General features: G+C 41.5%; 5 protein-coding genes across 8 annotated transcripts; all 5 read right to left on the bottom strand.

Moving 5' to 3' along the window:
- Positions 1-2,848: 2,848 nt before the first annotated feature.
- Positions 2,849-13,601, bottom strand: mcur1 (mitochondrial calcium uniporter regulator 1). Of its 4 annotated transcripts, none has more exons than XM_079490067.1 (9): positions 13,074-13,601; positions 8,633-8,749; positions 7,962-8,065; positions 6,559-6,660; positions 6,172-6,213; positions 5,766-5,837; positions 5,411-5,464; positions 4,516-4,630; positions 2,849-3,511 (listed from the first exon to the last, which is right to left on the bottom strand). In XM_079490067.1, exons 1-9 carry the CDS (start codon positions 13,309-13,311, stop codon positions 3,249-3,251), a joined length of 1,107 nt encoding a protein of 368 aa, XP_079346193.1. In that variant the 5' UTR covers positions 13,312-13,601; the 3' UTR covers positions 2,849-3,248. The 4 variants fall into 4 exon arrangements, with proteins under 4 accessions (XP_079346193.1, XP_079346195.1, XP_079346196.1 ...); XM_079490069.1 differs by having other exon boundaries at positions 3,387-3,762; positions 13,074-13,596; XM_079490070.1 differs by lacking the exon at positions 2,849-3,511 and adding an exon at positions 3,883-4,433 and having other exon boundaries at positions 13,074-13,596.
- A 4,596-nt stretch (positions 13,602-18,197) lies between these two features.
- Positions 18,198-28,308, bottom strand: rgs9bp (regulator of G protein signaling 9 binding protein; the record flags this gene model as incomplete). The annotated part of the gene is made up of 3 exons (XM_079489792.1): positions 18,198-18,601; positions 19,125-19,431; positions 28,129-28,308. The coding sequence occupies 3 exons, from the start codon at positions 28,306-28,308 to the stop codon at positions 18,198-18,200; spliced, it is 891 nt and encodes a 296-aa protein (XP_079345918.1).
- Positions 28,309-31,512: 3,204 nt separating this feature from the next.
- Positions 31,513-45,419, bottom strand: LOC306913426 (kinesin-like protein KIF20A). The gene is made up of 18 exons (XM_079490065.1): positions 45,130-45,419; positions 43,492-43,587; positions 42,364-42,483; positions 41,927-42,065; positions 39,596-39,771; positions 39,371-39,482; positions 37,847-38,023; positions 37,510-37,621; positions 37,351-37,413; positions 36,561-36,710; positions 35,766-35,931; positions 35,089-35,244; positions 34,461-34,600; positions 33,426-33,591; positions 32,778-32,910; positions 32,411-32,481; positions 32,154-32,273; positions 31,513-31,904 (listed from the first exon to the last, which is right to left on the bottom strand). Exons 1-18 carry the CDS (start codon positions 45,217-45,219, stop codon positions 31,671-31,673), a joined length of 2,421 nt encoding a protein of 806 aa, XP_079346191.1. The 5' UTR covers positions 45,220-45,419; the 3' UTR covers positions 31,513-31,670.
- A 1,973-nt stretch (positions 45,420-47,392) lies between these two features.
- rps20 (ribosomal protein S20) lies at positions 47,393-49,850 on the bottom strand. Its single transcript, XM_079490085.1, has 4 exons — positions 49,691-49,850; positions 48,510-48,609; positions 48,235-48,308; positions 47,393-47,614 (listed from the first exon to the last, which is right to left on the bottom strand). The coding sequence occupies exons 1-4, from the start codon at positions 49,691-49,693 to the stop codon at positions 47,432-47,434; spliced, it is 360 nt and encodes a 119-aa protein (XP_079346211.1). The 5' UTR covers positions 49,694-49,850; the 3' UTR covers positions 47,393-47,431.
- Positions 49,851-55,981: 6,131 nt separating this feature from the next.
- On the bottom strand, positions 55,982-61,239 carry mos (v-mos Moloney murine sarcoma viral oncogene homolog). Its single transcript, XM_079490084.1, has 3 exons — positions 60,476-61,239; positions 58,036-58,266; positions 55,982-56,743 (listed from the first exon to the last, which is right to left on the bottom strand). Exons 1-3 carry the CDS (start codon positions 61,012-61,014, stop codon positions 56,449-56,451), a joined length of 1,065 nt encoding a protein of 354 aa, XP_079346210.1. The 5' UTR covers positions 61,015-61,239; the 3' UTR covers positions 55,982-56,448.
- Between the last annotated feature and the right edge of the window lie 397 nt (positions 61,240-61,636).

Raw genomic sequence — 61,636 nt, forward strand, 5'->3', positions numbered from 1 at the left:
CATCTCTACAACATAATACTAAACACAACAGCTCTACAATATTATACTTATATATCAAAACACACATATTAGATATATTTTCAATGATATCCTCTTGTAAGTGTGCTCTGCTGTGTGCTCTCCTTATCGCTAAACTTCTTTGCCATTTTTCTTTTTACTATTTTATAACGTTTTTAAATAGCCGATCAACAAGCTCACAACTTGTCGCTCTATAGATCGGCTAGTTGAGACAAACATGCCTCCCCAAATTCGACTGAAAAACTTCTGTCGGTGAGGTAGATTAGAAGTGAAGTCAGAGTGGCCAATTAAACATTGGCATAATGGTTAGTAGAGTCGGGAGAACAATACAATCTCCAAGGTCTGACTTTGGAGATTTTTTATTTTTAATGCCTGGTCTGAACCTGTGAAAAGACAGGTTTGAGATTTCCATTCAAACGTTTCTGAAATATTGACATGTAGGCCTTTAATGCCTCAGGTCAGTCAATTGTGGTGAATGTTAATAAGCATAAGTGTACTTGGAAATAAGTCAAAGCTGACAGGGATTCTGACTGGGAATCATACACCTGCAATTTGTGCTTTGGCCACACGGTGGCAGCAGTGATATTAAAAACACTCCTTTAGTCATTCTAGGCTCCTCAGGACCAGTTAATTTGTCTTTAGGACAGTGGTGGAAAGTAACTAAGTACATTTACTTAGGTTAAGTACTGTACTCAAGTACAATTTTGAGGTATGTGTACTTTACTTGAGATTTCCAATTTCCAGTACGTTTACTTCTACTCCACTACATCTTGGATCCAAATACAGTACATAGGCTATTGTACTTGTCTTTTACTTCACTACATTTATTTGAAAACTTTAGTTACTTTGATTTTCATTATAAAATTACAAAACATACATTACCCACTTCAGACAACAATATACTATTCCAATTGTTTTCATGTATATTCTTAAGTCATAAAAAATACTATAATTCTTCAACATTTCCCAGAATGAATGAGCCACCATAAAAAAAACACAATAAAATGTGCAAAATCTGCATTTATTTTAAGAATAAAATCAACATGAAAGCACCAAATCTGTTATAATTATTGCAATACATTTATCAAGCCACACACAAGAAAGATCCGAAGATCATTCAAAGAATTACATAAATGTTTGTTTAACCACTTTGAATCTGGCAGCCCTGATTTGGTCAAGTTGGCGAAAATTGTCAATTGTTTTTGTCAAAAATTTAGAAAATAGCAGATAACTCACAATGAGCCGTAGATCGGCTATTTTCACCGTGCGACACCATCATACCATGAAGCTGCAATTTAAGCTGTTAAAAGGGGGCGGCGGGGTCATATTTAGCATTCTGAAACATTGGCAATGAATCTTTGTAGGCAACAACACCTGCTAATTTTTTTTTAAATAAATAACAGTTTTAGTTTATTTTTTTTACCACAGGCGTAGTTATGGGTGTGTAAATGTTTCTGATAGATAGCGGCTGGGAGGCTGGGGAATGTGCCTCAGGCGAGGAGGACAGACAGGTTTTTGAATTCAAAGTCAAACACATCAACGGGGAACGTAGTTCCCCTTGTTTATCAGTACAGGCTACATATCACCACCATGGCGGTGGTGGTGATATTTAAACGGTGCATTGAGGTAATTATGGCTGGTAAATAATGGCCATTTGCATGGTGTCATTTTACCCTTTCTAAATTACTCCCAGAATGTTCTCTCAATTGTTCATTCCCATTCTGTGCTTCTTCCAGTCCTTCTAACTGCTTCCTCTCCAAGTTTAAACATTCCTGGTCGATTACTTCCCGCACAATAAATATACAAAATACGCCACAATAACTTAAAGAAAATGTAGTTCCAACTTCTTTCCCCACGGGTGAAACCTTTTTGTGTGTCTGTGTGAATATATTATTTTGACCAATCAGTATGGTATAGTGTGTACGATACCTCCCCGGGGGCGGCGGAGGCTCAGGGGTAGAGTGGCTGGATGGTAACAGCAAGGTTGTCAGTTCGAACCCGGGCTCCCCCAGAATTAGTGTCGAAGTGTCCTTGAGCAAGACTCTGAACCCCTAATTGCTCCTGATGTGCTGGTTGGTACGTTGCATGGTTTCCGCCACCATCGGTGTATGAATGTGCATGTGAACGGGTGAATGTAATGCACAATCTATGTAAAGCGCCTTGGATAAAGGCGCTATATAAATGCACCATTTACCATACGATACGATATCTCCCCACTATTCTATTGAGACATTCAGACCCTGTGGTTGGGGTAAGACCACTACTGGTTGGTAGAGGTATTGTAGCTCAACAGCAGCACATTTAGCAACAGGGAACCTGGGTTCCAATTCTATATAAGATATTGATGACACAATAATAATGTGACCGTCAATGGCTTTGTACTCGCAGGGGAGCCCTAGTCTGCCTGTCTTGGTCTCTTTAAGAGCACCATCTACTTCCACCAGCAAAACAAAAATGTAAAATAAAAAAATTCAGCAATGAGTCCAATATAAAGATAATAGGGATGTCCCAATCACGTTTTGTTTTGCTCTTGATTCGATTCCGATCATTTGATTTTGACTATCTGCCGATACCAATTTTTCCCACAATATCCAAAATCACAGGCAGTATCCAGTCTAATATCATGATAATACAATGATATAACATTGATACTAGGAATGTCCCGATGAGGTTTTCTTTGCTCCCAATCCGATTTCCGATCATTTGAAAATGACACGATCGGCCCTGATTTCCGGTCATGTGATCGGATCAGGACAACCCTAAATATATAACATAATAATATATTGGAATTGGCCGATATGCAAATAATCGGAGATTGGATATCGGTCCTTATGTTTTTTTTTCGTGAATTCATGCTCTACTTTGTCATACATGCAACTAGCCAGGATTGCACCGTGGCGTGATGAGACTTCTGCATAGTCCACAACCAATGGGCTCTATGCACACAGAATAACTCTCCCTACTTCAACCAATGGGCTTTATGCACACAGAATAACTCTCCCTACTTCAACCAATGGGCTCTATGCACACAGAATAACTCTCCCTACTTCAACCAATGGGCTCTATGCACACAGAATAACTCTCCCTACTTCAACCAATGGGCTCTATGCACACAGAATAACTCTCCCTACTTCAACCAATGGGCTCTATGCACACAGAATAACTCTTCCTACTTCCGGGCCGCTTCCCTACTTCCTTCACAGGTGTTACAATGGTTCTCAAAATGGTTCTTAAAATTTCAAGGACCCCCCATAACTCTGAGAGTGTACACATGGAACCAAATGGCCCCGTAACAGGTCCATTTGGTTCCATTTGTACACTCTCAGAGTTACAAATCCGTACAGGCCCATTTGGAACCCACTCAAGGCCACCTTGAGACCCGTTGACACTTTGAGCCAGTTTCCAGAGAGCCAACTTGCACAATAGCAGCAACCTGCACTCTGTTTGACCAGAATGGAACAGTCAGAGCCTTCATTAGTACCATCGGTAACACCTGTGAAGGAAGTAGGGAAGGGGCAAAAGTTCTTTCCAAAATGGCGTGTGTGCAATAGAGCCCATTCATTTCACCATGTGACAAAAGTGAACATGCAACAGACACGTGTGACGGAGGAGGCGTGGTGGGGGTCTGATGTGAGCCCACCGTGACATGACCAATGTGATCCATCCGTCCGTCATCACAGTTTTCTCATCACATCCAAATGCGATAGAAACCCAGCACCACGGTGAGACAAGTGAATACTGACCCTGGAGGAAGAGACATAAACGTTCATTTAACTTTCTTGTATATTTAACATTTAGCATTGAGTGGAAACATATGCAGTCAATCATATTAACCACTACATTGTTTTTTCAACATTTTTGCCCAAAATATGTACACCAGAGTTAATAATGATTAATACAAAGTGAGCGCATCACTGCTTCAAGTACATTCGAGAATGGTTACATTTATATATATATATATATATATATATAAATCATTTTTTTTACATAGTAATATCATGGTATAAAATTACTGTTTTGGTAAGAGTACTGTAATACCTTACACTCGTTACTGGGTAAATTCTTTTTAACTAAATATCGCCGGTGCAAACCGCCGAACGTGGGGCCCAGACAATGTGGGCATTGTGGGGGCCAAAATGAGCCAAGGCGATCCAATTTTAACTGCCAAAAATCAGCGTGCGTCCTTGAGTTGCATGCGTGCCCATGTGGATCTGCTCAGAGCTAAAGCAGACCCTCCTCCACGCTCGGTCTGGCAGTGAGTTGAAGTGTTATTTAGCACCAGCATTAGGACAAATCAAACGCCGAAAGTAGCCGATCTGCATGCTGAAACGTGCTCCTCCGTCCTGCGATACATGTAGGCTATTTGCACCGGGGCCCTATCACCATGTTGTTACACCAGCACTGACTGCCCGACACTGCTGACGTAATATTTCAAAGATGTCATAGCTGATTCCAGACGATAATGACGAATGTGTACCGCAACGTTTCTTACTGTACCTGCGAGGTATTTGATGGTGTCCAGTTTGTTAGATTCCAACATGGTTTTTAGACCGGCAACTTCAGTGTCTATTTTCATGTTGGTCTGAGTCAAATGACGATCATGTTCTGAATTCTTCAAAGGGCAAAAATGGACATATAGTTAGACATCATAAACAGATGTACGTATGCTGACAACATACTTAGAAACCAATGCAAATCGTTTAAAAACAATTGTTATATAATTAGGGCATGGTCAAAGTCAACAACATGCAAAGGTTTTAACACATTTTCTTAATCCATTAACTGCCAGGTATTCATTAATTAGTTATTTATTATTTTCAGTGAAGACCCTTATTTTGAAGGCCCACGTCGCAAATAAATTAGACTGATTAACCACTGAAGCCGTTCAAAAATCATAATCAGGGCAAAGGTTTAAAATAATCATGATACTGATTTGAGCGTACAGATGTCAGCTTATGCGCTACAGATAAACTTAAAACTGTACTAGTAAACAGAGTCCGTTTTACAAAAACATTTATAGCATCAACATTTGAACCAAAACAGAATACAACTTGCCGATGCTCTTTCTTGTCACTGAATATTTGCAGGCATGTGTGCAAATACAGGACTATCTACATAAGCTAACATCCTATTCCTATTTAAAATACACGTTGCCTTTCCTGGCAAACGGGCTGTAAAAGACAAACTACAAAATAGTTTTATTTCTGAACAGAGCTGCCTTTTGCTCATAATTTGGCTTTACTGCTACTCCTCAGAATTATTAAAACATTTCAAAAGTGATTCTGTTTGGTCTGGTAAAGTGAAAAGTGTTGACCTTGTAGGAAGACACCAAATAAAGATAATGACAATGAAATGAAAATGTGGGTGAAAATATTCAGCCGTCTATACGAACCATTTCCATTATATCTGATCGCGTCTCAAGAAGCCTCTTTTCATGTTCTGATCTCTGGGGGAGAAAAAAAAGTAAGAAATGCAGTCAGCCACAAATACTGGCACAGGTCAATTGAATTTGTTACTGTAGTAGCTTTGTATAACAATTCACAGAACAGATGTTGCTGTTGCATCTCAAACACATAGAATAATTCAATCATGTGTTAACTTACTGACATTAAATAATTTATAATAAATAAAATTAAATAAACTGCCCCCCCCCCCCCCCCCCAGATTAAGCTGTGTCTTATGCTTCACTACACTTACTTCAATCACTCACTCATTCAGTCAATTATGCAGTCAGTTTTGAAACTCACCAATTCCTTCACACGACTTTTCTCAATGTTCATGTCCAACAGTGTGTCTGAACGTATTTTATTCATCACATCCTTCAATGGGGAACAGAGGGACACTTTCAGCACAATTGCAAAATATGTATTACAAATCTCTGTCGGGTGTAAACCATATGTGATTTTTCAGGATTCAAATAAAAAAATAGCAAAAGTAGCGACAAGATCAAAACACGGTGTCGAGCTTGCCTTGCAGCAGATCGGCTACTTTTTATACTTTCATGTGACGCTGTAGTATGATCAAGAAGAGTATTCATTTACAAAAAAATAAGAGGTTTGTGCCCGATAGCAATGATATCACATATGTGTTTGCGTTCAGTGACCAATAGAACAAGAGCTGTGATTCTCATAGTGGGTCAGAGTGAATACTTACAGTTAACTGAACTCTCAGCTGCATCAGTTGGATCTTGACTTTCTGGGAGGAAGGCACATATATGCTGTAATTGACAACCTAACCATGGATAGTATCAAAATCAAATTAAGGTTGGTGAGGGGTGCATTAAGGGTTGGGAGAGGGTTAAGGTTAGGTTTAGGTGTGCTGCCCCGTGGGAGGTTAGGGTTAGGGTGAGGGTTTGAGATAGGTTGTAGGACTAATGACTGTTCTAACCAATGACTAGTACCCGCATCAAGGTGCTTCAGTATATGAAGCCGAACATAGTCCACTGTGAAACCCGTAATGTTAATGTAACCACTTCCAAGTTCCAACTCGATTTCGTCTACTAATACTATATGACGAAAACTATATCACATCAACACTCACCTCATTCTCTGCGAGCAAAGCCGAAAACTCGCTCTTCTCCAGGATAATCATGTCCTTCTTTACGGATGATATCTGAGACATGACTCGCTGCAGCATGATCTCCTGTCAAATCCAAAATAATTGTATTAGTGATGGGAGATTAATCGGCCGATTCTAGTTGTTTTTAGATTAAATCGGCATCGGTTCGATTAATCAATCAGACCGATTAATTAATCGGTCCGATTAATCGGTCTGTCTTTACAGATAAACAAGCCCAAAGTAACAGCTTGAACAGATCTACAAGCTCACAATATTAAATATAAAAGGTATTTAAGTTAAATCTGCAGCCTGTAACAGGGTGTCTGCAGTGCAGACACCCTGTTACATGTATTTTTCAGAATGGACAAAATTATTATATTTTTTTAATACAGAATGAGATCATATCGGTAATATCGGTTATCATCAATAACAGCAATTCATTATATCAGATATCGATATCGGCCAAAATGTCTCATCGGCACATCCCTAATTTGTATTTCGTCTCTGTCGGGTGGAAACCTCATAACCAAAACTGTTACTTTTTAGAATTCAAATTCAATGGCATTGTAGTATGATCAAGGAGTAGAACGAATATGGATATAAGAGGTTTATGCCCGATAGCAACATTATATACACATAACCTAACGGTGTTGAGGTATTTAGGTATTTTGTTTAAGAACTGTGTTTGTTATGCTGTTTTTTTAATCATCTAAACCAGTGGTTTTCCACCAATGGTCCTTGAGGGGGTTCCAGGTGGTCCCCAGCTAAATGATGGAGAGTTTGGCCATAGCCACTTGCCCAAATGTGCTGACCTCATCACAAATGACGGATATGGCCGTTTTTAGCCCAAGGAGTTTTTTTGTGCAAAACCAATGCTTGGAATGGATTCAGCATCATGAAAACACCCTAGTTTGTCACATCTAGAAAATAATTGCCTTAGGATGTCTATGGTGGCCATACTGTACAGGCCATTTTCAACACTTTCCCCTCAGACAATTCCAGGCAACTGTTATCCTGTTATATATCCTGTTATTCAGGATATATTGAAGATACAAAAGTTTGTTTCTTTTGCAATTAGTTTGAGGTTGATCCAGTATTTTCCATAGATTTCCTGTACTACTAGGGACACATGCAGAACAGGAGACTTAATTCAATGAAAGCAATCTTTCATTAAATGTAGATTGGGAGTTCATTGAATTGATTGCTTCATTGATCAAATACTGTATTAGACATACTGGTAAATGTAAACGGCACATAGTACAGTCAAACACTTGGTCTGAAAGGACAGCACCAAGAAAATGGTCCCCGCTTATCTCCACTCGGGTCCTATGTATTCCTCCTATGAAATGGAGCAGGTCTCACCCTTTTACAGTCTATGGTCTCACCTGTTGCACTTTAGTCACCATGTCACCATAAATGGCATCCATGTTGGAGTGGGTCGTATTCACCAGAACCTGGACAATGATCTCGGCCTGTTGGGGGCTGAAGCCTATTCACAGAGGGAAAGAAAAGGTTAACACAACGTGTGCGTGTTCAGTGGGATAGAAATAACGGTGATGGGTCACACACACACCAAGAACTGCTTTAGTTTTTATTCTTGCATATCAGCGTGACACACTGATGAAGGCTGGTTAGTCGAAACGTTTGTCTTTAATTCAATATGCAGAGAATAAAAACTAAAGCAGTTCTTGGTGTATGAGACCCATCACCGTTATTCCTATTGCATGATTTGAACACGCCATGAGTCAGAGCGCGGTGGTCACAAAGAAAAGCAGTGTGATCTACAGTGAACAAACTCCAGGACTCTCTGAAACTGGATCGATTGGTCTCTATAGAGACATTTAGGGTACTTGAGGATGTATTACATAAAGGACCCTGCACCTGCTTTGCGTATATACCCTTATTTGTCTAGATTATATTGCACTTTATTTCAAATTGAATTGTTTTCTGTAGTGAATAATTATGTTGTGATCATGTACTCAAGGCGTCCTTGAAAAAGAACGGTCTAACCTGAATAAATAAAGGTCAATAAAACAAGTTAATAAATGATCCAAACCGTTTTCCTCCAGGAGTCGAACCACTGCATGTGTGTCAAAGAAGAGCTTCCGGCCTGCAGACTGCGGCATGACTGCCCTCATATCGTACTGCATGGCTTTGACAGAGGTGCTCAGCTCTGGAATCAAGCAAAACACAACAACAAATTAAACTAATTACCAGTTATAACTAGAACTGCACCCCGTCGAGTGCCTACAAGTAGGCCATAAATGGCATATTAGTGCGCAAGCAGAGCGCGCAAGTACTGTCGACTGCTACGAACTTTCAAATATCAGCCTGTGTTTTACAAAACATTGAAATTAATTACGAAAGTAATTACTATATGTTTCAATATTATAAACCTATCTTTATTACGTCACCATCAAAATCCAGTTACAACCCGGCATTGATACATATCTTAATTACGTCACCATCAATACCTACCAAGCATGTCGGGTTATAACTGGCTGTCAATGGTGACGTAATAACGATATGTTTCAATATTGGTTGGGTAACAGGTAACGTATGCATGTATACATTTATGTAAGTTGAAAGTACTATACTTTGGTCGGCTGGCTTTTTTATGTACGTATGCTTGGTTGGTATCAATGTCCAGTATATATACCTCCCAAGCTCACGTGCATACCTCCCAACACGACCACAATGCTTGCGCGCTCTGCTTGCTGCTACGAACTTTCAAATCTCAGCCTCTCTGTAAAACATTGGAATTAAATACTAAAGTTGGGTTATAACTGGCTGTCAATGGTGATGTAATTACGATACGTTTCAATATTGGTTGGGTAACAGGTAACGTATGTATGTATGTAAGTTGTAAGTTGAAAGTACTATACTGTGGTCGGCTGGCTTTTTTATGCATATGCTCGGAGGTATATTCACTGATGTTGATGGTGACGTAATTAAGATATGTATCAATGCCGGGTTATAACTGGCTTTCGATGGTAACGTAATAATGATAGATACATGCAGACATTACCTTTAATTCACCGGACACTGAAGCATATCCTAATTACGTCACCATCGACAGCCAGTTATAACCCGACATTGAAACATATCTTCATTACGTCTTCAACATCAGTATATATAACTCCGAGCATACGGCAACGCACAGTCGTACGAGCACGACCACAGTACTTGCGCGCTCTGCTTGCGCAAGTAATTATGGAGCAACAATATGAAGAAATGTCCTTTCCGCCTTTGCTTGCATAAAAAAGCACAACAGCAGAACTGTACATACTGTAGAGCTCAGTCAGGTTGTAGAATAGTCACTTGGGAATCGGAAAGGTTCCAGGTTTGATCCCCAGATATCCCTGGTTTATAGGTTGACATGTCCTTGAGCAAGACAGTAATGAACCCCCAACTGCTCCCGATGAGCAGGTTGATGAACCTTGCATGGTTTTCTCCACCGTCGATGTGCAAGTTTTAATGCACATTGTAAAGCAGTGGTTCTCAACCTGTGGGGCCCCACATGATTTAATTTTTTTTTAAATGTATTATTGTAATTAATAAATAGTGTAAAATTAAAGGTTTTAAGACCTTTTTAATACCTCAAAAAGAAAAAGGACCATTACTACAAGAAAAGTAATCAAATTACACAATAAAAAAAAATCACACCCGTGTGAACTGAGTGGTGTAAGGTCTTATATAGCCTGTCTGACGTAATGAAATCATGTCTGACGTAATGAAATCACATCCTGTGCAGAAAAAATGAGCATGGTTGCTATGTTCACCCTGTTCACCCGGGTGTGATTTCATTATTTCATTGAACAGGGTGAACATAGCAACCATGCTCATTTTTTCTGCACTAACAAAGCCAGTTGTAGGAGTGGTATACACCACTCAAAAAATGGTCGAACATTGGCCAAATTGTCAATATATATAAGAAAGAGGCAAAATGTTAGAAACTAGCCCATCTACAAGCTCACAATGCCTCACGTTGTGAGCTTGTAGATCTGCTATTTTTACCATATATTTATCTGTGGAGAGGGAAATGTAACGCCTCAACTCCTGCTTATCGGGGTTGGGGGTCCCCAGTTCAAATATGATTATGTTGGGGGTCACGGCCTGGAAAGGTTGAAAACCGTTGGTGTAAAGCACTTTGGATAAAAGCCCATGTTTACAGTATATATGCATTATGCAGTGTAAAGTTTCCACTTTCCACAGCAGAAAATGTAAAGCACTGTTGTCTGTAGCATATTATGTCAACAGTGTAGAGATCTGGGCTGTAGTTGGTACTGATGACGGTCTGTATCCCTAATGACAACACGGTGGCTCAATATGTCATATGGAGTTAGATAAACAGAAAGACACAACATTGATGAATTCTGAAAGTATTTTTGTTGCATAGATATTTGCATTGCACCACGATACACCACCAAGATACCCATGTACCTGTCCAAATACTACCTTAATGTTAAGTCCACACCCACAACACCAGAGGGAGTGCAACAAACCATGTGCAACCCAGATTCGGCACAAACAAGGGACTAAATTATTTTCGCTCCTATGCCACCAAAATGTGGAACGCCCTACCAACAGTCATTAAGACATGTGAATCCCTTGAGTCCTTCAAATCCGCTCTCAAAGGGCACCTACGGACGGCTGCAATTTGAAACTGGCCCCCGTAAAATCTGAATCGCCCCATCGTAATGTTTTTACCTCCTTTATGATGAATTCCCGTTCTGCTCTTTGGCTTTATAGAAGTGTATATTTGTATGTCTCTAAATGTTTTGATGAATTGAACAAGGTGGACCCTCTTGTAAACAAGTGTAATGCTTTATTGGGTCGTCCACTCACATTTAACAGTCTTTGTATTTGTTGTGCTTGAATTGTACTGTAATTCTGCAAACTGTTAATAAATATATTTCAATCAATATTCTGAATTATATATTTGAAAATGACTCAGAGTGAACGTGTAGGTTTAGTCCTTCTGTGTACAGCAGATTATAGTAGCTCTCTCGGAGCAGAGTTTGTTTTTCGCTCCCCCCCCAAAAAAACCTAATGAAACATAACACACATGACAATCATGTCAACGTTCACTGCACCAAAACAGAATGTAAACTAGTGTTTGTTGATTTAATTACTATCTAATAATCCCAACAACCAAATCTGTGTTGGATGTAAATGCTTATTCGGGGTATCAAGTGGATGCCTGGGTGGCTCTTAATTCTCCTTAACTTGGAGAAGTCCTTCTAACGCTATAAACCACTGAGCTCAAGTGGGCAACTTCCATGATCCATCACTAGCCGCAATTTGCAACTCTAGATTTTTTTACAATGGGATGAATCTAGAGTTGCAATACCCTCCATTGACTCCCCACTCATCATTTTGCGTTTGTGATCTGCTGGTCTCAAACGACGTTAAACTCACCAACATTGCAGCTGTAGTCCAAGCTTGATTTTTTCTCTTTCGATCTGCAAAGCTTGTTTTTCATAAAAATCCCCCGTAGACATGTTATGAGCTACTTTCTGTCCAAAATATTCCACAAGTGATATTCCGAGCCGCCATTTTGTATTTTTTCAACCTGCCGTAAAACAAGACGTGTGGGAGAGCGCTTGTTTAATAGAAGGCCGTGCGTGACGGGGCGTTGCGCTGCGTCGGCTTCTTCTTTGGGTGTCTTACCTGCGCAGGTAAGATTCTATTAAACAAGCTCTCCCCCTCACGTCTTGTTTTACGGCCCGTCGCAGAATTGCAAAATGGCGGCTCGGAATATCACTTGTGGAATATTTTGGACAGAAAGTAGCTCATAACATGTCTACGGGGGATTTTTATGAAAAACAAGCTTTGCAGATCGAAAGAGAAAAATTCAAGCTTGGACTACAGCTGCAATGTTGGTGAGTTTAACGTCGTTTGAGACCAGCAGATCACAAACGCAAAATGATGAGTGGGGAGTCAATGGAGGGTATTGCAACTCTAGATTCATCCCATTGTAAAAAAATCTAGAGTTGCAAATTGCGGCTAGATCCATCACATGTTTCACATCTCCAGAAGACATAGTACTGTATATTTGTATGTCATTACATGTTCATATGAATTGAATAATAAAAACAAGCCATAGGCTTTCTTGGGGTTTTTAAATCCTCCTAGCAGACCTTGTATGTACAGGTATATACTTTCCTGTGCTTTTTTCTGCACAATGTTAAGTATTAAAGTATTCAATCAATTAAAACCATGAATAGAATATAGCCAACAGAAAAACCCCAGGTCCCCCCCCCTACCGTGGTGAAAATGGTGAATTAAAAAAATAAAAGTGTGAATAACTAGCACTTCTGGGGTGATGTCATTTTAACCTGGTAGGCTATTGACACCAAAGAAAACAGCGACGCCTGGAGTCGCACAATTCTTCAAGCCTAGGGCAGGCAGGCATTTCGTTTAGCTGTTGTTTGTTATTTAAACTAAGAATGGTTAGAAATTGAAATACCGCTTGAAGACACTCCAGAGCGTACCTTTCACACATAAACACGTGTAGTTGAACTTGTGTCCAGATGTGTGTCTTCTTGCAGTGTTGAGGAGGACACATGTCCATGTCCAAGGAGTCACGGTCAAACATGGCTTTATTGTCTTCAGTGTGTGTTGTGATGATGATGCCGTTGTGTGTGTATGATGATGATGATGATGATGATCACGCCATAATTCTGGGTTGAAAGCAGATTTAATCCGTGGGCGACATTGTTTCAGAACCATTCTTATCGTCTGTGATGTCAAAAGTGAAGTTGTTGTCCGTGATCAATCCTGAGTGTGAAGGCTAAACAAAAGACAAACGTTCTCTCTGCTGCTGCTTTCTTTCCCTTTAGTTACTTTTTAGTTTAGGTGAATACACGCAGGAGTTGCGGTTCTTCTGATACAGAAGGTTACTGCCTGGCTGCTTCCTCAAGAACAACAACACACTGTGGCTATTCTACTCCACTACTCTCATTTGCGTTTTTGACACTTCACTTGATTTCGCGAGAGTTTATGTTAATCTCGCGAGAGTTCTGGGTCCACCACTATCCCATCCTTAGAGAGACTCTAAGCTCCCATCCCACACAACAGGGAACACAACAAGACTGTGGCTGCGTTCGAATTGCTAGGGTTGTTCCCTACTCCCCATACGGGGACCCAGACTCAGTGGACTCAAATAGTGATTAATTCGGACAATACTCCCTGTATGGGGAGCACCGACTCTGACGTCAATATCGGTAGAGGGCGCTATAGGTCCGCGGGTTCATGTACTTTTTATTTGCATTGTAATCCCCCATAGGGTTCAGATCGCCTCATAAAGAACTGTATGAAAAATAAACAAATCAACCCGGCCGTTTCACTCATTTGGATATGAAGAATCAACTGACTACAAAAAAACAGTCAAAACGCTGCTGCTGAAATGATGATAAAAAGGTTATTCTTTTAAAATAACATAGGCCTATGATTATTATCAATACATTAATATTATATCCATTATCCAGCAATATGAAAACAGTGCACCACCTTGACAATATGAAAATATCAGCAGCATGATTATGAACCCTCGAGGGGGGGGGGGGGGGATACGGCAAAAATAGCCGATCTATAAGCAATGCAACGTACGTGTTGTGAGCTTGTAGATCGGGTACTTTTGGTAAAAGAATTACCAAAAGTAGCCGATCTACAAGCTCTGCTCACATTACAATACGGACGTTAACAGAAACAGCAGTCCAATAAATTACTGCCTACATAATGAAGTTTTAATGTATTTAGCGCAATTCAATGAAATAATGTTAGATAACATATATTTTTTAATGTCAGGAATTAATTAATATTAATAAAACATATGTTCGGAGACACAATTAATGTGTCTCACATGCATGTACAAAATATATATTGGACTTTAGCACATAGCTTTACAACCTCACCTTAATCCAAAAACTATTAAAATATAAGGCCTTCTACAGCAAGCAACTCATTCCTCTCCTAACGTCATGCGCTGGGCCTGGGTGATATGAATGAATCAGATTAGTAATACTATTGCAAATGCAAATGAATTGTTTTATTATAAATAAATAAAACAATTGCAAATAAATGCACAGATCATTCTCGAGATCTGTAGCTTCGAGATCCGCCAGGGAAGAAAAGAGAGGGGAAACGAAAGTTTAAAAAGTACATTTGTGTTGATTTCTTTCGCTGGTTCAACTTCTGCCTCTTCTGAGTTGGAGCGCGCAAACGCGTGCATGTGCGTTCAAGAGCGAGCTTGCGCAATGCATTATGGGGCAGATTTGCTTCGCTGTGTTTTTGTAGTGACCATCGGATGGTCCCTACAATTCCCGGTGCATTGTGGGATACTTCAGTCCACTACATTAGGGTGCAAAAATGCTCACTACATATTCGGACACTATAACGAAATGGCGGAACCCCAAAGTAGTGCACTATATGGGGCATAGGGAATGAATTCGAACGCAGCCTGTATCTTCTGGATGAGGTTAAAAATGTAAAGGCTCACAAATAATCGATTATATACTATGATGACTCTATGGTCCACCCATCAAAGTCAAAACTTGCAGAAGTTGAAAAAGAGTATGTATTTATTTATATATGAATGAATGAATGAATGAATGAATGGAGTAGCTGGAAACTAATTCATTAATTAATCAAACTAATAATATTCATCAAATTCATCATTGCCAGTCCTAGAAATGTAAGTGGAGCTCCTAACATAATAGACTGTGATTTCCTTTTTAATTATAAGGCTAATAGATGGACAAAAAATAAAATCATTAATGTAAGGTACCTACTGTACTTTTATTATCACACACACATCAACTTAGCAGTCTGTGCTGGTGCAAAATACAGCTTTTGCACCAGCAACTTAAATACATTTGCATATGAACATTTTCCTCTGGGATCCATTTGGAGTCTGCACCACAATGCTTGTGGTGCAGACATCTAGTCTGTTCTATTCAGAGAACATATTTTTTAATGGGCATGGAGCGATTCAGGGGCTGGAGCCAGGCTAGCAGAGGGGAGCATACGGGACACAGACAGATGGGTGGAACGGGTACTCTGACAATGGGTGGGGCATGGATCTCCAACTTCCATCATTACCGACTCTGTGCTCTACAGCCGGGCACCGGTCTAGTGAAATACAAAGGGAAAGATTTATTAATTTATGGTCAAACTGGGTTGCCTAAGGTCCTGTTTTAGGGAGATAACATATGAATGGATTCACAGAGGGGAGCAAGAGTTAACAAGTTTACACCGTACTACTTTTCTAACATTGTTCATTTCTTAGTTTCTTTGTTTTGTATTTTATAAATTTGGATTATTTTTTTAATCAACCCTTAAAAAGGACAGCAACAGCTCCCTGACACCTTTTTGATTGTCTAAGTGACATTAAGGCATGGATGGCTCTTCTAAACTGTCAACAAAAGTAAAACAGAGGTCATACTAGTGTTTGGGCCTAGTGGCCCTTCCCACTGACCTACTGCAGGTTCCCTGCAGCCTTATGTGAAACCGGCTGTTGTCTCCAACCTTGTCGTAAAATTTGACAATGCGCTCAAACTTGATAAACAGGTAAATGCCATGGTCAGTTGCAGTTTTTTTTTCTGGGGCTGCTTGCTAAAATCAAGTCTGTGCTCCTTTAGTGATTTTGAGCGTGCTATGTAACACACTGTAACTCTTATCAAACCTCCATGGCTCGGTTCAGTTAGTCCAAAATGCCGCGGCAGCGGCGGCACACCTCTTAACAGGAACTCGCAAGCGTGATCACATCACATCCATTCTGGCGTCACTTCACTGGCTTCCCGTGCGCTTCATAATTGATTTTAACATTGTATTTTTTAAATCTTGTTTGTTTTTAAATCGAAAACAAAACAAAAATAACAAAGGATTGTAATTTCAGAGGGGTTTTAAACCAAGATGTTGATATACTGTACTACTGGGTTATAGACAGTTTTTGAAAATGATGTAATCATAAGGAGATTCTTTGTAGTAAGATGTTTACACTTGATTTATACACTTGCCATTGCCATTTTCTAAAACAAATAAAACATAAATAAATACCTACCTAATCATCAATAATATAATAGTCACACACCAGAGTTACTTGTACGCTTGTAATTACAATGAATTTTGCCCTCAACTGTATTTCCGAGAATAAATAAAGGTGATGATGATGATGATTCAGTATGTAGATTATTTACAAAGAATATAATAAGCTACATCGATTCCAGAAAGATAAAGATGAAAATAAAATAAAATGTAAGGAGTCATTGGAAGAGGACATTCTCCATCCTACACTGGATCAGAGTGAAACTAAAAGGCGGTAAAACCTACATCTTCCCAACATCAACAAAACAGTGTTTTTCTGACAATTGTAAATTGAGGCAGCGGTGGCCGAACGGTTTGCGGAGCGGTCTTGATACCGGAAGGTCGCCAGTTTGAATCCCCGGACCGGCACGTTAAAATTACCACCGCTGAAGTGCCCTTGAGCAAGGCATTGAACCCCAACCATGAAATGTTCTATGAGCAGGGCGTGGCTGTAAACAAGCATCTCGAGCTTAGTCCACTTACCCTGGGTAAACAAAGAACTTTGCTTTTTTGCTTTGCTTTTACAAGGAATGTATAAAGAACGGTAAGAACCTGTTTAAAAAATTTCTCTATCTTTTAAAGCAGTATAAAACAAAGTTTACATATTGGGGGAAAGTATGTTTCCTCCATTGTATAATGTGGACATGACATTTCCATGTCATGAATTGCATGTTGTTTATTTGGTTTTGTCAGTTCATTTGACAAAAGCAGGATATAGCAGCTTTGGAATGTTGTTCATGTTTGACAGAATGTGCCAGGGCATGTTTTCACGCAGGTGTGTGTATGTACATATATACAGCATATGTGTATACCATATCTGCACAGTAAAGTCCCTTAGTGTTAATTTAACTCTGAAGAGTGTACAAATGGTCCATCGAACACATGACCTTGTGGTCGAGTGCTCTACCGACTGAGCTACCCAGCAACAGAGTTAAATAGGCTCTATGCACATACGCTCTTTTTGGAAATAACTCTTCCTACTTCCGGGCCTCTTCCGACTTCCTTCACAGCTGTTACCGATGATACTAATTAAGGCTCTGTTTCATTTAGTGTTCTCAAACTTTTCAAATTTCAAGTACCCCCATAACGTTGAGAGTGTGCACTTTCAGAGTTACACACCTGTACGGGGCCATTTGGAACCCATTCAGGTGAGTAGCAGAATGTTTCCAGTGAGCCAACATGCACACCCTGACTCTGTTTGACCAGAATGGAACATAGCCTTCATTAGTATCATTGGTAACATCCTGTGAAGGAAGTCGGAAGAGGCCCGGACCCGCCTTACCATGTGTCTGGTTGGCTCCCGGGCAGGCATAGTTTTACTGAGGTTAGGGTTAGGTTTAGGTATAGTTTTACTGATTTAACTATAGCAAAGGCTATTGGCCCTAATCACAGCGGGGTTTCCTTAGAACCGAGGTGAGATCCATAATAACGCGGCCCAGAAGTAGGAAGAGTAATTTCCAGAATGGTACTGTATATGTGCATAGACCCTATAATAACACTACAGATTTGACTGTGTGCAACAAGGTTGCCCTCTACGTGAAGAAGACAATGCCGAGAATCAGAGTGGTGGCCAACACCACGACGGCAGAAAGCATCAGAACTATGTAGACCTGACTGGGCTGATGCTGGGGGCCGGGCCCCGGCTGCTCCTCCCCCTCTTCCGGCTCCGCCCCCCCCTCCTCCGAGAGGAGGAGCCCCAGAGAGACGCTGTCCGTGGTGCTGTTGAGCGACTGGTCGACGAACAGCGGCCCGCGGGACTCCACCATCCAGCGCAGCACATTCACCCTCGACTCCATGTCCTCGATCATGCGGTCCACCTGGCCGATCTCCTGCTCCATGGCGCCGTGCTCCTGCTCCTCCAGGCCCTCGTCGGGCTCTGTGGTCTGGTTCAGGTCCGACAGGCTGAGAGCTCGCGCTGCCACCTCACTGCCGCCCCCTGCATGGCGACAATGCACATGTCAGAGAACAGGGGTCATCGTTATGTCCGTACACTACACAGACATGTGTCCGTGGTTAGACTTGGCCTCGTCCGTTGGCCAATTCTATAGATTCTGTTTTTACACACCATTATAATGTTCTTATTTTGATCATAAGACCCAATTACCGAATGTCAGTCTCCAGGTTTTCTTCAGAATATGTACTGTATGACACTGATTTACTACGACACTATGTAACAGATTTGGAGTCCATTGGTAGAGTGGTTCTCAAACGACCCCCCCACAACTCTGAGTGTGCAAATGGAACCATATAAAAAATAATAATCATCTGAACATTGAAACTATACAAACTACAGGATGCCCGGTCAACAAAAGAACCTGGAATCTGTCTAATAACATGCTATTTTTGAACGTATAGCTTTTACTGGTTAAATAAAAGTAAAATAAAAGTTTAAAACAAATGAAATAACCTTTGCCTAAGCCTGCAAGGTCGTCAAGGCTAGGGCATGTGCTCTTGCTTACCTTCCAGGCCTGTCTGCACACGGGCAGCGGCGTTGGCCATAGAAAAGATGTCGCCCATGTTGAAGACTTTGCACATGTCGGCGTGGAGAAGCTCGAGGCTGGAAGAGAAGGCCACCCACAGGAGTTCCAACTCCTTGCGCTCATCCTCGGGCAGGCTCTTGTCGCGGAGACGAGACGTCAGGTGCTGGCAGCAGTCATCGGCCAACTTCTGGGCCTTTTCCCGCGTTTGTCGCAACTCGTCCCGAAGATGTAAGCTGTCCACACTGGTGCCGACGCACGAGGCCAAGTGCCGGTAACATGCCACCACCTGTATGGGGGATGACAGAAAGAGATTTCTGAGACTTACACCCAACCGGACTATAACTGGGGCTACAAATGAAAGAAAACTAAATGTCAGATTTTTGTGGGCCATAAAATGGCATGGTGAAGGTCTTTCCATCACTATGGGTTTTCATTTAATTTGTCTGAATAGATACACAGGCACAGGCTCTCATGCGTATTCTCTTTCATCAGTTGAGAGGTATAGAGTAGTGGATGGAGATGGCTACTCTCTTTCATCAGCTGAGAGAGGTATAGACCAGTGAAGGCAATGGAAACTCTCTTTGATGTGATGGACACACTCCACTCTGACCTAGCCTCGCTGGTTCCAGACGAATCTGGTTGGCTCGTCACCACTTCGGCCGTGAAGTCCTCCCACAATTGAGAGCGGACAGAATTAATCTGCCTGGGGCAATATGCATTGCAAAGGCAGATGAAGGCTGGTTATGCGAGGCTACCTCTGACCTGTTGTGCCATTTTAGGTTGATGTGCCATTGAAAATGTTGGGACATATTAGCTTTCGCCCCAGGTACCCATGCTACATGGTGAAAGAGTTGCTTATTTATGTAGTTATTACCACCATCAAGGTATATGTTTTTTCCCTCCTGCTGTCTGGGAAGACATAATAGTGTACAGGAGAATCTGTGCTAAATCCTACACACTGTTAATGTAAGGGACATCAATAGACTTCAACACACGCACGCACGCACACACGCACGCATTCTTAAGAAAATGACAATCCAACATGAATGTTGAGGATGGTCACTATGAGTTTACTTTACACAACATTACACATGCTTTTTCAATGCAAAAAAGATAAGCTAAACCTAACCATTCATGAACTAAAATAAATACTTAGTAGCGTTCAAATCCACAAATATCAGTCATAGATGAATAGGACAGATACACATTTAAGGAACATTCAAAGCCATTCGTTTCACCATGAGAGAGGAGAGAAGTTTACTTTGATTACAGCCAACTGATATATACAGTACGGTAAACCCAATATGATCCCATGCATATTGACATAGTTTCAACACTGAAAGTCACTCATACACGTCACACTGAATATCAGGGTAGTAGTTAGTTGGTCTTTGTGCCGTTTAGCAGCGAACTGGGGGTTGCGTGACTACACTACAAACACCGACCAACTGAACCCGTAATGAACCTAATGAGGCCTAATCTGAAGCAGCTATAGAGCGTTGCAGTCCTGCAGACCTTCAGAATTATGACGAGGGCACCATTAATTTCCCCCATAGACGTTTCAAAAAGTATTTAAAGACCTTTAAAGCCTCGGACAAAGCCAACTCGGCAGGTGACAACTCATGACAATAAACACATTTCATTGGGCCGAATAATTAGAAAGAAGAAAAACAAAAAAAAGTGTTGATATCCTGCCCTTTCTTTCGTCTTTCTAATTATCTGTTCGGCCCCAAAAAAAATGTTTATTGGCATGAGTTGTCACCTGCCGAGTTGGCTTTGTCCGAGGCTTTAAAGGTCTTTAAATAAATACTTTTTGATACGTCTATGGGGAAAATTGATAGGGAATTATTTCCTGGTGCCCTCGCTGTCCCAGTCACTGTCCCAGTCCCGCCCCCTTTCATGACGACGACAGGCCCAGGAAATGAATCCCAATGCATTTTTCCCATAGACATTTCAAAAAGTATTTATTTAAAGACCTTTTAAGCGTCGTACGAAGCCAACTCGAGTCGTGACAAATAATGACAACAAACACAATATTTTGGACCAAACAAATAATTACAACGAAGAAAAACAACAAAAAAAGTGTTGTAACCTGCCGTTTTTTTCTACTTTCTAATTCTTTGTTTGGCCCCAAAAAAATTGTTTATTGTCATGATTTGTCACGACAAGAGTTGGCTTTGTCCGCAGCGTCTTTAAATAAATACTTTCTGAAAAGTCTATGAGGAATATGAACGGGGATTTCTTTTCCGGGTCTCTCGAGGGGCCGCTTATAGCAGCCCATGATGTTCTGCACCAGCACAATCTACAGCTTTACTACAATGATCTCCATAATGAATGATAATAGATCTGACTCAATTAACCACTTAATCCGAGTTCACAGACAGTACAAGGTTCAAAGGTTCAAGCGTCTACTTTATTGTTACTTGTGTACAGGTACATAAGAGTCAAACCTATTTTGGTTTGGCTTCCTTCAGACAATTCAGCAGCATTTAACAATAATTTAACTAGTGTAAAATGAAACCAAATGGACCCATTAAGGGGCCTTTTGTTTTCATTTCTCGAGAGTTAAAGATCTACTGTATAAGGGTCCATTTGGTTACCAACTCTCCATTATTTAGCTGGGGACCACCTGGAACCCCCTCAAGGACCTTGAGAACCACAGGTCTAAATGAAAGCCGTAACCCTACAAATCTAAACCTTGGTGAATTTCACCCGGACTATTATGTTTATGTGATTTTCATAATGTTGCTGATGTCTGAGGTGGGTGGGTCCTTGGGTACCTTCAGGATGCTCAGTGACATCATAGAAGGTAGGTTTGTTTCCCTGCCCACATCCCTGTTTTTTTTCTACAGGCATGTCCAAATTTTCACTCTGGTTTAGTGATAGATAATTTTTAAGGAATACCGGTAGACACATTTTTCACTGATTTTGCCACCCTATGATAAGGCCCCCCCATGATATCCGTTTAGTTTTATTTTGTGAAACTTCGTGTCGAAATAGTAATGAAGAGTACCTCAAATTGCCATATATTGCTGGTCTTTAATAGATTTTGATGAGAAATGTTCTTTTAGGGGATTTATTATATCGGGTAAAATATACCCGGGGTTAGTGATGATGTGACAAAATTAAGGGTTAGTGTTCTAGGGTTAAGTACACACCCTGTGCAGATTCTCTTAAGCTTTCAGGCCCAATAAGTCCATTATACACACAGACACTTTGCTCTGTGTTTCAAGAGCTACAGTATCTCTTCCTCAGACAGCGATTAACAGCCCTAGCAGGGCTTAGCCCTGGAGGATTAGACGGTGTGGGTTTGATACAGATCTGATGCAGATTTGTTATGACAAAATATTAGCCATAAATAATCTGATTAACATCAATCTATTTTTACATGACCTGTTACGAAGGCTTTCACCTAAAGCTCCATATATGGAGACAACAACGTTATAGCTCCATGTATGGAGACAACAGCAATATCCAGCGCTGACATCATATATGGATATACAGTACACGCCTGGCATCGTCATGGTGATACGTAGGCCTACTCAGTTGGCTGGCATCGTCATCATGACACGCATCTAGTGAAACATATCTCTGCTGTCGGGAGGAAACCTCATAACTCCAAAATGTTCATTTTTCAGGAAATGAAAAATATACATTTTTCAGGAAATAAAGAAAACCTTATATTTTTAAAACAAAGCAATACAGCCTCATCAAAGTTGGTGTTGTAACTTTATATATTGTCAATTACTTCCATGAGAGGGGGAGAGGTGGTGGAGTTAGTTGCTTTAGCAAACATTTTGAGGGTCCAATGGAGTTAAGAGGTTTTGTCCAAAGCACTTTTTACTACTTTCCATTGGTTCAATATTTTCGAAACAACACACAGACGTAAAGGGTGTTCAATAGCACTGATTTAGCTCCTCGCGAGAGACTATTGCTTTGCTTACGAAACAGGATGTTTGGCCTTACAACCCAAGGGCCAAAAGTCCTCAGCGATCCCAGAAGTTTCTGCGTTGCGGTTAAGTTCGGATCGGACACCACTGCAGCGGGCTCGAACGAGACAACCGGCACTGGTTCGAGGCGAGCTATCTTATATGACCCAAATGACCTAATTAGAAATAAGGAAGTGTCCCATGTCCAAGTTAGGAGTTGATGACAGGTGCCATATAATCAGTGTTGCATTGGTCATAGTCATAGAGCGTCGCAGTCCCGCCCCCTGCGAGGGCACCAGGAAATAATTCCCAATTCATTTTCCCAATAGACGTTTCAAAAAGTAGCTATTTATTTAAAGACCTTTAAAGCCTCGGACAAAGTCAACTCGGCAGGTGGCAACTCAATAAACACATTTTTGGGGCCGAACAGATAATTAGAAAGACGGGCAAAAAAGGGCAGTGTACAACACTTTGTTTTGTTGTTTTTCTTCTTTCTAATTATATGTTCAGCCCAAATAAATGTGTTTATTGTCATGAGTTGTCACTTTGCTGAGTTGGCTTTATCCGAGGCTTTAAAGGTCTTTAAATAAATACTTTTTGAAACGTCTATGGGGAAAATGAATGGTGAATGATTTCCTGGTGCCCCTGTTGCTCATGGTTCTGAAAGGGGGCGAGTACTGATTTTGCCGCAAGTATAATCTTTGGTAATCTTTCTCAGTATCCAGTCTTACTGGTCAGTAATAGGATATAACGAAATAGGAATTATGTAGTGTACATCATAACATAGCTGTTGTTTCGATGTATGTTTGAGGAATGCGCAGGTGAAACGTTACGTTAGTCCATTATCTATTTTATCCCCTTTATTCTGACATTGTTTATGGTGAGAAGCCTACTTGTTGTATTTCACACAACGAGTAGGTTACTCAAGTAGGCTTAATAAATCCCATTTTGGCGAACTGAAAGAGCTCTAGCACTGTGCACTAAACACTCAAACACCAACTTTATACACTTGACGCAGATCTAATATGTAGGCCATCACAATCAAAATGGGGCCGGTAGGTGTAACAGCCTACCGTGACGTCAGCCTTGCATTCCATATTGACTACAAAGGACCCCAATGGAAACAAGCCATAGGCTTTCTTGGGTTTAAATCCTCTTAGCAGACCTTGTATTGAACTGTACTTTCCTTCCTGTGCTTTTTTCTGCAACCTGCAAATAAGGTATTTCAATCAATCAATAGCTTACATTTCATATATTTCATAGGACTGGCTTCCATGCACTACCATGTCGTTGCCTTTGAGGAGCGAGGTCCCAGTTGTTGTATACTACGCCGTCCACCCAGAGACTTTTCAGGAGCAAACCACGCACGCACATGCATTGATTAAAAACATCCCTTAAGTTCACACCTCAATAAAGTTTACAAAGACTACAGAGTGTTACATCAGTGTGTCTTACATACGTAGGAATGAGCCTAGATGCATATCAATTGTCCATTGTGTGATCTGTAGTGTAGGTGTTAAGCGACTTGCGTGTGACGTCTTTAAAATAGCGTCCCACACCAGAGATAGATTCATTCAAAATGGTAAATGGTAAATGGTGCATTTATATAGCGCCTTTATCCAAGGCGCGTTTACATAGATTGTGCATTACATTCACCCATTCACACACACATTCATACACCGATTGCGGCGGAAGCCATGCAAGGTACCAACCAGCACATCGGGAGCAATTTGGGGTTCAGTGTCTTGCCCAAGGACACTTCGACATGTAGCCAGGAGGAGCCGGGATTCGAACCGCCGACCCATGGATCATTGGACGACCTGCTCTACCTCTTGAGCCACAGTCGCAACTCAATGCAACACTGCATGAAATACATAATAACAGTATGGGGGTCAGATCAACATACAGTATCCGCCTGGGTGACAGCAGACTGCTGGGCGAGCGCTGGCGCTTTGGCATTGGGGGGTCAGATCAACATATGGAATGAATTCTGTGCTGGCCATATATGGAGCGTGTCTTGACTGATTGTACAGGTTTTGATGAGGTGAGATCAAAATATGGAATGTCAGACCAGGTCAGCTCAATATATGGAGTGTGGCAGCGCCGGGGGCCTGTTGAGAGCTCTAGATTTCGCCATGGAGATCTAAGGGTTTGAGGTTTGAGGTCAGATGTATAGTTGCTGGGAAATATTGATGACATCAGGGATCTCCATATATGGGCTTAATATTGATGACATCACGTGATGTCACGAGGCATGACCATATATGGGGGCGTAACCAACCAAACAAATGGCAGGAAATGCACGATTTCATAGTAAATAAACATAAACTAACATAACAATCGTAATACACATACGCATTGGTGAGAACTGAAGCGTACTATATTATTTTTTGATCGTTTCATTATTTTACAGTTTCTAGATTTAAGGTTATGCCTTTGTTAACAAACAAGACAATACAGAACACATTCTGTCCAAGAGACAATAAGCTATCAGTGTTGATTTTTACAGCACATTTTTAGTTTTAGCCATGCAGTCTTTTGAATAAAATTCCATTTAGTTTTAGTCATATTTTAGTCATCTGAAATGTTTGTGTTAGTGTAGTTTTAGTCGACTAAATCTATTTTGACGGGCGCGTCGTAATGACTGATTTGACACTTTGTTGCAGGCTGAAAATAGCCCATCTACACAAGCTCAGAAGATCGTCTATTTTCAGACCCGAGTGAAATGACTCTCCTCCCTATATCCACTAGTCCCTCCCCATCATTTAGTCTAGTTTGTATTTGTTGACAAAATAGTTAATAGGCCTATATTTAGTTCTTATTTCATTTATGATTTTTATTGAGTTTTCGACAGTGGAAAAAGGTAGTCGACAAACATGTTTTTGTCATCATTTTAGTCCACAAAAACAACTATGCCAGCAGCCACATATTTGGCACTTGGCATTTCCGCCCTACAGACCTACTTAGAGGGAGATGCACTGGACCAAGACAATTCTTTTCAGTCAAAGTGCTTTTTCACCCACAGGGTATAATTATATTTTATTCTTCCTCATATTTAAAGTGTCTGGAATATTAACCTACTGTAGCAAATAAAGTAGAACACCACAAGACCAGAATGAATGCTGATGCAATTATGGATGTACCATAATAGGGGAGTGTGGAGTGTGGTTTTTGTAAATGTTTTGTCTCCTCATCCAGACATCAGTTTGTACAAAACTGTACAACTGTGATGCTGGCATTCAAAGCAACCAAAGGTACGGCACCGCCATATCTTGCAAGTCTGATCGCACCCTACCAACCCTCCCGAGCGCTCAGATCAGCCGACGCAGGGAAGCTGGAAGTATAGCCTCCCTAAAAACACCGGGACAACGCTCCACACGCCCCAAACTCTTCTCCATTCTGGCTCCAAAACTATGGAATGCACTTCCCATTGCAATCAGAACTGCAGTTTCGCTCCCAATCTTCCGCCACAGTCTAAAAACGCACCTCTTCAGACTCCATCTTAGACCATAGCACTTGCCGTAGTACTTGACCTAGCCTAAACCTCTTACAGGCGTATGAAAAGGCTCAACTTATGTATCTTAGATAGCATTTTTATGTAGACTTAGAGAGCAGTTTATGTAGTTGTAGACTTATAGCATTTTATGTAAACATAGCACTGTATAGTATATATATATGCATAGCTTCATTATATAGATTTTCCACTGTTACGCTCTTAGCTTATGTATGATTCATGATAACTACTTTGTATGTATTTGATGTATTACCATGCTTTTTTATTCTTTGTTCTTGCTTAATGTAAATCGCTCTGGATTAAGAGCGTCTGCTAAATGCCTAAATTGTAAATTATAAAGAAATATATATATATGTATTGCTGTGCCTTGTAGTGCTATTTTTTGTATTTCTGGAAAGATGATCACAAGGGAAATAAGTTCGGAGTTGTATTTGTTTGTAATTTTTGAAAGAATTAAGAAAAAACTCAATAAGCTCAAGTTCGAACCTGCTGGCTCATTATTGTGCCATATATATTCGTCGCCATGTTTTCAGCATTGTTACAATAAAGAAATTATTTGAAAAGCAGACATACTGAAAGAAAGCACGGACATATTTATTGTCTTAACCCATTCTGGACGGGAACCCCTTTTGGTGTTTTAACTAAATTATGTTATACTTTAGCTATTGAAAAATAGCAGATCTACAAGCTCATAGCGCGCCACTCGGTGGCGCGCTATGAGCTTGTAGATCTGCTATTTGAGGCACAAATCTTTGAATATTTATTCTTTCAGAAGACTTTCTTTTTTATTTCGACGTCAGGCCTAAATGGGATCTATTGTTTTCTAATCAAGATATCCTATGGAGGAGATGGAGCGTGTCACCTGCTTAAAAATTCTGGGGGTTCACATATCAGAAGACCTTTCCTGGACTCCTTTCCTGACTCTGGGAAGATTTTACCGCTGTACCATCGAAAGTACACTGACCTACTGTATTACAGCTTGGTATGGAAACTGTACTGTCACAGAGCGGAAATCACTGCAGAGGGTGGTGAAAACTGCGCAGCGTATTGTAGGCTCTTCATTGCCAACAATTGAGTCCATCTAAGGCCCTTAGCATCATCAAAGATGCCTCCCACCCCAACAACAAACTGTTCCACCCCTCCTATTCACAGAGGCGAAAGGGCTACACTACAGATGCCTGCCCTCAAGACCTCAACCACCAGATCCAGAAACAGCTTCTTCCGTCATTATTCTCTTGAACTCTTTAACCAAGGGATAGTCCCCCTACTACTACTACTACTACTACTACTACTACTACTACTAACATTATTATGATTGCACTTTGTACTGCATTGGATTGATGCCAACAGGTTAATTACGTTGTACATGTGTGTTCAATGACAAAATAAAATTCATCCATCCATCCATCCATCCATCCTATGGCAAATGCATTGACAAATACCCCAACAATATTATATAAAAAATTAAGCATAGTCTTAAATCATTTCAGTTCAAATTAAAACGGAACTTGGGGCAGCTCACCTTAATCAAGGAATATACCTCGGCCGTCCCTTCAGCCACAGGGTTGTCTGTGCCGGCTGTGCCATCATCATCGCCCACCCCACCAGCCACAGTGACGGCTGTGCCATCATCATCGCCCACCCCACCAGCCACAGTGTTGTCTGTGCCGGCTGTGCCATCATCATCATCGCCCACCTTGTTGTTACCGAGTGAGGGCATGAGGGCTGACGGACCAGAGCCCCGGGCTCTGTCACTTCACTGCGGCTGGCCCCGGCTCCACTTCCCTCCCTCCGCTGGGAGATGCCTCATTCAGCAGTCCTCGGCCGGGACAGGCTCGGTCCCGAGGCCACACATGCTGCTTTATAGAACACTCCTCTCTCTGACGACCCTAATGAGAGGCAGAGAACATCCCTCCGAACCAAAAACAAAAAGCTGCAAATATAAGTTGCAAACTTTGTAATAAACGAATGTAATGCAACCGCCAAAGACAGAGTGATAATCCCCACGATTGACCCCTTTGCACTGACGCAGACGACAAGGGTGCACGGCTAATCTCATTACCTTTCACTGAGAGCGGCAGCATCCCACTGGCAGAGCAGCTGTTCTCCACCACAATGGCCCCGTCACCGACTAAAGAAGAGGCTGGGTCTAACCCCGTTACCCCCCCCCCCCCCCCCCACCCGCCCGACACGATACGCCGTCACATCCCGTTTTGGTCTACTGTAAGTCAGTCCATTCACTACTGAATAATTGGTTTACCAACTATGCAGGCTTTGAATTATTATAAAATAGACTTCTATAATATGGAGTACAATATTGGTTAATAGGGTAATAACCACGCATGCACTTAGTGTATTAGAGTCTATTGACAGCACCTTTGTCCCGTCAGGGTCCTTTGCAGTTTTATTTCCCCCCAGGATCTATACGTAATGGATGGGTTCCTTTGACCAGGTTCATTTGAGGTCCACATGCTGTGCATCAGCCATGAATGCCCTTACGTGACTATATGCATGGAAGAACTGAAAAGCAAATGGCGAATTCAGGCTGTCTTGGGAGCAGGGCATGAAAATAAATAGAAATGGCACCAGCTGCATGTTGTGGCCTGGTGGGGCACGCACACACGGTTCCAAACCCTGGTTAAGATTCAAATTGTTGGCATCCGGGTGACACAGGGGTCAAGTTCCTACACCAGTGGAAACTGGGTTTCGTTTTTTATGTGGTGCATACGGCTTGGCCAGACACTCCAACATACAGAATATAATAGACTCTGTTTCTGCAGCAAATGTGGTTGATACAGAAAGATAGACCATCCCGAAAATGGTTCACAAATCCTACAAATGATCTAAGTGGGCGAGATCTGCCACACGGCTCCCACTTAGGAGTCAGGACACCTTTTGTATGCCATTTGTGTACCATTTTGCCTCTAGTGGCTACAATTGGGATGGCCCAGCCATCTTACTAAGTATTTGTCAACACCCACAGGTTGGTCGGACTGGTTCAACAGGGAGCATAACTGGGAGGGATAGCGTTGTCCCCTGCCTCGTAAAGCCATCCCTGTCAAACTCCTCACCGCAGGGGCTGATGACTTAAATCTGTCTATCCTGGATGATAATTATTATCAGGATAATTCACACAGTAAACCATTTGGCCTTGAGAGAGTCTCATCTCATACAAGATCCTCATAGGATATACACAGAGTCAGCAAAGGGAGGGCTTAAAAGGTATAGTGTAGTATGTTTGTTCAGTAGCAGGAGTCCCCCCCCCCCCCCCCCCCCTCCAGCACTTCAATAGAGGGTATGCGCGTGACATCATCGTACTGTGACATCATCAGCTATGCGGGAACGCCCACTGAGTGGCAAAAAACTACTTTCTGGCCTTGACAGCCCATACATCCAAACAGAAAAGTCCTGTCTGATTGCATTAAACAATGTTAAACTCACCAACATTGCAGCTGTACGAAAAGCTTGAATTATCCTCCATCTGCAAAGTTTTTGTTTCATGAAAATCCACCATAGAAACGTTATGAGCTACTTTCTGTCAAGAAATGCCCTGCATTTGATTATTATAAGTGTCAGAGTTTGGAAGTGCTTGTTTTCAATAACACAACATTTTGCTGCCTCCTGCATTGTGACATTTAGAAACAGGTGCTACGCAGGACGGTTGAGTGATTTCCAACGAGCGCTTCCAAACTCCACGCTGCTCAATGTTTTGCAACCCAGTCTAGATGAGGGGGGCGTGTCCTGATGGGAAAATCATGCATACTCTCTATAAACAGGAAATACATTTTCTGGTTGGGAACTTGGGATACCAATTTCATCCAGGAGCACGAATTCTTACAAAGTATATATTTTCTTCCGTTTATTAAAGAGTTGCCAAACAGACACCCCTGCTACTGAACACTCCGGAGGAGCATCGAGGAACCAGAATTGGTTCTGTGACATTAGGAACCGTTTCTTAATCACACCGTCACTGCTGGTATGAGGAGGATATGTCCGCTATACAATTTCAATACTGGTGGTGCTCAAACTTTTACATTTTAGGGACGGCCATAACGCTGAGTCGAGTGTACAAATTGAACCAAACGGACTAATTTGTACACTCCCAGAGTTGCAGACCCGGTCCATTTGGAACCACTTTAGGAATTGTAATCGGACCATCTCAACCCTACCTTTAATGTATGCAGAAGACCACTATCCCTCCCAGTTCTGCTCCCTGGTGTGAACAGTCAACCGTCCAGTAGGTGTCACTAGTAATGCAGCAACGGAGGACTATCCCTAGTCGGCTCCAACCTGCCAAAATGTCCAATGGCAGTGACACACATTAGGCCTACTGTATATGGGGGAATTGGCATATAGTATACTGTATATGGACTAAAGTGCATTGAAAATGAGGCACAACCTTTTTTTAAATAAACTAAACTATAAAAGTTGATAAAGAAGTTAACTCTAATAAAGTACAGGCCAGCAAATAAATGTAACTATAATTAATTTCACACACCATGAGGTCAAGTGAAAACTTGCCATGTAGGGATCCGAATTTCTCTTTTGGTTCTGTGTCGTTTATGGATTTTTGTCGGATGTCTCTCTCAAAGGATAGCAGCAGCAGGTCCGAGAGCATCATTTTTATACTTCCACCCATTCATTCCAATGTTGGGTCTTCGCTCTACTGAACTCACTGGCAATGTTGCAAATATTTTTTGAGAGCTTTGTGACAGAGTGCACAGAAAACTATCCACACTGTTGACTTGAAGGGACCTTAGTACAGGTAGCCTATATCTTGCACAAGGGTGTAGTGTTGAATTTTGTGGCGGCAGAATGCGCTTAAGTCAAATTCTTTGAGTCCAACCCCATGTACAGTACATGCCATTCGTAACCCCTAAAAAAAGTGAAACATTAGTTTTCCAAACTAATGAAAAGTCTACAATTTTATGAAAAGTGTTTTATTAAAAAACGTTTAAATTACATAAGAAAAGCATCCTGCCTTTATTTCTGAGGTAAAAGTGCAAACTTAAAAATGTTATTAAAAAGAAACAAAAAGGGGTGGTGGGGGGCTGATAGAAGAAAAGGGTTCCAATTCCTCATCTAGTTGCTGAGCTTCTTGGTTGATCGTTGGCTGACCGTCTTCCTGAGCGTTCGGCCGAGTGGACCCTTCCGCGGGGACGTGACTGAGAGCTTGATGTTGGCCAGCAGGCCTCGCTTGGGCTTGGGCTGCACCGCGACAGTCTCGCTGGACAGCCTGGCGATTTCCTGCTTCAAGGACGCGATCTCCTTGTCCTGGTTACCGTTAATCAGCAGCAGATCGTCCGTATGTTTGGCCTTTGGGTGAAAAACAGAAAGCCCACGCTCAAAATCAAGATTCAGACAAACCTTGTCTGGGTGGAGAGATTTTTTTTATATATATATATATATATATATATATATATATATATATATATATATATATATATATATATATATATATACATACACACACATATACATACACACACACATCTTATCAACTTCTTTATTCCATGTGAAAGTGGTGAAACTTGGTGTGGTTCAGACAAAACTATGTCACTTCACCTGTTCGTCCACCTTCATCTGCAGAGCCTCTGCTTTGGCCGATTCATCAGCAAAGGTACTTCTGACCAGCTGAAGAGATTCATTCAGAGTCGCCAGTTGTTTCTCCAGAGACACAATCAGCTGGAAGACAAATATGCCCACGATTATGTGCAGAATCTGAGCTACAATAAAAAGGCAACCAATCACGGATCTCGAATATCTCAGAAGGAGCCTTCAAGGAGACCAACCTGTTTAAGCAATTAAAATTGTCCTTTTACCCTTTGTTTATCCACACACATGTCCTCCACTGCACATTTCTGCATATAGAGCTGTTTGTGTCGCTCTGCATCTGTGAAGACAAAATTGTGGGAATTTTGAGAAACTAAATACATTTTCTTGTGGATGTGAAGTACTTTCAATCTGCCGTCCCCATTTTCAGGTCTTATAGCAGACCAAAAATATTTTTTATCTACAAGGTCACAAGACATCTTGTGTTCTCTAATATATATGTGTGTGTGTATGTATGTGTATGTGTATGTGTATGTGTATGTGTATGTGTATGTGTATATGTGTGTGTGTGTGTGTGTGTGTGTGTGATGTTTAACAGCCGGCACATGGTTTAAGAAAGTCATACTACATGCGAACCTGCTTCCTCCCTCTGTGTAGCCTGATGGGTGCCGTTCTCCGTTTGGCAGGATGTGTCCAGTGTTGGAATTGGAGGCTGTCCTGTCCTGGACAACTGGTTCGACTCCAACTGGCTCACCTTACGTGTCAGAGTCTACATAGACAGCATGTTGGCTACGTTTATTATTCAACATTGGAAAAACAAAACATGAGGATATTGGCCAAATAATTTAGTAGATTGTCAACCGGTCATTCGTCACCTCTGGCACTGATGCATGCATAGTGATAATTGTTTATCACACACCTAAGACTGAAAATGACAGAATGAAAAAATAGCATTTAAGCAATACTTTAGTTGAAGAAATAGAACATAATGACTGGCAGTGAGGAACAAAAACGTTTTGTCTTTTTCTTATTCTGTACATATTTTCCCTTACGATTTCCTTTTTTTGCATAAAAGTGAATATCTGTACGTCTTTAATTGATCTGATGAATTGAAAATGGAAGACCCTGATGTAAACAAGTCTTAGTGCTTTAGTTTTTGTATTGACCTGTACTTTCGTTGAACTGTACCGTGTACTTCTACAAACCGATATGGCAGCTGACCAATCGGTGCACGCTATAAATGAGGCTGGCTATGAGATGAATAGAAATGCGTGTGTGAAGTACCTCCACTTTTTCCTGTTCATCAATGAACTCATCAATAGGCACGTAGTGGTCTTCAATGCGGTTCATAGCAGACTGGTAGGCATGCTCTTTGACTGCATCCCTGTAGAGCTCAAAGGTCTGATCCATCCTCTCCTGATAGCTCTCTTTCAGCTCCGCCATTTTACGTCTAACAACAGTTTATAAGTCAGAAAGCAGGATCGTGACAGTGTAGAACTTCAGCCTAAAGCCTCAGAAACATTGGAAGAAGTACACCATCCTTCAGGATGAATAACCGTAGTTGTGAGTATGTATAAAATATTGAAACATTTAGTCATCCATTACTCATTTAGTACGTCATCATAATAAAAGTGTTGTCACAACAAGATGTTTTTCCCCATGCTATCTATGTTGGGTGCAGATCTCCAATCATCTTTAAATTAGTCTCGCGTAGCCAGACAAACTATTCCACAAAAGGTAAATGGTGCATTTATATAGCGCCTTTATCCAAGGTGCCGGAGGAAACCATGCAAGGCACCAACCTGCACATCGGGAGCAATTAGGGGTTCAGAGCCTTGCTCAAGGACACTTGGACACCACTTCGAAATCCGGTCACTCTACCCCTGAGCCACTGCCACCCCTGAGCCACTGCCACCCCCAATCTCCGAATGCTTCATAGTCTGGAACTACACCTCCCGAAAGCCGAGAACGGAAGCAGTCATCTGCTCGTCATTTCCGTTCATGAAAATATATTTTAAAATATGTTTACATTTTATATTACCATTTCTGATAAGCAGCAAACTACAGTATGCTTCGATTATTTAGCGTAAAGACCGCGTCAAAGCTGCTTAATCCTCTGATCGTTTTCAGAGATTCCGCGTTCCAGACCGGAAGCATTTCAAAATTGTGGGAGGCAACAGTCTGGCCACACGAGACCATCATTAAACAGACCAATATACGTTTCTCTCCCCAACATGTACAGAGTACAGTCTATCCACAAAACATTACAGATTGAGAGAATTTCCCCAGTGGTCACCGCTAAGGAGAGCATGTATGTACCTGTGGAGTTCTTCACTTTCTATCATCAGCTTCAACATGGCATCCCCCATTTCCTTGCGAATTTCAATCTCCTGCACCAGGTTTTTTCTCCGTTCTGCCATTAGTTTTGCTCGCAGATTTTCAGATGTTATCAGAAGATCCTAGGAATGGCACAGCACATTTTAAAACATTTATTGGAAGATGCGGTGCGTGTCATAAGACAGTCCAGGGTAAAATGTTGCACTTTTCTTTGTCCTTCATTCCGGGTTGACTGTAGTGGTGATCTCAAAAACAAGGAAAACTGGGAGAAAAATACTTTATGGAAATTAACTGAGTATAGAGTATATGTGACAGAAGTGAGAATAATGATGCATTTGTATTTATGGGGGTATGGGGAAATGAAATGTTTTTAACGTTGAAAATAAAAAATAAAAATAAAAACAAAATTGCAGTTCACCCAAAAAAAAATATGTAGTTCACCCAAACAATATCAGTTACACTTACACACCCCATGAAGCATTGAATTGTTTTGGCACATTCCTCCCAAGTCAATAATTTAATGACTGGGTGGCTGCTCAGTAGGAGAGTTATCTATTGACCGATGACCCCGTAAACAATTTGTCTCAGGAATGCAACACTAGATGCGTACCTCCTGGGGCAGGATGGACATGTCGACCTCATCCTCTTCATCCAGCAGCTCGTCGTCAGACCGGACACTCTCCATCCTCAGCAGAGGCTTGCCATCAGGACCCACCAGACAAGGAGCCAGGGACTCCAGTGACTCGGATAGAGGCACCTGGACCACCTGCGGCGCACAACATTAGCATATACACCTCATCAGAGTTAATCACATGAACACAACTGACCCCATTCTTTTTTTTTTGGTCAAATATGTTTAATTAAGAACATATTACAAAATGTAATAGAAGTTGCATAATGTACCCAGCTTCGAGGGTCTGTGTGAACACAAACATTGGCTGATGATTGGCTGATCATCCCATAGCGATGATTTGATTGGCAGAGCAAAGTACATATTGAAGAGAAAAGTGAGGGCAGAAAAGGGAAGACGCCAAAAGTGATTGGCAAGAATGACATTTGTGCTGATTTGATTGGCTGAGCACGGAATGTGATGTATGATGATAAGTGGGCTCCCCTCACTTCTCAAACAAAAGACCCAGACTCCCACCCATACTGTTCAGTGTGATCTTACATGAAGTGGAATGTTGCCATGGAAAACCAAAAACGACAGTGACGATGATAGACCAGTGGTAACTCAAACATTTTTTGGTTCAGGGCACCCCTGGCCAAAGGATGCAATAGTGTCACCTGACTGGCAATGGCAGAGAACTTCATAACATGCAGAGTCTCATCATAGGTGGAAGCACACGGTTGGATGTTCACGATCATTGATGTTCTTCCGTCCCCACAGAAAGTGTTCTGGAAGATCTTGGTCAGTTTGCTCTCTCTGAATGGAATGTAGCCGCTCTTCATCCTGACACAAAATGGCAACGAGAGAAGTACAGATCTTTACCAAAGCAAATACTACTATAGACACGTATACATTACCTGGAATGGCAATGTTAAATTACTTACTTGTCATTTTGGGATCAACACACATCTCACCTCAACTGTGTTTGAAATAAAAAAGGTATTTCCACCTTCAGGTGAGTACCCAGAACAGTACTCTACACAGAGTACTACTACAGACTAGTACATAGAGTATTCACTTCACACCTGGTGACAAACTACTGTATGCATATTGTCAAACATACAGATCATTAATTCTCTGTGTGTTTAGTATACATATAGTTTAGCGACCAGGATTGAATTAATTAAAATCTGGTAACAAGATGTACTATTAAACATACAGAGCCTAAATTCAAACCTGGTGAGTGGTGACTAACAAGCATATAGACTATAGAGCAATAATTAAAACATCAATTAAAATCTATTGTGTACTATGGAATGAGTAGAATCTAAATATGTGCGGAATTCTGTTTTTGTTAAAAACAAACCCCAGCATGAGAATGTCTAAATGGGTTCATCCAAACGATCAGAAGCCCTAGTCTAGATGAAGCCAGCCAGTACAGCATGTTGAACTGAATGTCAGCTGTAGTGTACCTGCTGTCAGTCTGGTTGTTGCGCAGTGCAGCGATGCACTTCCCCAGAATGAAGAGAGAGTTATTGATGTTCCCCGCCTCTTTCAATCTCTCTCCAAAGGTCTTGGCTTTGTTGCATCGTTCAGAGCCGGCTAGATCACACAGCGAGAACCTGAGGAACACAAGACTGTATTTATAGATCTGTAAATCTGTGAAAATTTATTTTTTTAGTACAGACATACAAAAGGAGTGGACAATAATATTACCAGAGGCACATAAAGAGCTAGCCCTGAATGCCCATAACAGGTCTGCAACTCCAACGTGCCTGATGCATATAAGAGACAGCTGTCTCCTCGGTGTCTCCTGTGTCTTACGCCTCGCAATGCATTTGCAATGGGAGTCACGTGGTTTGACGAGACAAGCTTGCGCACTGCTTGCTCCAAGTGGTTCTCAAATAAAACATTTGAGAACCACTTGTACTAGTGGACTCACAATGTGCCATACATAGTAATTGTGTCGTGTGGTGAAAATAAGATCATAATGGTATGTAAAAGAAAATCAAAATGTTGCCACGACAAGAACAAGTCCTTGCCACAGACACATTTGTCTGTGTACAGACATATTGATGACCCCTGAGCCTAGACTACACCAGATCGTTTCTCACTGAGCCTAGACTACACCAGACCGTTTCTGTGAAATCGACATCCCTTAGAGTTTGCTCTGTCTGCAACCTTGCAGGCAAAATGTACACAATGCAAAAAGACACATTAAGTTTGTATTCAGTTTCATATTTGCACTGCAAAACCACTCACTCTGAAATCCTCTCGACTGTGGCGCCATCTATCTTCATTAACTTCATGGTGAATATGCTATGACTTTAAGGACATTTGGAGAAAAGGAAATAGTGTCAGTGTTTGCATTCAGTCAATCTGGCATGAGAAAAGAAAACAAGACAAAAACTAATGATTTACCTTCTGCTAGATGACTGGTTCATCTTAGTGGATGCAGCACTTCGGTGTTTGTTTCCAAACCGAAGAAGTTTACAGGCTTCCTCCAGATTTTGGATGTTGATCCACTTTATATCTATGACACACACACACACACACACACACACACATGAAAATGATGCCTGCACATAGTTTGTCGGGTGGAAAACTGACAAAAACAGTTACTTTTCAGGATTAAAAAAAAAAAAAGTCTCTGCACCACATTTCCAGCTTGTATATTTGCTACTTTTGCCTGACGGCAACAACATAATAGAAATACATACTCAACTTGAACTTCCCTTGTTCTTTAATGTGCATGTACCTCTAACATAGGTGTGTCCAGTGCTGTCCTCGCACACGCGCAGAGCTGCACGTCTGCTGGACCTTGAGAAAGATGGCGGCTGAAGCAGGTCATAGACGTACTCATTGTAGATTTCGTAGTACGCGACCCACAAGGCAAACTGGCTGCCATCCGGTTCTACAGGGGTGCTCCCCAACTCTACCACAGGAAGTGAGGGAGGCCGAGGGAGGAAAAGAACACGTTTAAAGGCATGGTGAAGCATCCAAGACATTAAAAGGGAACTTTCAGATGTTCAACCTAAATATTGTTCTGATGTTCTGATGATCTCGAAACGAAGACATCAACCGCGTCATTGTTTTACAAAGTGGACAATGCGATTCAGTTTGAGAGAATCGCTGGTTCAGTTTTACCATTTTTGCAGGTGGTTTTCAATGTCATTCATTAATAATGCACAATACCTGTTCATTGACTCCAATATAATACCTTTCTTGGTGGAATGAATATATATTCTGATATATTTACAATGTTTAATTGTCATAGTGTTGCATTTGTGTCGTGTAATTAGTTTGATTTCTTAGTTTGATTAATGTTACCGTTTATCCTCTTACTTTCAAAGTAAGCATACGTACATTATAAGTGTGAATGTCCAATTATGTAATGTGATGAATATTCCAGAGGGGTTATAAAACAGCTGACCGGTCACAGTGGGCTGAACCGGAACCACAGTGAACTCCCAGCTGAAGTTAACACTCCATTGTCAAACATGGATGAAGCTTGGCCATGAAACTTGGCCATAGAATTCAGTTAAGTAGGTACATTTTATTTGTACCTTTCACAGACAGAGACACAAACTGCTTCACAACAATAAAAAAACAATAAAGCAAGTAGACAATGCAGTTTATCCTGGTGCAAAAGGAACCAAATCACAGAGCAGAAAACAGTGAACCTTAGACAGTTTACAGAATGGCTTTGTACCAACAAAAGCTAAGGCACGCCAGTCATTTCCGTATTCTCAACACTGTTAGAAAGTGTGGGGAGAAATATAAAGAGCTTGTTGTGTTGGCACCCACTGACCCCGCACCAGTTCAATTCCAATCATTTCTTTTTTTCTGTCACGGCTTGTGAAATGAGCTCGTCAGCCAGTAGAGGGTGCCGATACCTCATTTAACCAACAGTACGCACTAGAACCATACTGTCATGAGTCATCATGACACCTAATAGCCTAGATCAATAACACTAGCATATAATATGTATATTATAAATACATGCCATACTATGCATGCCACTGAAAAGCGGTATTTACCAGGTTTAATAAAAAAGGATATATGCAATTTGACTTGCTCAGAGTGTCAAGCTTTCACTCAAGCTCTGAATTTGTGTTATCCTTTTAGCAATCGTAAAATCGTACCACTGTGCTATTTGCAAACCATTAATAAAGTAATCAATCAATCAGGCTTTACATGACCTCTGTGGCTGAAACTCTGGGGGAAAGTGAATTGCTGTGAGCTACCCGTTTGATCGGAAGACGCAGACAGACTGACCTACCTGTTTGTTCGGAAAACGCAGACAGACTGCTGATGGAGGATGATGAGGAGGAACGTGACCGACGTGACGAACGTATTGATGATGTACTACTCTTACGCTTAGATTCCCCCTCCTAAAAAAAAAGAAAAAAAAAAAAGGTTGGACAGAGAAAGAGCAGGTGTACCGTGGCCTTTCAAGTGGCCTGATGAAAACCGTGGAATGAGAGCTTATCGGAAGTCATCTTGCCTCTTTGAGTATGGCGGCCTTGGTAACCCTCTCCTGTTTGACCTGGTCAGGTCCCAATTTCTGGGCATCGCTCCCACGGTACGGCTTCAGGTCCATGCCCTCGTACTGGCGACCTCGGATGTGCTGGAAGATGGCACTGAGTGCATGTGGCAGCAATCCAGGCTCTTTTGTGCTTCCTGAAGCACATTTCACATACAGTTACACACAAGTGACATTAAATGATGTCCTCCCCCCAAAAGATAAGTATTCCAACTAGAGTATTTAAGAGTCAGACAAATATACTGATTAACATGCTGTACAAAACACACCTCAGGAGATAGTTGCAAGTAGACAAGGGCTTTTCAGCATTTATCATCAACAAGAAATAATGACTTTAAAATTGATGTATTCAGTGACTCATCCCGATTTTAGGTATAATCTGATTATGCAAAACCATATATTTCATTGTTGTCTAAACTCCAAAATGATTCACTTGTACCATGGATGGACATGACCAACATCATAATATAACAACAGATATGCTGAATTATACTTGGCAAATCCACAATAGCTGCCTCTCTGAACCAGGGTACATCTCAAACATCATAGAATCATGAGTGATACATCTTTATGGGTTTATGAGGATGTAGAAACCATTTAGACATTACTTTGCAGAGTCAGGAACTCTCAAACTCAAGGTTGTACCCCAGCACACGACGCAACTCAGGAAATGATGTAATAAACGAGTAAATGAGGACCACAAAACTAGACTTAACTTAGAGATAGCATACCACGCACGCACGCACGCATGACGAACGAACGCACGCACACACAGTATTGTTACTTCTGGAGATACTGATGAAATGGTTCTCTGTTTAGCATTCCAAAAACACATCCCTTGTCCTATCTATCAGAAGTGTGGTACACAAAACCACACACGGTTTGTGGCCTTGGTTTGGGAGAAAACCTCTGTGAGAGTCTGGTTGCGCTACACACATTTAAAGGATGTGACACTGTGCGTGCCTTTGCTGGTCATGGAAATCTGAATGCACCGAGACATTCAAACAACTTGGCCAGACTTGGGATGTTTCAACAGAGCGGTTTGACCAAGTGCAGCAGCTCACTTGTAGCTGGTACCCGTCTGGGACCACCTCCAGTGACGTGAATGAGATCCGCTACCAGCTTTTCTGTGCCAGGAGAAGGGAGGCCGATTCCAGTCAACTCCCACCATGTAGAGAATGTCTATTTCTCCATGCCCAATGTGCCAATACCAGACTCGAATATGGAGATGCTCTCTGCAGACTCACCCATCTGCACCAGATCCCATAAAGAGTGGATGGACAACTGTTGATGGACAGTTAGCAATTCAGTGGATGCACACACAGCCCCTGCACCAGATGTAGTCCTTGAGTTTTTGGCCTGTAAATGTGCACGAGTATGCAAGCTTCCTAACTGCAGTTGTCTCAGCAATGGGTTGAGATCTACAGACCTCTGCAAACTCGAACGCGAACTGTACAAACCAAGCACCCGAGGAAGATTCAATGCCTACAGTTGAACAGGACAGTTCTGATGAGGAAGAGGTTGCATAGATCAATATCATTGACTGCCAATGATGTCTATAGACGTCATTTCAAATCCAACGCACAGACCGCCATTGACATCTATAGACATGTGGTGTTGTCAATGTTTACGATAGATGGTGCTCCGTAAACTGAGTTAATCTATGGCTTCAGAATCAGAGGAGAACAGGTGAAAACATGATCAAAAGAAGTCCAAGACGGTTTAGTGTAGTATTATAGGACATCATCCAACATGACCTTGACATTTGATCTTTGACACATGACACTGCACTTGAATTGCTTCAGTCACCTCATAAATCAACCCTTTGATGGCAGAATCATCCAAATCTACCCATTATTTGCTTAGTTATGCCATTCACTATATACAATTTTATATCAGATAAAAGGGCCGAAAACAAGTATTCAGCTGCCATTTTGCCATTTCATAAACTACAGACATGTAGGAATACAAAAATCACATTGTCCCTTTGTCCCTTTTTATGGCAACGATATCCGATAATGAGGCATCTGGCCTATGGACTAATGAACCCCAGCATCCTTATTCTGAGGAGAACTTTAGCCTGGTGAGCTTGTAGATCGGCTATTTTCGGCAAAGTCGTATGGTGTAGTCTGTAGAGTGAAAAGTCAAGTGACGAACATGAATCCAACGTAACACTGACATCAAACAACTCTATGAAGCGTTTAATCTGCAAGTGGTCGGGGCACGGGGGTCCCTGATTCATCTCTCTCAAACCTTGAAGACCCATGGGTCAAAAATGAACCAAAATCTTACCGTGGACGGTGTAGGTTTTTCCCGAGCTCGTCACACCGTAGGTGAATATCAAGGCGTTTTGCCCGGCCAGGTAGTCGGACACATGGCTCTTGATGGTGCCCTCAAAGAAGTCTGCTTGCTTCGTCTCGGGTCCAAAGATCTAAAAAAGCAAGGACGGGAAAATCAATACTCTACAGCAGGGGTCTTCAACAGGGGGTCCGGGACACCTGCGGGGTCTTCTTCGGTTTAAGTGGTTAAATGTCTCAGTGAAAATACATTTAAAATGAATCCAGTAGTAGAATCGGCCTCAGGTCTTCACTCGGCTCCCGACTTTCAAGCATTGTTTCATCAGGTTTATACTAGCCTTGTTCTGTTTCATAGATCTGCAATTACTTCATCATGCACAACATATTATTAAGTTACAAATGCATGGCATTATAAGTCCATGTTGTCCTCACCTTAGAGAAGGTGAACTTGTGGTGTGAAAGGCCAATGCCTCTTTCACTGCTCTTCATGGTGGCAGAGCCCTTGGGTGCATGCAATACCACAGTCTGACTGTCCTCAGTCACCACACAGCTCTGAAAGGAACACATTATAGGCATTTTATCATCCATGTCTAATGTGCATCTTGGACATAATTTGGCCAGCCTGACGTTACACATCAGTCATGTGGAACGTTATGACTCCACATTTGGGCACGTCTTCAGTCCGATCCAGAGCTCATTTGAATATCCATTATTATAATAAGAGAGAATAAGAGAGAGAGAGAGAGAGAGAGAGAGAGAGAGAGAGAGAGAGAGCATCACAATGTCAGTACAAATACATTTGTTAAATGCATTAAAAATGTATAAAAATACACAAATATATATGTCCACAACAACAACAACTTTTTTAAACTTTATCTCCCGTCGTCAGCACCTCCCTACTCTTGTTGTGCGCTCCTACCTTTTTGTTTGCAGTATTCAAGTATGAAACATGCGAAAGCTCTAGAAACTTGGACCACTGGTGAGTTAGAAACGGGTTCAAATGTTCATCCAGTCAGGAGAGAGAACCTAACCCTGATTTATTTATCAGCTTGCATGGGTTGCTCAGTCGGTAGAGCTCTCGCCTTTGAACAACAAGTTCATGGGTTCGATCCCGGGCAGTACGGGAAGTACTGGGAGCTGATGGTAGGTGTGGCGCTCCACCTCAGCAATCCATCTCCCAGAGGTCTAGCGCATTTTAACGGGGATAGACTCCCTCGTGTTACCGGCTGATACCGACAATATGCCACTCCCGACCTACTTCTTGCATTCCCGTTCCAATTGTGACTTCCAATTCGTTTAATCACTTACAAGTTCACTCGTTTATCCTGCATGCGTTCGGCCGTTCGCTCTCCTATTTGGATGAACTTGGCATCCCGACCTGAACATTTATTTTGTTAACTAAAGATCTGGAGAGATGGGGTGAGCCCTGTTACTGAACACTCTGCTATTATCAATGGTTATGATTTGAATAGGCTATAGAACTATTTAACATTTTCATCACTTAGTTACTGCAACTTTAAAATCAACACTCAATTCTACTGTAGCCTACATCTTTCTCACCTGATCCTCATTGTCAGAAAGCTCCTCCTTGGAGAAGGGTCGAACTCGCAGGTAGACGCTGAGGTTCTCCTGTTCAGCATCATCCAGCATTTCCTCCTACAAAACAACAGTTCAAACAACACCATATTGTATTCACCCAAAACAAGACAATCATCATAATGAGGCTGACAATTCATGGGAAAATGACCCAGGAACAGTGGGCACCTGGCAACGCGAACACTGGGCCTCGTATTTTTGGGCACCAAAACTAGGGCTTTGTTTGTGAAGTCTCAACCAGTCTGTTAAGCCCTCGGACTTATAGCACAACAACAAATATATTTAGTTTGAAGCAAACAACCCACACAAATCATGCATGTTGGAAGAAAAAAAAAATTATACTATTAGTCAAACCAATGGCCGGATTCCATCTGAAGCTCTCACTCAATGTGATTTTGACTATGCTTGCACCTCATGGTTCACTAACTTTAGTGACTAATGTCACTAAAGTAGGCCTACAGACCTCTCAAAGCAAACCAATAATACTAGATCACCTTCTACCACTACTAGCTCTTTGCTAGTCTGGCTTAAACCTGAGGCAGATTCCAAAACACCTTCAAAATCCTGAAAAACTTCAAATATTTACTTTCATGACGAGGTTCTCGTCTTTAAGGGTAATTCCCAAAAAGGGGTTCTCATCCTTAATGTGTTGAGTGCAACATCTCTCAATGGATCGTCTGGTCTTTAAGATAGGATCAGTGCCCAGTTACCAGTCCAAATACTTCTCTAGAGTCAGTGATGCCCAAGGGCATAACACCAGGCGATCATTAGCCCCTCTCGGAACCCTCGTAAAAGGTTTCTGACATTTGGATGTTTACCTTTTACGGAGGGTCCCTTCTCAGTTGTCGCCCACAACATGGCGATTCTGGGATACACACGGACTTGGCCTCGCATATGTTCTTGCTGCGCTATTTGAGTGGTGGTTATATGTCTCTAAAGAAGCATATAAGAGCTATAGGAGACAACGGAGACAACCGAACCCCCCGCGAACGGTGCAGAAGCCGTTAAGTATTTTTAATCTTTGTCAGACCGTTTTGACAGCTCTGAAAAACATCCTGCATGTATGCGGTCGGCCAATCAGAGGCAGTAACAGCTAGCCAGCCACTGCTCGGGAGGCGGGACATGGGAAGTGAGGAAGGGAGAATTTCAGAGCTGCCAAAACGGTCTGACAAAGATTAAAAATACGTAACGGCTTCTGCACCGTTCGCGGGGGGTTCGGTTGTCTCCGTTGTCTACTATAGCTCTTATATGCTTCTTTAGAGACATAACCACCACTCAAATAGCGCAGCAAGAACATATGCGAGGCCAAGTCCGTGTGTATCCCAGAATCGCCATGTTGCGGGCGACAACTGAGAAGGAACCCTCCGTAAAAGGTAAACATCCAAATGTCAGAAACCTTTTACGAGGGTTCCGAGAGGGGCTAGGCGATCATCAGACCTCGATTCCACCAAAATGTGGAATGACCTACCAAAAGACAAAGGTTTCCTGACAAAAATGTCCTACACAAGCCAGCATGGTGATGACCCCTGAACAAAACTATTTAATAAGACATAACAGTGTTGGGTTATTATAGTGCAAAGTGTAAATAAATAAAATGCATACCGGCATTGAAATGCTTCCGGTTGGTCCATCATTAAACACAGATTGTGTTTCACCAGTGTTGTCTTCAACAGTCAAATCAATTATGTCCATCTCTGCGTACAATATAAGTCAAAACAATGTTTAAAATGTATATGCTTTACAGTGAGTTATGCTGACTAACACCACTGAAAGCCAACTGCAATGGCTGACAGTCTGACACCATTGAAAGCCAACTGCAAATGAAAACTAATGGAAAGCAGGTGAGCACTGAGCAGTAGGAGGTCAGGGACAACCAGCAATCAGCACAGAACCAATCAACCTTAAGGGGGGGTTCTAAAAAATGGACCCTTACTGATCTGTATCACTGAGAGTGTACACATCTTGATCCATTTGTAGACTCAGAGTTGATGGTGAGCCTTGAAATTAAAAAGTTTGATAACCACTGAACTAAACCTCACATGCCAAATATCTCTAGCACACAGCCTTGAGAGTGCATGGAGTCTGGAGACGATATTATTTAAAGGAGAGCCAGTTTGTAGTGCTGCGTACATTTTGTCAAACTAAAGTGACATAAGAATCTCAAACATATTTTTTATGTTTTTGCCATTTTATAAAAAAAATAGTTAACTTCCTACATTGATGTTGCTTACATCTCCAGCTCAAGTGGATGCTTGAATAATAGTCAGATGTATTATGTTCTCCGACTGGGCTATTATATCAAATGTTAATTGGACTGGATTGAAATGTGCAAGTGCAATTTAAAATAGGGGCGTTTTCAAACTCCCAAGTATATCTTTCCTTATCATTTAATGAGGTTGATGACTTCGCACTTCAATCACTGTACATTGGCCATCAGGCATTCTGGACCTTCCAGTGCTCCTGAAGAAAACGAGAGCAGACCAAGTAGCCTACAGAGCCAACTCGCCAAGAGTTGGTGGTTTGAAATTAGGGTTACATTTTCTGGCTTAGAAAATCAATCAAAATAATGTTGAGGCAAAAATAAGTATATCTTTCATTAGACTGGATATAGGCCAGGCCAGCATACTCTTAAAATACAAAATAAAAATAACTGTACACACTGATTCAGAGACCGGGTATGTGGGTAGTGCTAGATGTCTATGAATTTCAACCAAACTACTCTGGGAAACAAAAAAAAACATAACAGGAAAGAAATCAAATGGTGCAGCCATCCACTTACCAAGTGCATGGACTACCCTTTGTTTCCCCACACCAATGGTGAATGAAGTAGGTAGGTCAGGTGTCCTTGCATACTGCACCATAGCTGATGGTTTGGATACTTTGGAATTGATTCAGCACTACCACAAACGTTCTACAAGCTCATATTGGCCAATATATTTTTCACACCAGGTCTTTTAAACTTTGTTTCCCAGAGTAGTTGGATATAGTAGTATACACATTTATGGCCCAATTCCAAAGTCCTCCCTTAAAGACTCAGAGGCCTGAACACATGCTGAGAAACATCAACTCACATGGGACTTTGACAAGTTTAACATGGCTCATACTTGAGAACATTTCTTCTAATGTAGAAACCAGAAAGACTGATTAGAAATAAATTTCCAGGGGATGCATGACAGGCAGCCCCTTCTACTTCCCGTTACTCTGCAATGAGTTACATATCTAAATGGTTGACACCATCACCATGTTTAAAAACTGCTTGCTCAAATGATTTTATGCAAGGTTTTCACTGTATAGTTTAACACCTTCTGCATTTTGTACCAAACAAATCATAAAAGTAGAATTTCAGAAAATGTCCATCTTGGCTAAAACCCACACTGTACAAACACATTTTCTATACTACTTTTTTTATACTATCAAATCTTTTTTGGTCTGTTGCAACCTTTTTTAAAGTGTCAAAATTGGATATGATGGCATTTTGAAACTGCATACATTTTCAATAGATCAGCAATATGTGCATTTCAAAGATGTTACAGAGACCAAAATCAAAGCTTAATTAGTTCTCAAAGCGGCAGCCACTATTAATTTATACTGGCTATTAACAAAATAGCAGATGTACAAGGCAAGCTCATATTTTACTGCACTTCATGCTTGCAAATATATTTTTTTGATAAAATGTGAATCTTAAGTTAATGGAAAATCTATTTTAGGGCTTCCCGACTCCCTGCCACTTTCAAATAAGGGGGGGTCAGCAGCCACTGGCCAAATGCATATCAATTTGGGGGCCCTTGATATGAAAAAGACTGAGAACATGAGTATACATGAAAAAAAAAAAAAAAAACATGCAAACTCCACAAGACACACCATCTTATTTCTCTGCCTTTATTGGAACATAGACAGGGTTGGTTTATGCATCAGCAATGGTGACCTCCACCTCTACACCAGGCTCAATGCTGATGGAGGTGATCTGTTTGACGATCTCTGACGGGCTATGCAGATCGATCAGCCTCTTGTGGATCCTCATCTGGAAGCGATCCCAGGTCTTGGACCCCTCCCCACAAGGTGTCTTCCTGGTGGTAATGCGCAGGGTCTAGGAAAGGGAAACGGACGTTAGCCAATGTTGAAAAGAAAGTGACAAAGGGCTTTTACTTTTACAACAATTACTTTTCACAAATGCCCACACATTTTAGTTCAGATGAAACAACGCTGCAATCTGGAACTCATTTAAAAATCCAATCAATAAAACATTAACGCAATTTGCATTGTTAATACAATACAACCATTAAATCTGCAGGCAGTGGTCTCCCGTGCTTCCATTGATACATTTAGAACTTGCTGGTGTCAGACACCTGCTGGTCGACCAGTATAGGTTAGGGTTCGGTTTTGGACCTTTGGTGTGTTGGAACTAAAGCATTATTAAAGTCATTAATATAACTTTAGCTGCCTGTGGAAATAATAAAAACACTTCCGTTTAGCCTAGAACTTGGGGTCACGAGTACACCGACACCACTGATCACATGGCACCAAATTCTAGACGTTATGGTTAAAAGCTACAAGTCAAATGTTGATTAGAAAATGTTGCACTTTGACAAAACACACAACTGTGTCTCAAATTGGGATCAGATGGGAAAAAAATACCCAAATAAGAAAGATACTGCCACAATAAGACATTCAGTTGTTTGTAACTTTGTAAGACATTTACTCCAGTACCTTTGTTGGCATGCGGACTGGTCCCTTCACCTTGAGACTCTTCTCCTTGGCACCACGGATCAAGTCTGCGCAGACTAAAAAACAATATATATATATATATATATATAAGTTAGCAAGAGACCAATACCAAGCTGCAGGTGCAGTACATTTGTCATCTGGCTCAGAATAGCGTATAAGAATATCATGGTTTATCATATTATATTTTTTGTCTTCATAGCTCAGGTCAACATTCCCAGCAGTATCCCACCCAAGTGATGATGTAAACATTGAGTTACCCTTCTCCAGAGATTTCACATTTCGGCTGGTCAGAGTGATGCGGATGCGGTGAATGGCCACCTCGGTCTCCACGGGTGCCTTGCCTGAGTCCTTGAAAGCCTGAAGGAACAATAATTTGGCAGAAAGAAACTTTCAGTCTCTAATGTAAAAAAAAAATATATATATATATATAAGTTAGCAAGAGACCAATACCAAGCTGCAGGTGCAGTACATTTGTCATCTGGCTCAGAATAGCGTATACGAATATCATGGTTTATCATATTGTATTTTTTGTCCTCATAGCTCAGATCAACATCCCCCCACAAGTACACCAGTAAGAGTGTTAAAACAGCTAGACCGTACAGTTCCTACAGAATTTATAGCACAATAACACGCCAGTTTTTAAAACAGTAGTCCTTGAGGGGCTTCCAGGTAGTCCCCAGGCTAAATGATGGGAGTTGGTAAAGAAATGGATCCTTAGATCTTCAACTGAGCGTAAAATGAAACAAATGTTATGGAATATGCTCTCAAGTGCTAAATTATTGTTTAACATCTGTATTACTTCATTTACAAGTGCACACAATTAGAGAATGTAAAATTGTAATTTTGACAGCCGGTTCTCTCTCCTAATTACCAACATCAAATAAATACAGCATGGCATTGTGGACAAATTATTATCCAACGACTATAAAGTTGGGGATATGAGGCTAAATCTCATCAAATGGTGGTCCGTGACTGGATTAAATAATGGACCTGGATATGAAAAGCGTTGGAAAAACTACAGATGCATAGGCCGCAAGGACTTGCCGTTTTACATTTCTGTCTAACTATTGAATCAAACTGACATCAGCAGCACGTGTGTTTGAGATGCTAATGTTAGCAAAGTGTCTCTCTGCTCACTTGGATAAACTCAAAGAGAAGCCAAAAAATAAATATAGCCAGACTACAAACCCCGTTTGTACATTATAATGAGTACAATCAACCACACATGCTTTATTTTAGACAAAGTTGTTTGGGGGACAGTGGCATTCGCGCCGTGAACATAACTCGACCGTTCAAGCTAGCCTGTGTGCTAGCGCTATACTTGTAGTTTTCATGGAGGACATTTTTAAATTTTCGCCTCTAGTCTAATCAATGACGTGCACATAAAAAAAAACACATCAACGGCACTCTGAACTTTTTGTTTTGTAGGGACACGTACCATAGCTTTTTATCCCTGGCCGACTTAATCGGTGTAGCTGGAAACGAACAGCGGTGAGCCAGGAGAGTGTCTGTAGCAGCGATTGAGCTCTAGACGGAAAAGAATGAAATGAGGCCTGTGCTTCCTTTATGTACCGTCGTGTTGCCACGTCCGCTTATTATAAGCAGTGGTGGAATATGTACTCACATCCAGAGCCATCTAGCCATAGATAAGACTCACATTATTTATTTACTTGCTCGCCCTGTCACAAATGTAAGTGACGATTAATTGTCACACAAATAATTGCGATTAACGATAATCCTATATGAATAAAGAATACAGTTAATACAGTTTGCCTGGTAATAAAATAGAATGCACAGGGCAGATATGACAAATTGAAATATACAAAGAAATTACTGACATATTCATATTTGTTATACTTAAAAAAGGTACAAAAAATAGCTAAAATAGCTAATGTGATACTGATAAAGGTGCTCATGTGGCTTAGTGTCGTTTCTTTGGGGCTTATTTTCTCTCGCGACGCAAAATCTGGCAACACTGGTACCAAACATCCGGGGCATTGAAGTATCAGTAGTACGACGGTGTCGCGCGTATAAAATAGCTGATCAACAAGCTCACACCGCGCGGCATCAGCGACGCTGTGTGAGCTTGTAGATCAGCTATTTATGACGCTCGACACCGTCGTGCGAGCGATCCTAAATTAGCGCTTAGGAGAACGGGGGAAGTGATAAACAGCGCCATCTACCCAAAGAAGCGGCCACGTCAAGCAAGCAAGAAAGCAGGCAGTTTCACTTTGATAATTAATCACCATGGTCATTTTCAACCTTTTTCATTTCAAAGACCCCCTAACTCTTGAGTGTACAAATGGTTAAGGGTCCATTTGTACAGTCTCAAGTTACCTGTAAAGGCTGAGTCTATTTGGAACCCCCGAAACCCTGGCTGGACCCCACTTTGAGACTTGTCTTTGGGGCTTGTTTGTTTTGGCACACTTCATTATGTCAATGAAGAGTGGGCCCAAGACTCGGGAGAATACATTAGTCTAGGACCTGGCTAAGATATGTATGCACTTCATTTAAGAGAGAATATCTCAATTTTGATTGATTGATTGAAATATTTATTAACAGTTTGCAGAATTACAGTACATTTCAAGCACAAACTCAATACAAAGACTGTTAACTGTGAGTGGACGACCCAATTAAGCATTACACTTGTTTACAAGAGGGTCCACCATGTTCAATGCATCAAAACATTTAGAGACGTACAGATAGACACTACTATATAGTCAAAGAACAGAACAGGAATTCATCATAAAGGAGGTAAAAAGGGAAAAGAGACATATACAGTGAGGGGAAAAAGGGGGGGGGGGGGGGTGGCGGTGGGGGGGGGGGGATTCATATTTTACGGGGGCCAGTTTCGAATTGCAGCCGTCCGTAGGTGCCCTTTGAGAGTGGTTTTGAAGGAGTCAAAGGATTCACATGTCTTAATGACTGTTGGTAGGGCATTCCACATTTTGGTGGCATAGGAGCGAAAATAATTTAGTCCCTTGTTTGTGCCGAATCTGGGTTGTACATGGTTTGTTGCACTCCCTCTGGTGTTGTGGGTGTGGACTTCGTTAACATTAAGGAAGTATTTAGACAGGTACACATGGGTATCTTGGTGGTGTATCGAATCTTGTGGACCAGACCCATTGCAAGATGCCATGTAGGAGCCTGACCAGTTTGTTTTGGGAGGTCTGGAGCCTTGTTTTAAGGGCCTTTGAGGTGCTGTGGTACCAAGAGGTGCATGCATAGTCAAAGAAACCTTGTACGAGAGCTCCTGTTAAGGTGTTAAGGAACCCCCCCCCCCCACTCACTTCACACTGGTGTGATTTTTAAAATGACCGCTAGTTCAAACATGGCTCTATTTTCTAAACTGATTTACTGAGGTGCTCAAAATGTTCAGAAAACTCATGTTTGTTTGAATCCGTGCCCGAGCCAGCAACCCTCCAGGTCATCATAGTGGCCAAATCCAATATGGCCGCCAGTCCGCCACCTGAAAAAGGTTTTGTCTACAACTTTTGAACCAATGAGCTATGAATGCAAACTTGGGACCTCATTCACAACGGCGTTTACGCTCATAACGTGACTGAACCTCTATTTTACCAGAGGTGGACAGTCAAAATGTTACTTGAATAAGAGTGAAAAAGTATGTGCTATTAAATGTACTTAAGTATTCAAGAGTAAAAGTAAATTCAGGCCTGGACTGGCCACTTGACGTACAGGGCATATGCCCAATGAATGGGCTGCTCCATCCATTCCTTTTCTTTTCTCCATTCCATTTCCTTTTTGACGCACGCACGCACGCACGCACGCACGCACGCACGCACGCACGCACGCACGCACGCACGCACGCACGCACACACACACACACACACACACACACACACACACACGTGTCTACTTCTCTTTCCTTTCAGAATAATGCAGCTTTCAAGTACCGGTACTTCAGCTGTTTTTGTCGCTATTTCTGAGTTTTGAGTGGCTGCTGTCCATTACACCAAAGAAAGAAATCTCCTTCTACATCCATTAGCTATTTTTGTCTTCCAATTTCTCCGTCTCCAATATGGTTTCATCTGTCTTTCAGTGTTCTGGGCTGAATGAGGGTCTCCATGATTGATTATAATGAAGCACATCAAAGGGCTTGTGCTCTTATAAGCCGGATGCTGGGGGAAGAAAGGGAAGAAAATACCATTCCTTAATACGAACATGTAAGCACTTCACCATGCTTCACAATACTATTATATTTCAGTATAAAAGTGGTGGTATTAGGGCTTGTTTGTTTGTGTGAGCCGAAACTGGACCCAAAACTGGTTCCCAAACATTAAAAGTCCATAGACTTGGCTGCCACATGACATCATGCCTGAAAGCCAGACAAAACAGTCAGAACTCTACAGACTTTCTAGAAGTTTACTCAAGTAAAAGTAAAATAAATAGTCTTGGAAATGTACTGGAGTAAGAGTAATAAGTATAAAAAAATCTAATACTCAAGTAAAGTACAAATCCTCAGAATCAGTACTTAATTACATTTACTCAGTTACTGTCCACCTCTGTATTTTACATATTTCAAAGATGGCGACTATCTACGATACTTTATTGTCAGCTTGCACTGAAATTTGTTTTGCGTCCATGACGTCACCGTTCAAGATACAGACAAGACATACACAATACATTACAAAAGATACATTACAGGACACAAATCACAGAAGCAGACAGGAACAAGAACAATAGAACACCGATTTTGGTTTAAAAGCAGAACAGACTGGTTCTTTAGCAACAGTTGATATTCATCATTTAAAACATGTAAGGGGTCAGAGGAGATACTCTTTGCCAGTCTAAGCATGCTCTTGGTCTGGGCTTCTTTAAATGAATGTAACACGACCTCAGCAATCTGACAATTTGTTTTACTTACCATAACTTTGTAATTTTTTGCAAACTTGGTGACTATTTTGTACTTTTTGAGCATTAGAAACACATTGGAATGCTCCTATTCATGATTAAATCCTTCTAGAGCACTCTGATTTGTTTATTACTGTGTAGAGTTGTTATAGATTTAGATCAAGCTGGAGCTCCACCAACTCAAGAATGTGGAGAGAATTCTGTTGGAAGAACCTAATGAGATTTTTTATTACACCTAAAATTAAGTCAAGACAATTGAAAACAATACAGCCATGCTGGAGACAGTGTGGCCACAAGGGGGCGGGCCACGCTCATATATTCTGGACTTGTCCTAAAATTCAGAAATACTGGCAGGATATCCACTCCACCTTGGAGACCATTCTGTGTTTTAAGATACCTCAGACTTGTTCCTTTTTATTGCTGGGAAATATCCCTGAAGAGTTTCTAATACATGATAAATATTTAATCAAGATCCTCTTAGCAACAAGTAAGAAAGCGATCACACGACGCTAGTACCAACAGGACCCACCAACGAAAGAACATTGGATGGACATTACTGAGGAACTGTATGTTATGGAAAAACTAACATTCATACTTAGACTACAAGAGGATACGTTCTATAAAAAGTGGGGAAAGTGGGATCTCTTCTTCTCAGCCAAGCGATAATGCAAGAGGATTTCAATGAATGTATCTTGTAATATGAAAAATGCAGCCTTGTCTTTTGTTTTTGTCTTCCTCCTTTTGTTTTTTTCGTATTGTCTTTTTTTTGTTTTGTTGTCTGTCTTTTCATCAAAAAACAAAAAAAATTCAAGCTGGAGAAAAGAAACAACCTGTGTCTTCTTTTCCTTTCGGATTTTCCCTTCGGGGGTCGCCACTGTGAATCATCTGCCTCCATCTTACCCTGTCCCCTGCCTCCTCTTCTCTCACACCAACTAACTTCATGTCCTCTTTCACTACATCCATAAATCTTCTCTTTGGTCTTCCTCTAGGCCTCCTGCCTGGCAGTTCCAACCTCAGCGTCCTTCTACCAATATACTTACTATCCCTCCTCTGTCCAAACCATCTCACTATCCTCCTCTGTATGTGTCCAAACCATCTCACTATCCTCCTCTGTATATGTGTCCAAACCATCTCACTATCCTCCTCTGTACGTGTCCAAACCATCTCACTATCCTCTGTACGTGTCCAAACCATCTCAGTCTGGCCTCTCTGGCTTTATCTCCAAAACATCTGACATGTGCTGTCCCTATGATGTACTCATTCATGATCCCATCCATCCTTGTTACTCCCAGAGAGAACCTCAACATTTTAGTCTCTGCTACCTCCAGCTCTGCTTCCTGTCTTTCTGACTATCTCTAAAACATAAATGTGTATACTACAGATGTAATTTTATTGAAACAAGAGAATAATAGCATAAGAGCTAAGAGCATAATAATAGCTTAATAATTTATGCTGAGCATTAGTCAAAGGCATCACATTTTAACAGTATGTTTAAATTGGAAACACGCGCAAGCACACACACACACACACACACACACGCTCCGTCCTTTAGATTCCTCACGGAGAATACCTTTTTTTGTCCTGATCATACAACTTCTATATCGAGGTGCAAAGGATTCCAGCTTTGCATAATTCCAATGTGTTTCTAATGCTCAAAAAGCACAGAATAGGCACAAAGGTTAAAAAAAAGGACAAAGTTAAAGTAAGTAAAACAAATTGTCAGATAGTCGCCATCTTTGAAATATGTTTTTTGACAATTAGAAACATTTTGGAATGATCGTCTTTATGACTGGGTGTGGCTGAACCTCTATTTTGCATGACACCAAGTTTGCATTCATAGCTCATGTGGTTCAAAAGTTCTAGATAAAACATTTTTCAGGTGGCGGACTGGTGGCCATATTGGATTTGTCCACTATAATGACCTGGAGGGTTGCTGGCTTGGGCATGGATTCAACAAACATGAGTATTCTGAACATTTTAGGTAGAGTAGAGTGGATACTGTTGGGCTTTGCATTTTTCTTGCATTTGAAAACAGTGTCAGTGTGTCTGTTTTCTCTTGCAGTACGTCTGGTCTTCTCCTACTCATGTCACCATTGTAGGGGTGTAAAATAATTTATCAAAGTTATTGTGGAAAAACTAAACAATTTCGTTGTGCATAGTTAAATCACCAGTACAGAAATCTACAAAGGTTCCCCAAAAACTCTTGTATAAATCGGCACAGCTCGGTGGTCTTGTAGTAGTCAACATCTAATGGAGCACTTCACCCATATAAATTGTCCTCTCTAATGCTCATTATAATAACATCGCACCATTTCTGTCTACTCGCTAGGCCTCCTCTGAGACACAAAGTGATGGGTGAAGTAAGTTTAACTGGTGCATGTAGACAATTGGATTGTTATACTACACAATAGAGCACCGAAGTCCTGACGTCACTGTCAGTAGAGGGCGTCAATCCACAGGTTTGTCTACTTTTTATTTGCATTGTAATCACCATAGGAGGATTTTAGATCGCCTCATATAAGAACTGCGTTTGAAAAATAAACCGATCACCCCGGCCTTTTCACTCATATGGATATGAAGCATCGACTGAAGGTGGAAATCTACAAATATACCCAAAGAACAACAAAAAAACGTTAGAAACGAGTGAAACAACCCAGAGACTACATTTCCGGTATAGGTGGGTGGCTGCATCTGCCTTCATATGTAGTTTCAAGGCTTTTGCGGCCACATTAATTCCATTTTCTCCAGAACCTGGCTTTATCAAATATGAATGGACATAATTAACGACACACAACCACTCCCGACAGAAAGGCCAGGGTGGTCAGTTTATTTTTCAAACAGTTCTTATATGAAGCGACCTAAAATCGCCCTATGGGGATCTCAATGCAACTAAAAGAAATACATGAACCTGTGTATTGGCACCCTCTACTGAAAGTGACGTCAGACTTCGGTGCTCTATAGGACAAACAAATTGAAACAATTTAAGTATGACCATGTTTTAATGAAATCCCATATTTAAAACACCACATTGCATTTCAAAATGATTCTAAAAAATCAATTCACACTGATAAAATAGTATATCATGACATTAAATGACGACAAATGAAAACAAAACCAAACCAAGATAGTTTGGAATGGCTTGACATAAAAAAGAAAACAAACTAAAATAGGTTTAGAATGGCCTGACAAAAACAAACATTTTTAATAAGTTCAGTTTACAATGTCACATAACAGTGCATAGCTGATTTCGGCGAGGTCGAGATGCTTCTCTGAAACCAATCCAGAGTCAGTGGACAACTACAGGAGTTTCCACTTGTTTTTTGTTCAGAGCACTTTTTCGAGCTGCCGCAGCACGTCCAGAGCGCTCGGCCTGGAGCGAGCATCTCCGCTCCAACACTGGCACAGCATGCCCGTGCAGACCAGCCCCCACGGGGTCTGGAAGAAGGGCAGCTCTTTGACCGACGGCCTCAGATTGTAAGCCACGACCGCGTACATGACGTACTCCCTCTCTCTCCCCGGGTAGGGCAGCTCTCGGGTCACCAGCTGCCACAGGACGATGGCAAACGAGTAGATGTCGGCCGTGCACAACACGCCTTCCCCCTTCAGCAGCTCAGGTGCCCTGTGTGCGTGGGATAGGAAGGAGTGGGCACCTGAGAAGTCTGGGCACCTCAATGCAAACTTGGCCATTGGGTTCGATTGATTGAAAATGTTATTCATAGTATGTCGAATGGGAACATTTATTTTCAATGAAAGTACAGGTCAATACAAAAACTGCTATGAGGATAAAGCCAGAAAAAGCAAGCACTAAGATTAGTTTGTCCTCCATTTTCAATTCATCAGAACATTTAAAGACGTACAAATAGACTTCTATGAAAAAAAGGAAATCATCAGTTAAGTAAAAAAGGGGAATACGTGTACAGTATGAAAAAGGGGGGGGGCTTACTTTTTTACAGGGGCCAGTTTCGACTTGCAGCTGTCCATAAGTGCTCTTTGTGAGCTGTTTTGAAGGAGTCTAGGGATTCACATTTCTTAATGGCTGTTGGTAGGGCGTTCCACATTTTAGTGTCATAGGAGCGAAATGAATTTGTTTGAGCCGAATCTGGGTTGCACGTGGTTTGTTGAACTCCCTCTGGTGTTGTGATTGTAGACTTTGTTGACATTAAGAAAGTATTTTGACAGTTACATGGGTATCTTAGTGGTGTAGTGAATCTTGTAGACCAGGCCCATTGCAAGCTGCTGTACCGGGTACAGCAACTTGCAGCAAGCCATTCCAGCCTATGTGTGGGCAATTTATAATAAAAATTACGCTTTGGAAAATGGTCTGAAGTACAAGATTTGAACGGGCAAGGTACATCATTATCAGACCTGGCTATGCACACATTTTTATAGCAAGTTGTAGCAATTGTTGGAATATTATATTGGGTTTTAAACCCATTAAGACCGGATATTAAAAAAATATGTGCTTTATTTAATAGATCTGCCATTTTTGAAAATCATGAAAATGTGTGCAAGTCTTTGAATATATATTATTTTAAAGCAAACATTTTTAAGTCAAAGCTGTGATTCTGGGGGTCCATGGAACGAAACATATTTTGAGATGGGGGGGGGGGGGGGGGGGGGGGGGGTCCATGGCCAAATGCATATAATTTTGGTGGGTGTCCTTGACATGAAAAGCACCACTGATATAGCAACATACGCTTTTCAGAAAACTGTTGATTTGGAAGTCATTGTAGAATCGGCCTCGGGTCTTACAATGTCAAATGTTCAAATCATGTCGCCTATAGGCTACATACCCTAATTTCACACCATTTCCCAAAGCATACCTTCATTTTTACATTTTGGAAAGAAATGGACAATTTAGCATTGATGATGTGGCCAGACTTCGAGTGCCCACTCACTCTTCCTGGTTACCTGTGCGTGTATGTGCCTCCTATCTGACTGAACTGGGGCCTCATCACCTCCGACACAGCACCATCAGCACCTCTGGGACCGTCCAGCTTCAGAGAACACCCGAAGTCCACCAGCTTGCACACGTCCTCGTTGGACACCATAACGTTGGCCGGCTTCAGGTCCAGATGCACGATGCCGTGGGAGTGGAGGAAGCAGAGGCCGCGGATGATTTGGCTGGAGTACCTGCACCACCTGCAGTGGTGGACAAAGTATTTACGCTCATGTAAATATACCAAAGTATTCAAAGGCACCATTTATTGAAATTTGGAACATTTCTCATCACAAAAAATGAAAAAGAAAATGGGGAGATACATTTACAGCATTTACTTTTAGCAAAAGGCCGATGCACAACTCAGAAGGCTAGTGACAGGTGCGTACTTAGGGCAATACAGTATGCAGTATATTAAAAAGGGTATCTTTGAAAAACAAAGGAAAGGTCCCGCACACTGTCAGACACTTGCAAAAATGTTGCTCTTTATTAGGTCGACGTTTCGGTTGATTAGAGTGACTTCATCAGGACTGTATAAACATTAGGTCATGATGGCTCTTACAAGGACAATCGACCGAAACGTGGACCTAATAAAGAGCAACATTTTGGCAAGTGTCTTACTCTTGACAGTGCGCAGGACCTTTTTGGTTACCCGTTTTAATTTAGGAGATAGATTTACAAACATGTCACGGTGTGTCACGTTGTGAGCTTGTAGATAAGTTATTGTTACTAGATTTGAAACAGGGTGGTTAATATTATGTTTTTGTACTTTGGGTCCTGGGTCCAGGCTTCAGGTAGCCTCGGTCCCAGCCTTATCTGCGAAGAGAAAAGCCTGGTCACAACCTAAGGCAGAGAAGCTATCGGCGGAAGTGTCAGTCCGGAACATCCATCCGTCAGATGCATTTCCCCGGATACGATATTTTTTGACCAATCCAATCACAAAACTTGTTTCATTCACGGAGAATGTAAACTGATTTGTAAAGCATCAACGTAATTTCCTTGAGCGGTACTTCTGCCAAATTCCCACCCCCCCCCCCAAAACATTATAGTGTCTACACAGCATAGGTCTTGCCCAGCTTGAGCTCCAGGGGTTCCATGCAGACCTTTCCTATAAAGTAGAGTCAAAACTACAATATTTCTAGGCCTACCCAAAATGTAGCAGAGTGAAGATCATGTGCTTACAAAAAATAAATAAATATGTAGAGTAGGCCTACTAAAAGAAAATAATGTAGTCTACTGGTTACTGTCCATCATTAGCATTGGATCAAGAAGACCATCAGACAGTGGTGGAAAAGTACTCACATTTTTTAAGTAAAAGTAACCATAAATAGTCTGGAATACAACATTTGATTTAGTAAATGTACAAATATTGGCGTAAACAAATGCACTTAAAATTAATGTACCATGATTATGCACTATGCAGAATGTCCAGTTATGGGCTATAAAGATATTTTGAAAATAGCAGGTCTACAAGCTCACAATGCGTTGCGATTGAGCCATTTTTAAATAGGCCTAATGTATGTTTTGTAATAATAATCACAATCTTCAGCCTAGTAACTTAACAGAACACTGATCATAAATATATATCTAGGAAAGCAAAAGTCAGACTCGATGAAATAATATTGATTCCAAGGCATAATCATGCACTTGTTCCATTTACAACCCTTACATATACAAAAATAATGTTCAGATTTCAAATGTAAAGTTCTCACCCCAGGGTCACGGATGTCACACTGACAATTCAGTTCACCTCGGGCGGGTATTCTTGGTGAGCACTTTACATTTGAAATCTGAACGTTTATAATTTATATAGAGTTATTGGGCTGTAAATGGAGCAAGTGCATAGACCTGGTTGTAGTTCAGGCTCAGCCTTGACGCTCGTGACAGAGGAGCGCCATGTGAACAAACTTCCGCGATCGCTACATTTACATTGTACACGTGTACATAAACATTCAGATTTCAAATATAAAGTACTCACCACGTGTGCCACGGGTGTTTGAAATTTGCTGGGACAGCGATAGCATTGCTGCATTCCGCGTTGTTTAATAAAAAGCATTTTTTTCTCCGAGCTGTTTTTTGCCAGAGGCTTTCAACTACGCGCCCCTATCGGTCGGGAGGAGTGTGGCACTGCCAGTGCCAATACAGACTAATAATGTGTGCAACTGAGTTTTCCGAACGCACCCCGTTTGAGAAAAGTAGCCGGGGCGCTCGGATAAAAATGCTTTTTATTAAACAACGCGGAATGCAGCAATGCTAATCGCTGTCCCAGCTAATTCCTAACATCCGTGGCACACGTGATGAGTACTTTATATTTGAAATCTGAATGTTTATGTACACGTTTTCAGTGTAAATGTAGCGATCGCGTAAAACTGGCTTCAATTGCATCATGACAGTCGGATCATTTGGAACCACCTGTCCGTGCCCAGCGCGTCCTCCGTGCAGCCGTAGATGACGCGGTGCAGGGTCCGGTCACCGGCGTACTCCATCACGATGGTGCCGATGTTGTCCTCGTTGTCGGCGGTGGCCGGCGCGCACGTCGTCGCCGCGATGAAGCGCACCACGTTCTCGTGGCGCAGGTGCGCCGCGTTCAGCTCGGCCCAGAAGCTCTGCCGCGACGCCAGCTTGTTCTTGGCCAACTTCTTCACCTTCTTCACGGCCACGGCCTCGCCGAAGTACTCGGCCCTGTAGACGGAGCCGAAGCCCCCGGACGCCACGGGCTCCAGGTGCCGCAGCTCCTTCCAGAAGATGACGCTCGACCAGCCGCGTCGTCTGACGGCGGGCTTGTTGTTCCCAATGTTCCCCCCGCGGGGAATAAGCCTCTGGAAGGAAGGCACCTGCAGGGTGCACCCGTAGCGTGTCGTGGGTTCTTTAGACAGTGGACTGCTGCACGGACCCAGGTCTAGAGAGTGGTCCCTTTGCAGGAAACGATCGATGGGGATGGGAGACGGCATTGTTACCTCATGCAAACAAACAGACAGTAGCTCTCACGAGCAGCAGCCTATCTATCCGAGTGAGTGCTGAACTTTTTTTTTACTCAACCTGCAGCCATAGTTTTTAATTTGGCGCGGTCGAATCACATGTCGCTGGCCCAAAAACTATAAAAAACTGTTTTGAGAGCGAGAGACAGCCTGGTGAGTGACGCGAGGTTAATGGGGAAGGGTGTCAGTCAGCCAGTCAGGTACTCAAGTAGAAACTAGAAAGCAAACTCCGATTGATTGATTGATTGAGTTGCCTAAGTATGTAAAGGAGCAACGCCATATCCTACAGTAAAAGTCCTGGATTGAAATCTTTACCAGACCTATGTAGGACTACTTTTGTACTTTTACATAGGCTATGTAAAAGTACAAAAGTAGGCCTATGTATTGGTTTTTGGATCAGGAGTCAGGACTATAGATCATTTTATCGAGTCCGACTTGGATCATATAGATATGCAAATGTAAAAAATGATCAAATACATCTGTTATAGTCTTGATCTTGATTGATGTTTGTGCTGTGTGTTTTTGTTTTGCTCTATTTATGTTTCTTAGATGGGCTTGGTGTTTTATGTTGCACTGCAACACTGCAAGTGGCTAA

This window comes from Electrona antarctica (genome assembly GCF_951216825.1).
Source record: "Electrona antarctica genome assembly, chromosome: 20".
NCBI lineage: Eukaryota > Metazoa > Chordata > Actinopteri > Myctophiformes > Myctophidae > Electrona > Electrona antarctica.

Excerpts from the sequence above, each read along its gene's own strand:
- mcur1 (XM_079490067.1), bottom strand. The coding sequence starts at position 13,311 with ATGGTTCTGAAACAATGTCGCCCACGGATTAAATCTGCTTTCAACCCA. Across the intron at positions 6,661-7,961 it reads TGGTGACTAAAGTGCAACAG|GAGATCATGCTGCAGCGAGT; the intron begins GTGAGACCATAG and ends TGGATTTGACAG. Across the intron at positions 3,512-4,515 it reads CACCATCAAATACCTCGCAG|GTGTTACCGATGGTACTAAT; the intron begins GTACAGTAAGAA and ends CTTCCTTCACAG.
- LOC306913426 (XM_079490065.1), bottom strand. The coding sequence starts at position 45,219 with ATGGACATAATTGATTTGACTGTTGAAGACAACACTGGTGAAACACAA. Across the intron at positions 39,483-39,595 it reads AGGCCGCCATACTCAAAGAG|GAGGGGGAATCTAAGCGTAA; the intron begins GCAAGATGACTT and ends CTTTTTTTTTAG. Across the intron at positions 35,245-35,765 it reads TCTCTGCCATTGCCAGTCAG|GTGGTCCAGGTGCCTCTATC; the intron begins GTGACACTATTG and ends TGTGCGCCGCAG.
- rps20 (XM_079490085.1), bottom strand. Across the intron at positions 48,309-48,509 it reads TGTGAAATCTCTGGAGAAGG|TCTGCGCAGACTTGATCCGT; the intron begins GTAACTCAATGT and ends ATTGTTTTTTAG. Across the intron at positions 47,615-48,234 it reads CAGTCCGCATGCCAACAAAG|ACCCTGCGCATTACCACCAG; the intron begins GTACTGGAGTAA and ends TCCCTTTCCTAG.
- mos (XM_079490084.1), bottom strand. The coding sequence starts at position 61,014 with ATGCCGTCTCCCATCCCCATCGATCGTTTCCTGCAAAGGGACCACTCT. Across the intron at positions 58,267-60,475 it reads GACGCGCTGGGCACGGACAG|GTGGTGCAGGTACTCCAGCC; the intron begins GTGGTTCCAAAT and ends CCACCACTGCAG. Across the intron at positions 56,744-58,035 it reads GGAGGCACATACACGCACAG|GGCACCTGAGCTGCTGAAGG; the intron begins GTAACCAGGAAG and ends CCACGCACACAG.